At 55.3% G+C, this 66,678-nt stretch overlaps 6 protein-coding genes across 8 annotated transcripts in view; 4 read left to right on the top strand and 2 right to left on the bottom strand.

The window, feature by feature from the left end:
- ZBTB16 (zinc finger and BTB domain containing 16) overlaps window positions 1–7,922 on the top strand; it is a 52,228-nt gene extending 44,306 nt beyond the window's left edge. The window contains exons 5-7 of one of the 2 annotated variants that reach the window (XM_034069571.1): window positions 5,189–5,359; window positions 7,185–7,352; window positions 7,620–7,922. In XM_034069571.1, the coding sequence (XP_033925462.1) occupies window positions 5,189–5,359; window positions 7,185–7,352; window positions 7,620–7,849 (569 nt within the window). In that variant the 3' untranslated portion in view covers window positions 7,850–7,922. The remainder of the gene's footprint in view (window positions 1–5,188; window positions 5,360–7,184; window positions 7,353–7,619) is intronic. The other variant, XM_034069572.1, reaches the window with a different exon arrangement.
- A 5,307-nt stretch (window positions 7,923–13,229) lies between these two features.
- Window positions 13,230–18,215, bottom strand: HTR3A (5-hydroxytryptamine receptor 3A). The gene is made up of 9 exons (XM_013129748.3): window positions 18,149–18,215; window positions 16,254–16,417; window positions 16,041–16,085; window positions 15,613–15,722; window positions 14,883–15,052; window positions 14,547–14,707; window positions 14,077–14,287; window positions 13,696–13,929; window positions 13,230–13,528 (listed from the first exon to the last, which is right to left on the bottom strand). The coding sequence occupies exons 1-9, from the start codon at window positions 18,213–18,215 to the stop codon at window positions 13,230–13,232; spliced, it is 1,461 nt and encodes a 486-aa protein (XP_012985202.3).
- A 4,227-nt stretch (window positions 18,216–22,442) lies between these two features.
- USP28 (ubiquitin specific peptidase 28) lies at window positions 22,443–44,404 on the top strand. The gene is made up of 26 exons (XM_034069545.1): window positions 22,443–22,492; window positions 25,736–25,813; window positions 26,937–27,069; window positions 28,163–28,274; window positions 28,838–29,000; window positions 29,899–29,985; window positions 30,783–30,920; window positions 31,342–31,415; window positions 31,911–31,987; window positions 32,364–32,512; window positions 34,056–34,183; window positions 34,334–34,429; window positions 35,092–35,271; window positions 35,762–35,964; window positions 36,189–36,259; window positions 36,569–36,794; window positions 38,048–38,278; window positions 38,564–38,694; window positions 38,851–39,036; window positions 39,909–40,004; window positions 40,720–40,898; window positions 40,982–41,060; window positions 41,286–41,365; window positions 42,308–42,431; window positions 42,959–43,157; window positions 43,553–44,404. The coding sequence occupies exons 1-26, from the start codon at window positions 22,454–22,456 to the stop codon at window positions 43,726–43,728; spliced, it is 3,435 nt and encodes a 1,144-aa protein (XP_033925436.1). The 5' UTR covers window positions 22,443–22,453; the 3' UTR covers window positions 43,729–44,404.
- Window positions 44,405–46,429: 2,025 nt separating this feature from the next.
- Window positions 46,430–47,065, bottom strand: CLDN25 (claudin 25). The gene has a single exon (XM_034069623.1). The coding sequence runs from the start codon at window positions 47,063–47,065 to the stop codon at window positions 46,430–46,432; it is 636 nt and encodes a 211-aa protein (XP_033925514.1).
- A 1,059-nt stretch (window positions 47,066–48,124) lies between these two features.
- Window positions 48,125–50,789, top strand: LOC101871991 (G protein-activated inward rectifier potassium channel 4-like). Its single transcript, XM_034069624.1, has 4 exons — window positions 48,125–48,307; window positions 48,802–49,020; window positions 49,128–50,319; window positions 50,461–50,789. The coding sequence occupies exons 1-4, from the start codon at window positions 48,125–48,127 to the stop codon at window positions 50,787–50,789; spliced, it is 1,923 nt and encodes a 640-aa protein (XP_033925515.1).
- Window positions 50,790–55,543: 4,754 nt separating this feature from the next.
- Window positions 55,544–64,566, top strand: THY1 (Thy-1 cell surface antigen). Of its 2 annotated transcripts, XR_004550320.1 has the most exons (5): window positions 59,441–59,552; window positions 61,795–61,875; window positions 62,001–62,336; window positions 62,909–63,422; window positions 63,649–64,566. XR_004550320.1 is itself a non-coding variant. In XM_034069607.1 (4 exons), exons 2-4 carry the CDS (start codon window positions 61,839–61,841, stop codon window positions 63,019–63,021), a joined length of 486 nt encoding a protein of 161 aa, XP_033925498.1. In that variant the 5' UTR covers window positions 55,544–55,562; window positions 61,795–61,838; the 3' UTR covers window positions 63,022–64,566. The 2 variants fall into 2 exon arrangements, 1 of the variants encoding a protein (XP_033925498.1); XM_034069607.1 differs by lacking the exon at window positions 59,441–59,552 and adding an exon at window positions 55,544–55,562 and having other exon boundaries at window positions 62,909–64,566.
- The last annotated feature ends 2,112 nt before the right edge of the window (window positions 64,567–66,678 follow it).

Consider the following 66,678-nt stretch of genomic DNA (forward strand, 5'->3'; position numbering starts at 1 on the left):
CCTGTGCTTTGAGCATCCTCCACGTGCATCCCAAGCTGGTGATGGGCTGGGTGGGAAGCATCTCGTGCATCACTGAGGGAGCAGAAAAGGAAGCATTTAGGTTTGGGCTTGAGTTTGTTTAGGCATTGGTAAAATAGGGAGTAGGTGCCGGGGGTGGGGGGCATGCCAGGCCCTCCTGTTGCAGCCAGGACAGCCGCATCCAGCCTGGAGGAAAAGCAGCAGCATCCCCAGAGCAGGCAGCACTGGATGCTTTTTAAGAATTAATTTCCTGTAGTCAGCTAAAGTTGGGAAGAAATTTGCCCTTTCTTGGGGTAAATAATAATAATGAAACAAATGCCCCCTTGGGAGAAGTTGCCTTCCATAAAGATGTTAATTAGTGCAGAAGCTGAGCCACAGAGTCCAGAGGCAGCCTTTGAAACCAGGATGATTTGGTGACTGTCGCACAAAACACAAGTCTTGTGTGGTTATCATCTGGTTTCCCTCTTTCCCCCTCGCCCCTTCTACTTAACCGTGAAGGTTGTTGGGCTGTTGGGCTCCAACCAGGCAGCTGGCACATAGTGGGTGCCCCCTCATCACTACAGCAGTGGGGGGTAAAGGGCTGTCTCTGCCATCCTGACATGACACCCTTAGAAACCCATGCATCTGTGTGTGCAGGCACTGCGTATTCCACGGCAGCATCCCAGGAAAGGTTCCTTTGCACTGCCCTGTGGGTTTGCCACCAAAAAATGCTTCTCTTGGTTTCCTAATAATCCTGAAAACAGGCACTGAAACTGGGTTAATCTTCTTGCCCCAAGCAGTGTGCATCCTATGCCTTCCCAGGGCAAAACTCAGTGCTGATGCCATGGGCCAGCATCCTGGGATGCTGGTGATCACTGCTTCTACCTGTCCTTCATCACCCATCCTCCTCCTCCTCTTGGTGCCAGTGGGACATACGCAGCAGCTCCAGAGAGCCCTCCGTGCCTAGCTTTCCCCCAGGCAGGCAGGGAAGGGGGTTACCTGCAGCTCTCCAGCTGCAGTCACTGATAGTTTCTTCCTGCCCTATTGCTGCTTTCCATGCACGGCAGCAGCCTGCAGCCTCCCCTGCAGCTGCACCAGCAGCATCGTCCGGGAGGTGGAGGCTGGTAGGGAGCCCTTGACACTGACAAAAACACATCATATGTCCCTGGAATCTCATCTCAGGCAGCAAACAGCCCTTGGGTCCTGCTCTGCGTGGACAGAATGCTTTGGAGCTCTCTGCCTCAGCCCCAGCGGATATTTTGGTTCACTTCTGTGGCGCGAGCATCACGTAAGAGGTTACATTAAATATGAAGGTGGAAGGAGGAGCAAGTCTTGTCAGAGACATGAATTTGCAGGACATGGCTTGAGGGTTTGGTGGTTTTATGGTGGGTGAAAGGGGCAGTGATGGGCTCTGTTGGCACCCCTGATGCCTGCACCCTCATGCCTGCGGTACCATGGACACCTCCTGATTTGCACCTCTGCAGCCTTTGATTCCAGGTCTCTAATCCTATTGATTATTGCTGCGGTGGATGGACACATCTGCCTCATTTTCGAGTCTCATAGCATGCTCTGAGGAACGACAGGGAAAAGATGGCAGCAGCGAGAGGAGGATGCAGGGAGGAGCACTTGGCTTTGCGCATCCCAACCATGCCTGGAGACCGCCAGAACCGTGCTGGGCTCAGCAGAGGCTGCTCTGGTGGCACCGGTCCCCTTGGTCCCTTCCTTGCCACCGGAGCATTGCCAGGGGTCTGGGGACTGGCAGGGAGCTGGGAGGATGGCGCACGCGTGTGTGCACAAGCACAGGGGAAGAACTTGAAGTCAAATGTCTGAAAGTCAGATCCCTTTTTAGTATGAATTTGCTGTATCTCATTCTGAGCACTAATTCCAATTTAATTGCAAGTGGCCTGAAGCCTCTTCAATAGGAGTAACAAATGGTTTGATTTTGTAAACTTCATCAGACTGCATTTTAAATGCGACACACTAGCCCGGCTCGAATGCCAATGAAGCACTGAAGTAGCTCTCTGTTTACTAATTATCCGTTTTTACTTCAAGCCACGCTGGCTGGCTTGTCTGATTAAATCGGATTTGTGGGATAGAGAACAGCTAGCAGAGTTTTCTCTATAGTAAACGAGATTGAAACTATGGGCCGCCTGGCTGCACACTGTAAATTATATTTCCTTTTAAAGGGGACGTGTCGCCTTTCTCCTGCCGGTGCACCTCCCGCATCCTAAACTGGGCTCCTCGCTGGTGCAGGAGGGAGCCCACCATAACCCGTCACCACACAGGGGTTTGCTGTAATCTCTCCTCCCATAGAGGCAGCGGCCTCGATGCCGTGGTGCCTGCAGCATCCCTGCCATGGCTTGGACAGAGGCAGAAGCTCCTCTGACTGTCGTGTGTTGTGTCTTGCTCATATTTGCATCTCGCAGGTATGTTTGTTTGGGATGAAGCCGCTGGAGGATGGGATGCACACCTCCATCCTTGCAGCTGTAGGGTCCTTCCTCCCTCCAGCGCTCATCCATCCCCTAAAAAACACATTTCAGACCACCTGCTGTTTAAAACTGCCCAGTGAGACGGCCAACTGGCATCCAGACCCAACCTGCTCTGGCTCCTGAGCCAGCGGCAGCGCCAAGAGCCTCCCCGTTAATAGGTCATGGCTGATGGTGACCGACGCCAGGTCTACCCAACACCGGGGGAGTTAGGCGAAGGTGGCTGCCGACCGCAGCGTGCCAGGGCTGCGCTGCACCTCCCGGTTGCTAAGACCGGTTTGTGAGCTCGACCTAACCCCCCCCCCCCCCCCCCAGTGTCTGTCTTTGTGCCCGGGGGCTTTTTATATTTTAATTTGCTTTTGAACGTCCTGCAAAATTAATGGTGCGCTCGGGGCCATTGTGCACTGTACAGTAGAGGGAAGGGGCAGCAGCGCCCGCGGGAGCCGGCGCGTTTCCCGGGGAATGAATTGCTCGCCCGCCTTCACCCCTTTTAATTGTTGACAGTAAAAAGCGTTTAAATGCCGCTTAATTTGTAATCATCTTCCCGCAAAAAGGGGAGAACCCATTAAAACGTCAGGGAAATGAATAAATCCGTCTCTCACTGGTTTGGGGCGGCAGCGCTCCTCTATCGGGGGTGATTTTTCTTCCGATGGCTGAGCCTGGCTCAGGATGCACTTGGGGTGGGAGCAGAGGGATGCGCTGCACCTCAGACACCGGGTGAGTCCCCATGTTACCCCTGCAGCTCTCCCTGTGGCAAGCACACCCCATGTGAGCTTTCCCATCTTATCCCACCTCCCATCCGCTCTCCAAGTGGTCACGGGTGCACAGCCATCCACCATCCCGGGCTGGCACCAGCCTTCACACCCTGTGGAAGCTCTGCTCCTGGAGGGTGGTTGGTGCTGGGTGCTGGTGGAAGTTGACCTCCCCATTCAGGGTGTTGCTTTATTTACTAACGCATCACCTAAACCCCAACCACATCCAGTTAAGAAGTGCCTTTTGCAGGTTGTGGCGAGCAGCACCTCTGGGGGACACCCATCCTGGGGACACCATCCCCATGGAGCGGTGGGTGCATCTCCCATACGTACACGAGGCCGCTCGTCCCCATCACCGCGGCTGCTGGAGTCACAACGTTCCTCTTTCAAGCGGGGGCCAATTAGTTTCACAAATGAGGGCCCTACGGTGCCAGGGAGGATTTGTTCCGGCCCCGCGCGCCGGCCGGCGGCATTGTCCTGCCCTCCGCCCCCACGGGAGCCCATTGTCCCCGGCCCCAGCGGGGGCTGCTGCCGGCAGATTTATCGGGGCCGGCATCCCGCGGGCCGGGGCCTCCGCTCCGCAGCTGGCCGCGGTGCTGGGGCTCAGCCCCGAGGACCTTTGACCCGTCCTGCTGTCAGCGCCGGGGCCGCCGAGGGCCGCATACCTCTTGGGATTTGCCCACACCACCCGCTCGGCGCTGCCGCCTCCTTCTGTATTGTTGGGATGTGGTTTTGTCTCGGGAGGGTTTTGTCCGCAGCTGTGTGGGGGGGAATGGGACCCGCTCCCCCCGGATCAATCCCTGCAGAGGCAGAAGGCAGCTCCCGTGCGGGGCTGCCTCTTGCTGCTCTCATTCCCGTTCCACTGGTGGGTTTGCAGGTTTCAGGGTGTTTCTGGGCAGCCTCACCAGGGCTGAGCATCCCTCCACAGCTCCTGCATCTCTGGAGCCGCGGTGCCACCGCGCTATGGAGCACGATGAAGGCACACATGGACATGTCTCCTTGCGGCACATGCCAGGGGAGTGGAGCTGGCCAGGAGAATGCTGCCAGCGCATCCTTAACCAGCACCTGCCTACACCAAAGGGGGACTGTGGTGCTGGCACCGCCATGGCAGGTGCCCACTGCTGCAGGGTGCGGTGGCACCAGTGGGGTCCCCAGGGCTGGTTTTGGCAGTGTGGCAAGCAGCTCCCCCACCCTGCTGTTCCTAAGGCAGTGCTGATCCATTGGTTACCGTGAACATCTTGCTGCTGCTAATGAATTGCTAATACAATTTTCTAGATAATTTTATTTCCATAGTCCTCACATTTTAATGTCTCCAAAAAGCTCGCGTTTATTTGCTTAATCTCCCTGCGTAATACAATTTGCACCAGCACACAGGTTCTGAACAATCAGCTATGCATAAACGAAAACAAATAGTTTAATAACACAAGGGTCTGGTTTTTTATTGGTGGTGTATATGGATCTGGGTTGAGGTGGTTTTCTCTGCTTTTACTGTTGTTCTATTGCAGCCTATTTTATACCCATGGCTGCTCAGATGGAGCTTGTGTTTGTACTGGGGCTCAGGATTGCAGGCAATACATCCAACCCCTGCTCTCTGACTGGTTTTAGGGTGATTCTTAGGTTCCCTTTTCCCCTGGCCCTTACAAGCTCTGAGCTCTGCAGCTCTCACAGGTGCATGAGGATGTGTTGATAGACCAACAGCTGCCTTGCATTGGGGCATCCTAGGGCTGGGGCTTCCAGCTCCCTCCAAGGCTATAAAAGCCTCCTCCCTTACCCTGGTGCTCCCTTTCTAGGGCCAGCAGCAGCAGGGTTGGGGTGTCCACAGCCCTCAAAGACACAGCCGGAGCCCTGCAGATCTTGGGCTCCCTGCTGCTGTCAGAGCATCCCTGCTGCCGTCAGAGCATCCCGAGGTGGGGTAGTGGTGCCAGCAGTGCCTAAGCTGGATCTCTCCCTTAGGTACGGACATGGCTGTTTTCTGCCTGCTGTGTGGCAAGCGGTTCCAGACGCAGAGTGCCCTGCAGCAGCACATGGAGGTGCACGCCGGGGTGCGCAGCTACATCTGCAGCGAGTGCAACCGCACCTTCCCCAGCCACACCGCGCTCAAGAGGCACCTCCGCTCCCACACAGGTACAATGCTGGGCAGCTCTGCCCCATGCATGGTGGGTAAAAGGGGAGGAAAAGGGAACCTGTCCTCAGTGTAGAGGCACCACAGTTGGGGCTGGTTGGAGTTAAAAGTGGAAAACAAGCAGCATGTAAGAAGTTGATCGGGTATGAAGTGGCATGTGACCTTCTTAGGGGCTGCACCATCACACCCGCTCATCGGCTTATGGGGGGTAGATGCACATAATCAGCTGGTGCTGGGCCCTAATGGGATTAGGGTGACCTGCGCAACGTGGAGCTGGTGCTCTGGGGCACTGCCCAGTGCTGTGCAGCTCTGCTGTGCACTGCAGCCAGCACCACAGCTCTCAGCAGCATTCCTCACCCATCCAACATCAGCTGGGGGCTCATGCACCCTCCTTGTCTGCTCTGTTATTGATGGCAGGGTGTAGAATGGGTGCCAAGTTAGGATGCCCCCTCTCTTTTCTCCTGTTAACAGCATGCACATGCAGCCTCAAAAGGGGACATTGGAGTGGCTGCTGGGGATGTGCAGGCAGCATCACAGAAGGGTGGCTGCATCCAGGCTGTGGCAGGCAGCTGCCAGACCCACACGTGGGCTTGATCTTGGGGTTCTGGTGTGGGGAATGGGAATCATGTGCCGATGATAAGCACGTTAATGCCGAGCGCTGGAGCTATTTATAGCTGGTAATCCGGTGACCTGGGCTGCGGGTCAGGCCATGCGTGTCCCACCACAACCTCTGCTGCTTCAGCAGCTCCTGGATGTGAAAAAACACCAGGATCTGTGGTGCTTTGGGGGTGTTTAATTATGCTGCGTGGCTTCATCCCACCCAGATGCAGGATGCTTGTGCTCCTCCTGGGGCCGGAGCACTGCCCGGCTCCCATTTACATGGCTTCTCCTAAAAATGGAGCACATGGATGTGCTGCCTGCCTCAGGCTGCAACATCCTTGACTGTAGGATTGAAACCCAAGGTGATCATTAGGAGCTGGGCACAGGGAGGTACAGTACAGCAGCCAACAGGCACCGCCTGCCTCGCCTTTGGAGGGGGGTCCAAAAGGCAGCCCTAGCATCTTCCTCCTCCTCCTGCAGTGCCCAGCCAGGGGCTGCAGGACTCTGCTGCAGCACACGGGGAGAGAGTAAAATATCATTTGAAAGAGGAAGCGAAAGCGCAGGCATGTGAGTATATAACGAGAAGGACAATTTATGCCCAGGCACGAGTGCAGTTTGACACGGGGATAATGAAAAAACGTAGGTCATTGTGGATGACTTAAGCCTTCACAGCTGAAGAAAATGTATGAAATGCGGGGAACATTACACGCTTGGCAGCTCCGCACATCTGCAGCAGGACAAGTGAAATACAGTTCGCCATTCTTTACCATAAACTGTGCTTGTAGGGTATGCGGCACAGAGAAATTGTAATTACAGTGACAAGACAAATCAGTAATATTTAAATATTCATGAACAAAGTCTCGGACGATCAATCTATCTTTATTGTCCTTGCCTTCGCGGCTGTAATAAATAAGTAGCTGGAGCCCTCACCTTTCCTTCAAATCATTCTGCCTTTGGTGCCGAACCAGAGTTCATTTATCAGCCACCCAGTCTGGAGCACGGGAGACGCCCGGGGCCAGGTCTGTGCCAGGTGGAAAGGCTGGGAATTGGTGGCAGGGTGGTCACAGTGCCCCATCTTCACCTGACCCTGCTGCCCACCCCAGCATGAGGATGCAGGGACCAGGGTACCATGCTGGGGGGGCTTGCTTAACCCCGGGCTGGTGGGTGCCAGGGGTATCCCCATGCTGGGGAGCTGGCTGGGGCTTTGACCCACCCCTGTGCTTGCAGGCGACCACCCCTACGAGTGTGAGTTCTGCGGCAGCTGCTTCCGGGACGAGAGCACACTGAAGGGCCACAAGCGCATCCACACTGGAGAGAAGCCCTATGAGTGCAACGGCTGCGGCAAGAAGTTCAGCCTCAAGCACCAGCTGGAGACCCACTACCGGGTCCACACAGGTATGAGCCACAGGGGCTCTGCGGTTAGGCTGGTGGTGCTGGGCTGGTCCCCCGGTGCTGGACCGGGAGAGATGCCGGCAGCATGGACCAGGGCGGCAGCGGGCAGGGGTAACAGCTCATCGGGTGTGCCGGCGCGTAGCTGTTGTCAATAGAGGATCAATAGTCAGATCGGTTTTGCTGTTCATTACCCGGCTATCGGCTGTCGAAGCCAGGCAGTTAATTACAGCCCGGAGGCCGTGGGTCCCACTGACTCCCCATCTCCCACAGGCGAGAAGCCCTTCGAGTGCAAGCTGTGCCACCAGCGCTCCCGGGACTACTCGGCCATGATCAAACACCTTCGGACCCACAACGGCGCTTCCCCCTACCAGTGCACCATTTGCCTGGAGTACTGCCCCAGCCTCTCCGCCATGCAGAAGCACATGAAGGGCCACAAGCCGGAGGAGATCCCCACCGACTGGCGGATAGAGAAGACCTATCTGTACCTCTGCTATGTCTGAGGCAGGAGGTGGTGGGGCCGAGTGGCAGAGGACTGGGCAAGAAGAACACCACCAAACCCGCAGCGTCCACGGCCTTGTTTTGGTTTTGGTTCTCGTTCATTGCTTCTCGCCGGGAGGATCCCGCGGCTCACACCGGGGCACAGGGATGCTCCGGTCCCTTCCCGGCCCCATCTGCGCCCCCTCCCCAGCTGCTCGTGCGCCTGCTGCCCCGGCCCCCTCACTATGGGGTGGCCCTCACCCCTCGCAGCCCCCCTGGAACTTGCTCCCCAGCCAGCTCCTCCTTCACCACTGTTGCCAGCCATTGGTGCTGCCGGGAAGACCGAGTGGAACGATGCACTTCCCCGGAAGCGTGTGTATGGGCAGTGCTTTGGCAAGGTTTAATTTCTGGTGTCCTCTATAACCACATAGACCCCACCGTAGATGCCCCACAGAGGACCTGAGCTCACTTGTGGGTCTTGGACCCCATTTTGGGATGGCTCCCATGCTGCCAGGCTGCAGCATCGCAGGTGGGAGAGTGCCAGCATCCGGCAAGCCGTGAGTGCACTGGTGAGAGCATCCCAGGGATCCAGGCCGGAGAAGGGTGTTTGGGGTAGGGAGCCGGCTGCTGCCCTCCCCTGACCAAAGACCTCTCTATGCATTTCCCCTTCCTGGGGGGTGAGAACAAAGCGCCTGTGGGGGGATGCAGTTGGTGGCACCATGGGTGCTGCTGGTCCACAGCACTGCACCCAATGGGAGAATCCTTTTATCCTGCTCACTGGGGTGCTGCTGGGGGTGCCGAGCGTTGGGTTTTGCCCATCTGCAGCAGCCGCAGGCGAGGGGTGCCCGGTGGCTTTGCTCGCCACTGCTTTTGCTTTTCGTTGGGTTTTGTTGACCTTTCTTTTTGGAATGTTTCTGCATTTAGCACATTTTACTTGAAATTACCTCGTTTTTTTGTGACCTCATGAGCTTTTATTGATTTGGGGGGACGGGGGATGGCGTGGCCGGGAAGGCGCGTGCCTCCCGTTGTGCATTATCCTTACCAAAACTGGTATTTTTTGCCCAGCCCTATGGGGCTGGGGGCGTCGGTTCTGAAGCTACCTCTTGTGTTGGTTTTTGTTGTGTTGCTCCTTGGCGGTCGCGGGCTCCATGGGCTCCATCCCATGGGGCGCTGGTGGCCGTGACTTGGGTTTGGGTTTTTTTGTCATTTTGCTGCGTTTGGGTGAAAAGGGGGGAAGGAGAAGTCAGGGCGAGCAGGACGGTGCCCGGATGCGCTCCAGACGGGTGCCGATGGCCCCTCTCGGTTTGGGGTGCCCGTCCCACCTCTCCCAGTGCTGAGCAGGGATGTGGCTGCGGGAGCAGCACCCTTCCACGCACCCCAGCCCGGCTTTGCACGCGTGTGTGCCTCCGTGTGCGGGTCCTTTGCTGCTCGGCGTGGGGCGGACGCCGCTGTTGTACAATCCGGGATGTGACTGTGGAGAACGGCTTTGTTGAATTGTTGTGCCTAAGAAAAAAATGGAAAAAAAAATAAGAAAAATATAGAAAACTACAGACAGACCCAGTTCTCTGACACGGGAATTGCTGCAATCCCTGGCGCGTGCGCGGTCATTCCCTGCGGGTGCCACGGTGCCATGGAGCATGTGGCAGAGCTCATGTGGCTTGTTTTGCTTTAACCTCCCCTCCCATCCTCTGCCCCGCTCCCTTCCTCCATCCCACCCTCTGTGCCCTCGTGCCGCAGCCTCCCAGCTGCCACGGCGTTGGGCTCGGCGTCGGAGCGGTGCCGCCGCCCCCCATATATATATATAGAAGTCTATATATGTGTATCATAGCAGTGAGGACCAAGCGCCCCGCAGGGCCCTGCAGCCCCGGGCTCCCTCTCCCCTGGCTTGTTGTCGGTGTCGTGAGCGCCCGCCCGTCCCGTTGCTCTGTGTTGCCGCTCGCTCGTGGTCCGGGTCTGTCGCTGTCCTCGTTCCGTCTACCTCAGCACCTCTCTGAGCCCGGGCGCAGAAGGTGCCCCAGTTCCCCGTGGGTTTTCTCAGAGTATCTATCTATTGGCTCCTATTTTTTGTACGACTTGGGCCCCGTCCCTGCGCGTTCGCTCCCGTGCGGTTCTGCTTCGAGTCCTCTCTGTCCTCTGGCCACAGATGCCATTAGCTGAAAGTTTCCTGAGAAAATAAAGAAAACGAAAAAAAAGACAAAAAAATAAAATGAATAAAAACCGTTGTGGTGTCTCCTAGTTGCAGCTCTCCGCATCTGCCTTCGTCCTGTGTAGATTCAGATGCATTTCTTTGTAAGACTTCAGTGTTTCTGACAGAGGAATAAAAAAGACAAAAAAAAGGAAAAGGAAGAAGAAGAATAATAATATACTGCTGCAGGTTTTTTTCTCTCCATGTGTCACTAAGTGAAGTTCGTGCCTTCTATAGCAAAGAGAATATTTTTTACATCCTACTAACGGTAGATTTTTTTGTAGTGAACATTTTTTGTATTTTTATTTATAAGTCTCATAAGGAAAATAGCAATGTTCAGTTGTATACCTTGAATCTGCAGTTAGAAAACAAAAACAACCAATAAAGTTAATTCCGTTGTCTCGGCCTGATGTCTCCTGTTCCTGTGCCTGCGCGAGGAGGAAGAGGAAGGAGGCATCCCATCAGCGTGGGGCGAGCCGTGGGGGGACCACAGTGGTGAGTTTGGGGGTGCTGGGGCTGTGGCAGGGGGGTCCCATCCCTAACCCAGCCCCGATAAGCAGGGGATGCTGACCTCCCTGCGGATGGGGAGCGATCCCGCACCCATGTCCCGGGATGTGCAGCTCCCCATCCCGCAGCGCTGCCCATGCTGCTGCCTGCCGGCACAGCTCACCAGGGAGCTGAGCAAGTTTGCCTCAATGAAAGTGAACTCGTTCATTTAAACCTGACTGCAGAGTAGTCTGGCCCCCCGCTGCGTTAATTATCCTGTAGTTCTCGACTGATTGCTGTACACTAAGCTTAAGCCCTCCTTTATTTATTTACTGACTACATTAACAGCAGCGCCTGCTCTCCTTTTGTGCTGCAGCAAACTGTACAGCACAGCATGGACCGCCATGGTGGGTCCAGGTGGGTGCTGCTGCTGTCACTCACCCATGCCTAGGCCCAATGAGTTCTGCCTGCACCCCAATGAGTGCTGCCCACCACCCGCCTGGGCATGACGATGCAGTTAAACATTCATTACGGCACAGTTGGTATCACTGCAGGTGAAGCATCACTTCATTTTTCCCAGGGACGGATGAGGTGTGCCAGGCCAAGCTGTGCTGCAGCCAAGCTCATCCCATGCCCTAGGGCTTCCAAGTGGGTTTGAGCTCTATGTGCTCACCCCAGCTCCTGGAGCTGGTCCCTGCCTCCCAGAGTTCCCCCAGCAATGCTCTTAAGGTGAGGCTTTGGGCAAAGGGGAGAGATCTTTGGGCCAGGTTCAGGCAAGCAGAGGTGGTACCACAGCAGTACCCCAGGAGAGGGGACTGGAGCCCGGCTCCGGCGCTCGGCCTGGCACAAAGGCAGTGCTATAATAACAGGGAAATGATGGCAGGACCGGGCCTTTGTCTGCACGCTCGCGCAGCAGCTGGGAGCGATTATGCTGCAACAATGTTCTGTTCCATCAACATTATGTCCTCATTAAACCTTTATTAGGAGATTAGATTCAGATTTATTGATTTATTTTTTTTTAAAGAGGAAAATCCAGGCTCCACTCAGATGCCTGGAACTTTTTCCTGCATGCAGCACTTCCCAAAGCAGCAAGAGGGTAAAGGGAGAACCTGGATCTTTCCTCCAGCATGGGAGACCGGCTCTTACAGGGGTAGGACCATGGAGCTGCACAAGGGGTTTAAGTTGGATGCAGGATAGATTCCTAGTGCAGGGAAGGATGAGGACCAAGCCCCCACCGATGTGGTCCATGGGATATGACAGCACAGGTAAGCATCTCACGGTGGGTCCCCATGGGCAGGAGCAGGTGGTGAAGCTGGCTTGGGGGTCCTGTCACCCCTTGTTGCCCCAGAACACGTGGGCTGGGTGGCATCACCTGCCCGGGTCAATGGGCCCATTGGATTTGTCTGTTGGAGCGTTTGATGTTACATGAAGGAGGCTCATTCCAGAGGGTGTTAATTGCCCACTGCAGTGATCAGGTCTGTAGCACCATCGATCTCAGCAGGATCAATGGGCTGATTTAGTGTCTCGTGAACTCTTTAACTGGACACCTCATCAATAGGCAGCCACTTACAGACCATCAGCGCATTAGCGCGGGCCGGCGCCGGCAGGAGCCTGCTGTGCCCATCCTCAGCCCCCCGTCACTCAGTGGGAAGTTTTCCTGCAGGTGATGACTCCAGGACACTGCGTGGGGTCCTTGGTCTGTGGCTGGTGGGCTTCGGGGTGGATGTAGGAGAGACAGCCACTGTCAGTCCACCTCCACTCCACCACCATACAGATGAGCTGTATGCAGTGATGAACCTGGAGCCTGGGATGGGCTCTCCCATTATCTCCAGCACTTCTGAGGATGATGTCCATGCTCAGGTATGTTACCAGTGTGAGGAATGAGCAAGCACTGGGGCTGGGGACCACCCTGAAAACACCATCAGTGTTTCTTGCCACAACACTCCCATCTCTCGGAACAGTAACTGCATTGGGCAGCTCTGCTCCTTGTAGTTTTGGCCCAACTCCCTGCTCTGGGATGCAACCAGCAGTTCTTTCATCTCCTCTTAGCCACATCCCCTGGCAAGGATGGAGACTGGGAGCTGGGGAGGGGGACACTATCAATAGCAACCGGTGACCTCACAGGTCTCTTCCATCACCACGTGTCCAGAGAGCCAGTCCCACTTGCACCCCACTTGATTTGCTGTTGCCTGGCACTGCTTCTCCGCCAACTTACTGTATGCAGGGCAAGGGCACAATGGGCATCTGCTGGGCAACTGCGCCCAGGGACTAGGTAGGGGGAGCAAAGACCTGCGGGGAGCCCCACGAGCAGGGGGAAGGAAGGGGGCACATGCATGTGGCTCCCGGTGCTCCTGGCACAGAGGTGGGGGGGGGGGGTTCCCCGGGACAGCTGAGGCAAGGGGCAGGGAGCCCCCAGAGCCAGGGACGGGACCCCCGTCCGGGCGCAGCGCGGCTGGGCCGCTGTCCACGGTGCTGAAGCGGCGGCTGCGGTCGCGCTGGGCTGGGGCGAGAGATGGGGCAGGCACCTTGCAAGGCTTGTGCAGGGGTCATGGTGCTTGGGGACTCCTCTCAGCTCTGCCTCAGAGAGATGCTCAAGTGCTGCTGCTCCGGAGCTGGGGCAAGGCGGTGGGTGCCCCAGCCTGGGTCAGCAAACAGCCCCAGAGCTGTGGAGGGTGCTGGAGCAAGGCAGCGTGTGGGTCCCCACCTTCCCTGCCCCGAAAGGCAGGCACCTCTTAGGCATCCCTCCACACTGACCAGAGGGTACCCAGCGTGATGGTGTAAGCCAGGACGGCCACCAGGTAGGCTCGGAAGAGCAGGACATCCAACACGTAACCCACTTGTAGCCACTCGCGGGCGACATCCCGGAACTCCTCACGTTTCTCCAGGAACTGGCGGATGGCAGTGATCTCATGCAGGACACCGTGCATCAGCAGGGAGCCGTCTGCCTGGCTGGCACAGCCCAGGGCAGGCCTCATGGCTCCAGCAGCCTCACACTCCCGGGGATCCTCACAGCCATAGTGGTTCAGCTTGGCTGCAGGATCAACAGAGGCAAGGGAGAAAAATCTCTTTAGACAGAGAACTGGGATTCCTGTGGGTGAGCTCAGCATCCAGATCACCGTGTAAACAGGGGCTTCATAGATGGGTAAGTAGGATCTAGTCCCCTTAGGATCCCATGGGCCTTGTCTGTGCAGCCCTTACCTGTGCTGTCGTTGTTCTCCACCTGTCCGGAGATGTCTGAGCTCTGAGTCCTGGTCTGGCTGAATTTCTTCCTGTCCCGGATGCAGAGCAGGACAGGGGCTCGTTCCAGCAGCAGGTGCTTCACCCACGCGGGGACGTGGGGCTGCAGGTCTTGCTTGTGCACCAGGCGCACGATGAGGATGGTCTCCGTCAGGCTGATGACAAGCAGCGCCATGCACACCACAAAGTAGATGCCTGCAGAGACATCAGCGAGGTGAGTGGCCTGCAAGGGCTTGTACACAGAGGGTTGCCCCCAGCAATCTCTCCCACCGGGCAGCAGCTCCTGGTGCTCCAGGCCCAGGGCTGCTGTGGCACTCCGTTTGGCAGGTAGTGTCACCATACCTATTAACGGGGTGCCGACAGCAGTAGCCGGTAGTGTGTCAGATACGATGATGAGGAAAACTGAGTAGCCCAGTAGGAGGGTGATCTTGAAAGAGACCCTCTCGCCACTGTTGGGAGGTAGGTAGAAGCCCACAATATCCATAACCATGAGGAAGATGCTGGGGAGCAGCAGGCTGACAGTGTAAAAGAGGGGCCGCCTCCGGATGACTAGCTGCAGGACAGACAGACAGGAAAGGCTCAGCAAAGGGTGGAATCGAGGGCATGAGCTGGTGCAGCTCTCTGCCAAGGCAGGCAAGTGTTGTGGGTTGCACTAAGGTGAGCCATAGGAATGGCTCAGCACTGGGAACCTCCTACCTGCAGGTAGGAGACCCTCAGCACAGGGCTGCTGGGTGATCAGGCAACAGGAACAGTGGCAAGACCCTTCCCTAGCATCCCCATCCCCAAGAAGTGCAGCAACCAAAGACCCTTACGTAGAACTTCATCTCAGCATAGCTGTCGCTGCTCTTGACGCTGAACTCCTGGAAGTGGGTGAGGACATAGAGCAGCTCCCACTCGCCCTGGTTCATGAACACGCTCCGGTCGAACTTGACCAGCTCCGGCTGCCGCCACAGCGAGAGGTTGATGTCGCGAACTGATGGGCAGAGGAGAGGTGAGGACCAGGGTGTCCGGCCCCAAGCTCCGGCGCCCGCAATACCCGCATGCATCCCCGGTCCGCTGGGGCCATCTAGAGGGACGAGCCGCCCTCTGCAGCCCAGCGGAGGGGAGCGAGGTCCTGCCCCCCTGAGCCGCGGGGTCCCGGCACTCACTGTGGTGCAGCCAGCTGGTGAAGGTGAGCGAGCAGTTCTGGACGTCGAAGGGGAAGTTGTAGATGTCCAGGCTGCAGGCGGTCATCACCTGGATGGGTTTGAGGTTCTGCACCTCCCCGTGGTGGTCAACGTAGACGTAGGGGACATGGGGGGACTTTCCGACATCCACACTGCAGGGCATAAGGGACAGACAGGGGCTGGGAAGCGCTGGGCAGACACTCCTGCTGCCGAGCTGCGTTTGGGAGGGGACCTGCCCAGGAGGAGGGGTTTTGCCCCCCAGGAATGCTTTCTGGGTAACACTGGTGCAGGCACTCCTGCATGGCATCACCTCTGGGCTGCTGCCCTCTCCCAGCTCAAGGAGTGTCTGTGTCCTCGTCCTGGCACTCTCTGGAGCTGGTGAGAACACCTTAAATCCCCACGGAATGGGCAGGATGCCGGCTGGCTTCGAGGGAAGGGCTGGCAGCTCTGCAGCTGCCCTTGCATTGTGCTGCCTTCACAAAGCCTTTCTGCAGCTATCTGGATCCCACCCCGGCACGGTGGGTAATTACTAACAGTTGCAGTGAGCCAGCATTGGAAATGGCCCAAGTGCTGTTCCCCATCTGCAGCTCGCCCGGTGCGGGGAGGCTGCCAGCTCTGTGCCGCGAATACAAAGTGCCAGCCGGCACGTGCCCGCAGTGGGCAAGGGGGCCAGCCCCACACCATGTCCCTTCTGGCCTCTGGCCACACTCACAACTCGTTGATGAGGATGTCAGGCACCCAGATGCTCTCCACGGGGAGGGAGATCTGCGTCAGGTTGTCAAAGTGGGCCGGGTCCCACCTGAGGAACTCGTCCGTCCAGTGCTGCAACAAGGGAGAAGGGCTTGGGGAATGGGGACTCTGCCACCCCACCAGCACCCAAACCCTCCCAGCTCGTACCCAGCCATAGGAACCAATTTTCAATGCTATCTGTGGGAGAAAGGAAAACCTCATCCTCCGGCTACTACCACCCAGTGGTGTGAAGCATAGAGCATGGAAGCCATACCTCAAGGTTCATGCCCTACAGAGATCTTGTCACCCCTGGATGGCTTCCACCTTGCTGCACTCCAGCAGGGCTGCACACCCATGTTTGCAGGGATGCCAGGCAAAGAAGGGTGAGTTTTCATAGTCTCATGTGCTCACCTGCCTGTACCAGATGTAGGTGGTCAGCACCTGGTTCTTCTCATCCTGCACAAGAAAAGGACATGGTGTTGGCACAGGCATTATTGTCACTCCAGCAGATGAGCAGTGTCCCAGGAGGATGCTGCACACTGTGGTACCTTCCCTTGCTGTGGACACACAGAAGCTGCACACCTCCAGGCAGCCCCAGAGCTTCAGTGTGAGCAGAGGACTCACCACGCTGAGGATGGCATAGACCATGAGGTCGATGGCCACGTTAGTGGTTGTTCGCCAGTCACGCACGGGCCTCGTGCCCTTCTGGTAGTGGGTCAGCAGGTAGTGAGACAGCCGATGCAGGGCAGGCTCCATGGGGTCTGGTGTTTTGCCCTGCCTCCAGGTACCTGCTGGCAGAGGGAGGAAGGAGAGATGAAGGGATGAAGGGCTGCGCACAGAGGCAGTGTCTGCAGTCACCCTGGGCTGTGCTGTGACCGGGGGGATGCTGCTGGCTCCCATCCCAATCCCTCCCTGACCAGCTGGGCTTTTCCCATCAAAGTTCAATAGGAGCCTCTTGATGGGGAACGTGCCTGCCAGACCCAGCACCTTCTATGAGTATCTTCTGCTGTTCAGGCCATCAGGGGTGTGACCTTCCCCAGCCTTGCAGGGCAGAGCTGCCATCTTCCACCACCCTGGACAGACACCAGGACAGTGGCAGTGGGGACCACAAGGGTCCAGATAAGTTTCCTACCACTCACTCCTTCCAGGGCATCCTTTGCTCGGCAGGTGGAGGTTAGAGATGAACCAGGATGCTAAATTCATTTATTAGTGCCTTGGCGTTTGCTTCCTGTGGAAACAATCCCTCAGCCTGTGCCGGCAGCATTAATCATGGTGCAAATTGCTCATGGTGCCCGTGTCCTCACTGCGGGGCAGCCGGTGGCGCCGCGGCCAAGCCAGGGCAGTGGAGCCATGCTCGTGGCTTTGCTCTGCAGCACGCCCAGCCCCGGTGTCCAATTCCCACTTAATGAAAGGGACTAATTGGAATAGATCTGTGGGAACTTGGGAAAAGCTGCTGGAAGGGAACTGTAATCTGTATTTCAAGCTAAAAATCCCCAAAACCCACAGCAGCTTCAGCCCCTCTAACGCTGCACACGATTGGTAATGCCAGGGATCCAGCCAGGCGCACGACCCTCGCCCAGGCAGGAGTGTATGGATGGATGGAGCCGAGTGGGGGTGAGAGGAAGCAGTTAGGGTGAAGGGAGGAAAACAGGCACTGCTGTCACTGCAGCTGGGCCCAGTGGCCTTTCCTGCTGCAGCTGATGGAGCTGGCCCATGCCTGCACTCCTCCTTACACCCTCACCCTCCAGGTCTGTGTGCTCTGGCAGCAGGGAGATGGCTTTACAGAGGGAGGAATGGGCTGCTCCGTGCATCTGCCATAGACACCGCGCAGGTCTGCATCCCTCCAGCACCACTAGGGCCAGAGCATCCCTGTTCCTCTTCTGCAGCACTGGGGGGGAAGGTTAGGGAGACGGGAGCGATGCCCTGATGAGAGGAGCTGACCAAAGTTACAAACCTCTGGAGACTTCCAGCTCCTTTGATCCAGAGAACCTCAATGATTTTCCTACTTTCCCAGGAAGGTTAAACAAGAAAACCCTAGCAATAGCTTGGGAGTGCTTAGGCAGTTGGTTTAGCATCATGCAGAGACGAGATTACAAACTCTCCCAGCACAGCATCGCTTCTGCGGGCTGTCATCCCCAAAACCCAGCACTGTGTTAAGAGGGATCAAACATCATGTTAGAGAAATCCCTGGATAGGGTGGAGGGCTCCGGCAGAGGCAGGCAGGACATCACCCTGTTTCTCACCCTGTCCTCAGAGCTGGGACTTTGCATGCTCCCAGAGCACTTCGAAGCCCGATGTCACCCTGCGCTACCCCAGCATGCAGCAGCTCCAGGCTCTCGCACCAGAGCTCTCCCACTCTCAGGCTCTCCGGGGTCCATCACTTTTCAATAGCATTGAGGTGTCTAAAGGCATCCTTGGCGTGCTGTACAGCACTGCTCAGGTTTGGAAAGCAGTTGCACCGTCCCTCTTGGTGCCAGGAGCACCACGCTCTCCCCAGCTCTCCATCCCCTTTGCCTTACCTTGGCTCTGCAGCGTCGAGGTGAGAGGCAGCAGGGCCAGGAGCACGCCGAGAGCAGTGGGTGTCATGGCTCTGGTGCAGCTGCTGCCGCCAGCCTCCGCTGCAGCAGTGGCCCCGAGCAGGAGGCAGGCAGTGAGCTCTCCTGCTCGCTTGCCTCTCGCCGTGGGGTTTTGAGAACGCCCAATTAATGTCGCATCAGCCTCTCCTGATGCATCAGGTTTCAGGCTGGGAGGATGTGAGAGGAGCCCACACCGCCTGCTCCCCTGGGCTCCCCCAGCCCCTGCCCAGGCGCCTGGCTGCAGGAAAGGGGGTTTTGGGGTGCAAGGCGTCCTGCCTGATGCAGCAGGACTCAGGGGAGAGGATGCTGCAGGTGCAAGGAGACTGTCAACAGTTAGCAAGTCAGAGACGGGGTGGTCTGTCCTGGGAGGTTACAGGAACATGTCACTGGGGGAGGGTTTCCATCAGCCAAGGGAATGGGGGGCTCCAGAGGTACCAGGCTTCCCATTGCACACTATGACATCCCTCTGCCTGTCAGAGGAGCTTCTTCCCGGCCCCCCTTTGCCCCACATATTTGTGTAGCTGTGTCTGCATTTGTGTGTGTTGCAGGTGCCTGTGTCCCCCCCAAAGCTGCCAGCTCTGGAAGCGCTGGGAAAGCGGCGGGCAGAGTGCGGAGCCTGCGGCGGTGGCGTGGAGCAAATCGCATCAGATGCCAGCGTGGAGTCACTTAAACGAGATAAGAATTAGTGCGGGGCGCTGATGAACTCCCCCTCGGCTGCCAACAGCGGTGTCAGGGAGAGAGCGAGTGCAGAGCCGGGGCTAATTTGATTTCTCGGCTCCGTTAGCGCTGGGAAGTCACCTCCCGGGGAGCGCAGGCAGCTCCGAGCTCCTTCCCCTTATTGAATCTGGGTAATGAAGATCACGGGCAGCGCCGCAGCGGCGCTGGGGACCCTTCCTTGCTCTGCCCCCTGTGCCTCGGCCCCTGCGTCCACAGCAGGCAGGATGCGGCCGAGGGGGGGAGGACCGCGCAAGCGGAGCCTCTGCTGCAGCATCATTAACTCTGGATTTTCTCCTCTGGGTATTAAGTCTTCATCTTAAAGAGATTTTAATGTAGTTCTCTCTGTCCTCCTATTATCAGATATCTCATTAGTGTGATCTACTGTAGCTTCACCCTGTGCAGGGGCTCTTGCGGGACTGTTTGTGGGATGGCCAATTCCAATCGGCAGCGCCCGGATCAGATTTACTTTCTGAAATGGCGTAATGGGATTTTATTAGCCTTGTAATCTGCTGCGTGGTAACTGCTTTTCCGGGAATCGAAGCGCCAAGCGTCTGGGGCTTCCAGAGGCTCAGCCCTGCATCCTGCTCCAGTGATGGTAAAGGCTGGGGACAGCACAGGGTCCAGGCACAGGGTCCCTGCCATGCAATGGGACAAGTGATGCTCAGAATCCCCTATCAATAATGGGACAAGCAATTCCCTTTCACCCAAACCTTCCTGGGAATGAAACCAAGCTGGGGGCTGCAGGGGCCAGGGCAGGCATGTGGCTGAGCTCTGTGCAGGATGGGTGCTGCAGTGGGACCAGGAGGAAGGTCTCAGGAGAGGGGAGCAGCCTCCTCCATGCTGCCAGGACTCGCCTTTCTGAGCGCATTTGAAGCGTCAAAAGCAATAAAGCATCACGGAGGAGCCCTGGCAGCGTGGCTGCCTCTGGCCTCGGCCCCATCACACACCCGAGGCCTCCCATTAGGGAGCCTCAGGCTCCCCGAATTGCATGTCTGCTATGATTTAACACTGTGAGACATGAAATAAACACCGTGTGCAGGCAGGGCTGGCGGTGCCGCCATGGGCAGGCTCACAGCAACCCCCTGCACCAGTGCCAGGAGATGCAGGACCCACCTGTGGTCCTTGGTCCTCAGGGATGCTCAGGCTCATGGCATCCCCAGGGTGCTGCAGGGGTCCCTGGGGCCAGGGGGGGCACCCAGGGTCTTCCTTAGGTGCCCATCTTGTGCAGCTCCAACACTAAAATGCCAGGAGCGGGTACTCGGTGTAGTGCCTTTGCAGGTAAAAGGCTTCTCACCCCAATGCAGTGCTTGTCAAGGGGACTGGTGGTGACACACCACAATCAAAGGCAGCAGAGCTTTATTTCAGGTCTGCAGTGCTGGACCATGAGCGTGGGGGCCAAGCACTGCTGGTCAGTGAGGTTTGTGCTGAGGAGGAGGACAATGCTGGGGGTGCATCACCCATGAACCATGCAGTGGCCAAAAATCACCCTTGGCAGGTACTGAGCCTGTCCCCACCTCACCAGCAAAGGAGCCTGATGCCTTTAAATCCCTCAGTGAAAGGAGAGGAGCACTTTATTTCCAGTCCTCCTCCCCATTAGACACCCTTCAGGTGTTAGCAATATTCTGCCACTGTTTCATTGTCCATTAAAGCCAGGTAATAAGAAGCACATGAAGGAATTAGGAGCCAATTGCTGTTAATGAAGGAGATCCAGCTCATCCCAAGCGGGACAGCAGCCACGCATTGCAAGCACAATGTCGCCTGGGGTTAGGCAGGAATTGCCTTGCTGAGAGCATACCCAGTGGGTGTTCAGTCTTGTGTGGCTGTTCCTTTTCCTCTTAGTTGTACAGGAGACACGTGCCGGATGCTGGGAGAGGGAAGCTGGACTCCAACACCAGCACTGCCTGTGTGACACCTTCCCAAAGGTAGGATTGCAGCAGGGATTGTGCACACACCGGCTACTGCAGCCTAAAACCCTTGTGTAAGCCCCCCTCACCTCCCACCCCAGCTCTTCTGCTCTGCTGTAGGTTTTAAGAGATGTTCCCCATCAGAAACCACAGTGCTTCCAGGCTGGATGTGGGTAAAACCACATTGGCCATTACAGCTGGGTATTTATCCCTTAGTTTTCCAGGGAAAATGAGAAAGATTTCAAGTGAATCAGAAAGGTTAATTTGGGCTGGAAAGGCTGTTAGCTTCGGATGCAAACACTGCAGCCTGGGTCCCAACCCTGTTGGGATGCCTCAGCAAGTCCTGTTCCTGGTCTAGGCTCCCACAGATGAAGCCATTCTCCTTCCCCAAGAAGCATGGACAGGGGAGCTGGTCTTGTGGGGTGCTGGGGCAAGATGCCTGGTCTAGGGGATGCTCCTGGTCCAGGGAGCACCCATGGCTGAGGGAAGGCAGACAGAGATGAGATGTGAAGCAAGGCAAGGAGGACCAGAAAGGTTAACACATGTGGACAGCCCTGGAGGAGCCTGTGGCCAGAGATGGGCTGTTAGTACATGTGCTCAGCTGTGTGCAGGGTGCTGGTGATGGCTGGGCTGCTGCTCTGGGTGTCAGGCTGTGTTGAGGCTGCATGTAGGGGATCATCCCCTGCTCACCCTGCAGACAAGGGTTTTAAAGGAAGCAGAATTTTAGGGGTGTCTCTGTCCCTGGGTGCTGAGCTGGAGACAGCCCCACATGAGATGTTCATGTTGGGGAGTGGGTTTTGTGCCAAGGGGGAGATGAAAACTTCCCACTGTTTCTGTTTGAGAACAGGATTGAATCCCTGCGGAAAACCCACAGACACTGTGCCTGGTGAGCTCATGAGTTCTGGGGATGGAATGTGCCCGAGGGGCAGTGAAATCTTCATCCTGCTGTGTACACTGGAAGACCAGGTGAGAAATTCCTCCTCCACGGGTCATTTGCTGCCTCAGGTGTGTTGGGTACCCACTGATGTTCCCTGCCACCCCTGATCCCAATACACCATTATAGACTGGGCTTTTTCGGTGTTTAAAGCACCCACAGTGCAAATCACTTCCTTTTGTTAGGATAAGGCTGCCTGGAAAGGCCCTTGGACATGGAGGGACGGAGGAGCAGGTCTCCACCTGGGGGTGTACCACCCCTTGATCTAATGGAGCTTGACTGCAAACTGCGTCTGTCCTGCACCCTAATTAGTTACAGTGGCATTAATCAGGCTGCTAAACATAACACCTCAAACCTGGCGCTCCGAGTAGGAGCCTGAGCTCCTCTCTGCCCCGGATGCGCAGAGGTTTAGGGTTAATTCCTTGTTTAAGGCAAGGAAGCCCCGTGGGAAACCTGCGGTGTGTGCAGTGCCGGTGCCCACGGGGGGGCCGGGACCGGGGTGGGTTTAAAACCAAACCTGTGGTTGTTTATTTGGGTGTTTTAACCGGTTTTCGTGTGCCAATGGGCAGCGATACCCACCCCCCCCCCCCCCCAGAGCCCCCTCGGGGGCGGCTCTGATGCTCAGTGGGACTGCGCGGAGGGGCCGCCATCGGGGCGGGGCGTGCGCATGCGCGGGCGGCGCTCCGGGCCCGCATGACGGCGGAGCTGCAGGCCCCGGGCGCCGGCGGAGGGGTGAGCGGCGGAGGGGGTCGGGGGGAGCGGGGAGGGGGAAGCTCCGTCCGCGGCGGGGCCGGGGCTGCTGCCGGCTCGGGCCCCTCAGGCTGTGGCACCTCCGGGCCCCGGTTCTCGGGCCTGCAGCCCCCGCTCGGTGCCCCCGGGTGCGGGTTCCGTCCGGGGGGTGATGGGCTCGGTGCGCTCCTCGTGTGGCACCGGTTTCATTGGGAACGGTCTCCGGGAGCTCGCCCGGCTTTGCCTTTGTAGAGATGGACGCGGGTGCTGCGGCTCGGGGAGCGCTCCGGCTGCATCCCGGGAGGGGCAGGGGTGGCTCTGGGTAGGACCCGACCTTCCCCATCACTGCCACTACCGAACGGGTGCGCGGGCCCCTTTGGGATGCAGGGAAGCGGCCCCGGAGCGGCCGTTGGGCGCCGGTGCTGTCCTGGTGCGTTTGAACGCGGCTCCCGGTGCGCGGGTTCGATGTCGGGACGACAACACGGGACCACGTGTGCTGGAGGAGCCGTGAGCGGCGCTGCCGCCGTGATGAGAACCGGGCGGTAGAACCGGGGTCAGGACCGCGGGTGTTGTTCTGCTGCCGCCTGCCCCGTTTTAGGCCTCTTCAAATCCGTTTTCCTGCTGCCATAAAGAGTGGAGCAGAGGCCGAAGGCTCTGGGGCTCTGCGAGCTTCTTTCATGCCACCCCCTTTTCCTCCTCCTCTTCTTTGCTTGCCGTTATTTCTGGACCCCCCTTGAGTGCTGTGGTGCCCTCCGACCCTTCCCTGCTTCTCATCAAATCAAACCACTTCTGAGCCCAGTGAGTCACCTTCGAGGGGGGAAAAGGGCAGAAGCTCTAGGTGCCATCCCTTACTGGCAGTTCTCACCTCCAGTGCCCTCCTTCCTCTTGGTCCTGCACACCTCTCCTGTTGCTGTAATTTAATACTAATAACGTTTTGGTCCATGTTGTGTTTGTGGCAGGGAGGGCTTTGGTTTGATTTTAATGTGTGTCCTGGTTTGAGCAGTAGCAGTCATTTCTCCTCCTTGGTAGCTGGTGCAGTGCTGTGGTTTGACTTTCGGGCTGGGAACGGTTTCTGATAGCAAGGATGTTTTGAGTTACTGGTCAAATGTTTGGTTTGTCCAAGGCCTTTTCTGAGCTCATGCTCTGCCAGGGAGGAAGGGAAGCTGGGAAGAAGGAGAGACAGGACACCTGACCCAGGCTGGCCAAAGAGGTATTCCATACCATAGCACATCATGCCCAGGATGTAACTGGGAGAGACACGGAAGGGCTGGAGCTCTGGGGCGATGGAGGAGGTATTGGTCGGTGCTTGGTCGGGCAGAGTGAGGTTTATGGGTCAGTGGCTGGTGAGGTGTTGTATTCTCTTCACTTGTTATTTGCTTTATCATTATTGTTTGTAGTAGTAGTAGCAGTAGTGATTTGTGTTATACCTTAGCCATTAAACTGTTCTTATCTCAAGCCGTGGGGGCTACATTCTTTGGATTCTCCTTCCTAAGTCTCCAGGAGTTGGGGAAGTGAGTAAATGAGCTGTGTGTGGACTTGGTTTAAACCACGACACCGTGTGGCTCATATTAACAGTGGCAGCACGCTGGTGTTAATTACCAGCTCTGGAGCTTGTTTTAAAGCACTGTGGTGTGTAACCTCAAACAGCCACCAGCCAGAACAGTCAGAGCAACAACACCATGTGTGTGCCCCAAAAGCTGCTCACTGTTGTGCTCCCAGTGGTTTCTGTGTGCTGCCCTTGGGAACTGGCTGCACGGGATGAGCTCTGTGCTGTTAACACAAACCTTCCTCTTCACAGGCTGAATTAAACTGTGCTGGAAATCATTAGTACATTTGGTGGTAGCTAGGAGCAGCGGGTCTGTAATTAGCTGCTGTGGTTGCAGCAGCTTTTGGTGGAGCACAGCATCATGCCCTGTCCTGCCCTGGATCTTGTTCTGCAGCACAGTTCCTCAGCCAGGGTTTGTTGCTCCAATGGAAAAACGTGCCCTGCGGCCTTTGGTGGGGTTGGCTGCTCACTGAGGCAGCAGAATTAGCAACATGATATCAGTGCTTTGCCATTGTGGAGGTATGTATGCCCTCAGCCCTGGCTTCTTGGTTTGGGGTTCCTCACCCTACTGTCTGCTGGGCCTGAGGCTTTCCCATGCATCCTGTACAAGTTGAGCAAAAGTAGGATTCCAGGTGGGAATAACTCGTTGGGGGAGTTCCCATCAGAAAACAGTCCAGGACTTCTTGTGTGTTAGCCACTTTCTTGCATGCATCTGGTGTTTGTGTATGGAGTAGTGTCTGTCAGCACTATGGGTGGTGGCTCAAGAAGTAGGTACCTGGCTGGAGCCAAAGCTCCAGTGGCATGAAAGCATTCTACATTGTCTGCCAGTGATGAGAGGAAGTAGAGACATGAATTTATCCATCCAGTTAAGGTGAAATGTGATCTCTGGGAGCTGGGATTCACTGGCCTGTGCTGACAGCAGGGTCCTGGATAGCCTTTATAAATCAGGCAGACAAGATGCAGCCTGGCTGCTTTTCCTACTGTAACATCCTTCCCATGGGATACCAGTGTTGCAGCTGAGCAGTGGCCAGTGGGAAGGGGACCTATGGCATCAGGGCTGGCTGTTGGAGGGGGTTCCTTTGAGAGGGCTGCGGAGATTTCCTACATCTGGGAAGCAACGTTTCTGTCATAGTTCATTTAAGTGGTTGAGCTAAAGAGCAGGCTGTTGACCATGGCTTAGGGCCTGAGTGAGGCTCTTCCCAGCCCTCGAGCGGCTGTGTGGTGGAGGAAGGAGACGCGACCGCAGGCTCCCGGGCCCCTCTCCTGACACCTCATTGTCAGTGAGAAATGACATGCACAAATGGCATGTGCAGCCAGACTTAAAATAGCCCCTTGCTGATGCCCTGGCAGCAGGCGGCCTCCTTATATGTCCTGCTGCACATGCCGGGCTCCCTGGGGGGGGCTGCCCCTTCCCATCACAGGTGCCCAGCATCCCACAGCCTCTCAGGCCTGCTGCCGTCCTCGTGGGGTACAGTGGTGTGAGCCTCAGCCTGCAGGTTTAGGGGAAGATCTGGGTACAATGTTCAAGCTGATGCTGGTGTTACCATCAAGCAAGCGTGAGCAGGTTTTTGTGTCAAGCTGTCAGTAAAAGGGAAAGGAAGAAGCGATACTCGGTGAGCCTTCAGCGAGCCTCACAGGAGCAGCTTGGTGTCTGTCCTGGTCTCCTGTTCACATAAGCTTTCTTTGTTTCTTGCACATAGGACTGCCAGATGCTTTTAAACCAGCTGAAAGAGATCACAGGAATTCAAGACTCCTCTTCCCTTCATGCTGCTCTAAAGGTTGGTGCCTGTTGTTGTTCTGGGGAAAGGAGACCTGAGTCAGGCAAGTTCGGAGCACAGTGCCCAGGTCGGATGGGCAGCCTGTGACAGCGATTTGGTGTGTGCCGTGTGGAGCTGTGTGCTACCTGTGAGGGTGGTGGGCAAATCCTCGCTTGTGCCTTGTCCAGGTGTAGCAAGGAGGCGGCTGGAGACACCAGGTTTGGGGTTCATAGGGTTCTTCACCTACCTGCATCTGCAACAAAAGCCCCACACTGCAGAGTGCAGTTCATTGTTCTGGCTGCAGCAGCATGTGCTGGGCTAAAAGTGCATAAACATCTCCTGGAGCTGTGCACGGGGCTGCTACCCAGGGATGGTAAACACACTAGGGAGGTTTTCATCCATGTACACTTCTGTGGGAGTTGTGGACAGCTGCAGGAGCATTGATAGCTTTGTGGCTGGTGGTTGTCTGTCACCAGAACAGTCTTTGCTCCAAAGCAAGGGGACGTGGGAATCTCAGGTGCTTGGAGAAGCAACGTTTACCTGGAAGGATTCCTCCTTATGCTGCATTTGGAACTTGTGGTCTTAAAGTGGTTGCAACTGCATCAGTCTAGAATCATCAGGTGCATTCCATCCCTTCCCTTGAGACATAAGAGCAGGGTATGGCTTGTGCTGATAGTACACAGAGAAGTTCGTGTACCAAAATCCATGAACATCTCATTAAGCAGTTAAAGCCTGTAGTGCTGCTCTGAAGAAAGCTCTGTCTCAGTAGGAGTCTCAGTAAGGTCTTGAAATCCAGAGTTTGATTCCTGGGGGTCTCTCCTGTTGGCAGTGTCCTCTCATGCTTCATGCCTGCTGTGACTCTTGTGAGGGGATCTCGTTAGGGAAATGAAATGAGTGGAGTCAGCATTAGGGTTAGGGTTTGTCCAGTAACAAAGCCAAAGTGCTCTCTGACAGAGACATTCTGCCCTTTATTCTTTTGGGATTTTACTCCTGCTTGGCATCAGCAGGTTCCTCGCTCTGTAGCCAGGAAAAGCACAGTTGGTGGGAGTGTGCATATCTCTACCCCAGATGCATTAAATGCCAGGCAAGCATGCATGAAATAACCCTGCCACTATGGGTTTGTTTTCCCTTATCATCCTGCTAGGCTGCTAATGGAGACCTGATGGAAGCAGTCGTCTTCTTGACAGAGGAGAACGCCCAGGAGCCAGCTCAGGATGTGGCTGCTGCAGAGCCATCTGCTTGGAAAGGGAGCGCAGTGGACAGAGAGCTCCCACAGAGTGAGTCCTTCACCTCTGCTCGCCCCTGCAGGTTCACATGTTCCAGCCTGAGCTGGAAGGGGAAGTGTGGGTCCTTCTGCCTCCACCAGCACATCCCTGGAGGAGAGTGACTTACCAGGGGTTTAGCAGTGGCTGTAGATGCACATCACAGTTACAAAGCTACCCTCCTTTTAAACAGTTGGTCTTGGCTAGCACAGAAATCCCAGAAAGCTCCTAAAGCAGAGCAAGTGGAATGGAGAAGGGAATCCCTGTCAAGGCATACATTGCATTCAACAGCATCTGCTGGTAGAGGAGGCACTCTGAGTGTTTGCTGTCATATTTTGATGAAACTTAAAGTGTTTGAGCCAGCAATTTGACTACGTGAAAAACGTTTCTGTAAACATGATGGGTATTGGCAGAAGCGGCCGTCGGTTGGGTGCATTCAGATGTGAGTGTCATTGTGGACTGAGGTAGCTGAGAATCGTTTCTTTAAGCCTCTTTGCTGATGGCACATCTATTAACTGGAGCTTTCCCAAGTGATATCATCACGGGCAGGTTCACAGTGCCAAATGTCTGCTGGGAGCCTCACAGCAGCACCCAGAACAGCACGGCTGCCCCTTGTTGTGCCATGTAAGGCTTCCACCTCTTCCACAACGACTCCTTTCCCTTTCTCCTCTTTCCCTGTTTAACTAGTACATGAAACAGCTTGTAGCTGTGCATCTTGACATGAGTGGAGGGAGGCAATTCTCTGTGATCGTGCTGATTTCATTGCAGTCCTATGTCAGTTGTCAGCACTACGCCAGGGCATAGCAAATACAAGCAGCAGCTGAGGTGCCTGCTTCAGTATTTCAGGAGGTTTGCAATGGTCCCTCAAGCTCTGAATTTGGCTGTAAGGGAATCTGGCCAGCAGACAGCTGCAAGGTCTGTCCTGTTCTCATCCAGCCCACTCAGTGGCTTTTCAGGTTCCCTGGCATGATCTAAGCCACAAGGGTTTGTCTTTAAAGCCCAAGCTAGGAAATGCTGCTCATATCAATGGGAAAATTGTACTGGTAAAGTGTAACATTTTCTAGGAGTTCCTTTTAAAGAGAAAACTGAACACTGCCTCTGCTTCCAGATGTTACTATTGTACTTACCTCAAACAACAAACATGACCTCCCTGAGATCCACAGGGTCACACCACTGGAATCACCAGAAACTCAGGCTGCACAGAAGGATGCTCCGGAGAGGTCAGTGGCTCTGTGAATTGTATTTGGTATTTTAAGTGGATTCTACAGCTATTTACTGCAAAACAAACTAAAATTGCCTATCAGATGTATGCCTTCTGCTTTTAGAAGGTGCCTGGGTTATGACCATCCCTGGGTTGTTTATGTCTTTAGACATTTATGTCTGGGGCAGCCCTTCAGCATGATGGTTGAAGTAGAAAGTGCTGGTTTCAAGGTGGCCTAGTCAGTTGTACTGGTGTTACAGCACCTATTGCAGGAACACCTTGAAATCTCACATGTTGATTCACTTCCCTCCAGTCAGTACCTCGCTGTCTCCTTTTTGCTGTGGGTCACATTTGCCTTCAGTAATGACTGAGGCCACCAGTTCTGTGTGCAGCCAGTTCATAGAACAAAACGTGCCTGCGTTGTTATCTGACTCTGGAGTCATGTAAGACATTGTTGCCTTTTGTCGGCCAGCAGCACCCAGCTCTGGTGTCCCTCTGGTGGCTAGGGGAGGGTACAACAGTCATTGCCGAGAGCCTATGTGAGATGGTGTTTCCCAGCACAGTGTGCATCTTTTGTGACAGGCCACAGGAAGCACATTCTGCTGAAAGCAAAAGCGGCTCCAAAAGGAAACGCTGTGAAGCCTGGGGAGAGAACCCCAAGCAGAGTGACCGGAGGAGAGTGGGCGACTGGCCTGTTGGGGTGAAAAACATTGGAAACACGTGTTGGTTTAGTGCTGTCATACAGGTAACTGGATGTCCTGGAGTCAAAGTGTTTGTGAGTCAGGAATAAACATGCAGCAGCTCTGTGGAGTGGTCATCGTGAGCTCATCGTGGATGAGGGAGAGTGACTGTGCTCAAGTGAGACTTCTGATTTGATTTGATACGGTTGTGATTTATCCTGGCCGTGCACAGAAGGAGCCAAAGAGCAGTTAAATGGACTCTGTGTAACTATAGATAGTGATACATATGATCTGTGCGTCCGTATGCAGGGGTTTTGGTGTGGTGATGTCCAAATGCTTACTGAATGACAAGCTGGACTGGCAAAGGGCACTGATAATTTAATTTTACTGCAGTTATTGTTGGCTCCATAATACATAGTGTATCATATTCCAGTTAATGGAATATGCTGGCATAGATGCTGGAACGCATAAGCGGTAATGCAGCTTATATTATTAGTGATAACCTAAGCAAGAAGGACAGCAGTAAGTGGAACTTGGGAGATTGGTCTCTTCTAACCATTTCACATCATCAGATAGACATTAGTCATGTCTCCAGCTTTGAGTGGAATTAAGAAAGCTTCAAATGGGCCCCTTTCTCACTGGGACTTGTTCCTGGATAATTTTCCTAAGCTTGCCTATGGCAAATAGAATACTCTTTCCTAAAATGGTTTTATATATATGTGTGTGTGTGTATGTGTATATATATAGTCTCCCAGAAATAGCAGGATGGGGCTTTGTTCTCTGGTGAGTACAAATGTGCAGTTCCAGCACACAGACTGCTCACTTGGTGAACATTTATTTAGTACCACGAGGCCATTGAAGAGTTAGAAGTTACAGAAAAAGCTGTTGCATAAGAGTGACTCTGGGGCAGGGAGTTGGATACTCGCAGGCACTGACTGCTCCTTGCCTCTCCTCTCCTTTCAGTCTCTATTTCAGCTGCCAGAATTTCGGAGGCTGGTCCTTACGTACAGCCCCTCGGAGCTTATGCTTCAAAGCCATCACACTCGCGCTGTAAGTTTTCATCAAGGGACACTGTAAAGTTCCCCTCTGTTGCATTATCCTGTTGTGCTCTTTCTCTAAGCAGATTTAATTTGGGGCCACCTGAGACCCCTGTGCCTGCGTTAATGGCTTCCAAATTGTCAGATTGTGTTAAAGATAAATTTGGGAAATGCTTTTCAAAGACAGAATCACTGTAGAAAAGAAATTGGGTGCTCCTTGTAAAGCTTTCCCTCTAGAGCTTCTAACTGTGGCACAGGGAGAAATGTGTGCCGTACAACTTCTTTGACAGCTCCAGACTGTTAGTTTCTTCTCATGCCCTGTAGAAGAGCTGGTGTTTGAGCCAGGCTGAGGGTCCCTTTACCCCCTATGCCTGCTGAAAGCATCCACAGCAGAAGGTGCTTAGAAGATGTTTAGAGCAAAGGGCACATGGAGAATAACCCTGTGTCTCTTGAATCATTCCGCCTTGTGGCCACTGCTGTTTAAGAGGCTTTGCTTTATTTGCATCCCTATGTGCTCTTCATGCTCCAAAAATCCTCAGATGCAGACAGAATAAATACATAAAATCACCAGCTTTTGCCTTCTGTTGTAGTGAGCATTACTTCTGATGCTCTTGTCTCTCAAGGTTTCATTCTGGTTAATTTTGTGTCTCACATGCATCCCTCTTGCTTCCCAGAAATGCCACTGCATGTCCTGCTTTGTCCTTTTATGTCACCCCTCCCCTTGGCTGTTAGTGTACCTCCCGAGGTGTGTGCATGTGCTCTCTTTTCAGTTGCTCCAAGGGTTTGGCTTTTCTTCTTCTTGCATTGCAGGACAAAAGAAACATGACATTCATGCTAGAACTTCAGTGTCTGTTTGCACTAATGCTGGGGACCCAGCGCAAGTTTATAGACCCTTCTGTAGCACTGGAACTCTTGAAGGATGCGTTCAGATCCACTGGAGAACAGCAGGTAAAATCCCATTGAAAAGCCTTTTGCATTCTTCAGAGCAGCAGTTGCAGCCACAACAACCCTATTTCACTCCATCCCACCCTGGCTTTCAGAGGCCTCTTCCCATGTTTGTCAAGCGACAAGCAGCTGTCCCTGTGCCATTTAGGGGAAATGTACGTGCTTGCTAATTAAGCAGGCAGTATAGCAGCGCGCTGCCAGCGCCAGCTGGGCCGTTGGGGACCCATCGCTGTAATTCCCTCTGATCTAGTTTTCAGATGAGCAGTGTTCATTATGGGGCTAAATCAGCACTTGAGCTGCAGGCTTCCTGCAGCACGGTGGGCACAGCTCGGGTCATGTGCTGGAGGGTGGCAAGACCAGCAACCGGTAAAGGCACTCACTGGGTGCTGGTCCACTTGACTCTTGACTTGTGTCTCTCTTCTAGCAAGATGTCAGTGAATTTACACACAAACTACTGGACAGGGTGGAGGATGCTTTCCAGCTCACTGTGAATGCCAAGTGAGTTTTCGGTGGTCCTGGGAGTTTGATGCTGAGGAGAAACAGATTTTAAATGTGATGCCTTAATAAATGAGAGGGCTTTACACAGATATTTGGAGTAAATGAGAGTTCCTTCTTGCCTGACGATGATGCTCCTTCAGCTCAAAATATGCTCATGAACCGTTACATCTGCATTTCCTATATGTAGGACTTTGATTGTTGCCCATATGGCTTGCAGGGTAAATAAGCTTTTTAGGGATGCTCAACAGAACTGGCGTACATGGAAGATCTGGGGTTTTGGAGCTGCGTTTCCAAAGGCAGTGCTGTAACTTGCACCTTGCCAGTGCCAATGTTACGATGTGCTTTTGAGCATGAGAAGATCCCTCTGTATCTTGTGCTTGGATAGAAAACTTTGAGAACTGCAGGCACATTCCCAGGCTAAGGCTCAGATTATGACTGGGGGTTTTCTGCAGCCTTCGGCAGTAAGTGGATGTGTGCTTTTTCCTTCTGGAACAGGAACCCGGAGGACAAGTCTGAAAACCCAATGGTACAGCTTTTCTACGGGACTTTCCTGACTGAGGGTGTCCATGATGGTGAGCTGGGGCTTTGGTAGATTCCCTTTTCAGCTCCTTTGAGTGTTTTCATTGATAGCTGCAATGATGCAGGATTTTGTTGCACATTCCCTATGGAACTGCCTCGTTCTGTAAACTTGCAAATGGTCTCCATAAAATGGACCATAACATTTACAAAGTCTGTCTTCTCGAGACATTAAATGCTCACAAGTGCCCGTGTTTTGAAAGCAGTTGGTTGTAAGGAGGCTTACCTTGACAGAGGTGTGAGCAGCTGCATGTAGGTCAGTCCTTGCAAGTAGTGTCTCTAACTGGTGCTGACAACAAACTCTTTGAGTTAACCTGAGTGTTTTGTTCTCTCAGTTTCACTCCTGGGCTTTGTATCCTTTCTGTTATCCAGGCATTAATTTTTCCAAGATCGAAACCTTTGGTCAGTATCCCCTTCAGGTAAATGGTTATCGAGACTTGAATGAGTGCTTGGAAGGAGCCATGGTGGAGGGAGAAATGCAGGAGACGACCACATCTGAGCCAGACAAGTACAGGCAGGAGGTAAGTTCTCCCTTTTGTGTGGAGCTTTTGGTTGCCTGCTGCAGGAAATGCAACACGTATGGCACGGGAGTGTCTCAGTATATTCTAATAACTCTAAAAGGCAAGTGTAAATGTTCTCTATGAATTAGTACAAAATGATACCTGGAGTCTCATGTAAATGTATGAACGGTGAGACACCAAGTCCGTGCTGATTTGTAAAGATGTGTTGCCCCGTGTAGCCAATTTGAGGAGGATGTTTTAAATTGAAAAGGTGAACATCTGCTGCTCATGCAAGTGTGATAAAGTCTCTCTCTTTCTATTGAAGCCTACCTGTACCTGAGTAGGGGGAGAACCACTGCCTCCCTCTTTTTGGAGGGTAAAAGTACAGTGCTTAACTCTGGTATGCCATTTGGAATTTGTATCTTTCTCCCTATTACAGTGTGCGTTTGTTGTTGTTTTCAATTCTCGTTTCCGCTTTTCTCTGCTTATTTTTTTCCTCTTTTTTGTTTTTGGTGGCTTTTTGGTGTTTTTAATCTTGCAAATCACAAAGCAATCATAAAATACTCAGTTGCAGCAAAGTGGAAAGCAACAGTGTACCATCACATTCAGCATCCTGCATGTGCAGTTGCAGTTGAGAACTTAGCTCACAGGAAGACTGCGACTTTGCATGAAGGCATTTGCAAAGGGGTCTGGCATAAAGAGGGCAGGGAAAGGTATTCCAGTTCTGTGAGATATCAGGTCTGGGATGGGCAAGCCTTGCCCAACTCTGGACTCAGTGGACTCAAATCCTTGCTTCTGCTTTTCCTAGTTCCTGCCTGAAACTGTCCAGATGCATTTGCAGCTCCCAGAGGTTAGGGTTAGGGTTTATGGGCTGCTTCTGGGAAAGCTGGTGTCAGGGGCAGATTTATTGTGGCAGGACAGCTGACATGAATCCTGCACAGGAAAATGAGCTTAGCATGCTCATCCCGAGCCCAGGCAGCAGCACTGCTGGGGTAGTGCAGGCTGAGGCAGGAGTGCTGGGGGTATTTGTGAACCCAGCAAGAGAGGAAGTGTAAATCCAGTCAAGGGTTGCGCCTCCAGCCTGGCTCTTGGAATCAGTGTGTGGATGGCACAGGAAGTGGGGGGTTTCCTCTGACCCTCCTGAATCCAATAGTTTGTAAATAGCCTGAGAGGGGAAAGGGATCAGGTACTGCCTGAGGACTTCTTCCTGTTCATCACTGCATGTGACCCGCATTGGAAAAGAGCTCTCTTAGCTGACACACAGAGGTTGTGCAGTGTCTGCTAACTGTGTAAAGCTCAGGGTTGGACCTGTTAAGAATCCATCAAGCTGGATGCATCAGGAACTTTCTGAAAGCTGTTGCTAGGGTTTTTTTGTGCTACAAATGTAAAATGGGAGCGGAAATTTGAATCTCCTGAAATCTGTCGTTCTGACTAATCCTTCCATAAAGAAAATTGTCGCTGATTCAGTATTTAAAGTCAGACCCATTTAGGATGAGTCTGAAACCACAAAGGATCGGTCACCTCCAACCGAGTCCCTCTGGGGGCACTTGTGCTTCTGTTCCAGCGCTGGTTTACAAAACTCCCCCCGGTGCTGACCTTTGAGCTCTCCCGATTCAAGTTCAATCAGTCACTGGGACACACCGAGAAGATTCACACCAAGCTAGAATTTCCCGAGACCATTTACATGGACAGGTGAGTGCTGTGGGATGTTTAAGGCTTTATTGTCATTAAAGACATTAAAAGGTCATGAAGGTAAGCAGGGAAGGACTCTAAAACAGTTACAAAAGACAGCGAATGTTAGATGTAGACAAATCTCAGCTGGCTCTGTACTTCACTGCTTAGGTACCTCTACAGCAGTAAAGAGCTTATTCAGAAGAAGAGAGAAGAGGTTAAGAGACTGAGTGAGAAACTGGTGATTCTGCAGCAGAAACTGGAGAGGTAAGGAGATTGTACCCCCTGGAAGCCTGAAAATGCTTCCATTTAAAAGAGCTTCCTACTGGAAACAAAACTTGGAGGGGAAGGAGAAACCGAGCGAGCTTATTCCGAGAAGCATCTGCATTACTTTTTCTATTAGACTTCTTTTCTGGCTTAGGGTTTGGCATTATTGATTAGGGAAGGAAGGAGATCAATAGGAAAGATCTCAATTGTGGACAGGCAGAAGATTTCACATGCCAGGTGCTCTGTGTCAAAGTCCCTTTGTTTGGCATTAAACCTGCTCACAGTTTGCACTCTTGGAACTGACAGTGCTGTGAATGAGTGGCAGGCAGAGGTGTGCTGTGTCGCAGTGGCCCTGGTAGGGTCTGTGCTCAGCCAGAGGCTCGGGGGTGCTATGAAAACAGTTCACATTTAAGCCCATGCGTAGCATCTTGCAGGGACAGGCTGGGATGGAGCCAATGGTCTGCACAGCAGTCAGCTTGGTCCTGTGCTGGGGTTTGTGACTAAACCATGCTGATAGCACAGCAGTGTCCCTCTGGAACACCTGGATATTCCCCTCCTTCCTTGGCTGCTCAAACCATCTCCATCCTGACCCACCTCCCTGTTGCTCTTCTGTTGTCCCCTCAGGTTTAACCCCCCACAACCCTTTGTGCATTTTCCTGTAGGTACCTGAATTACGGCTCCGGCCCAGCCCGCTTCCCACTGCCTGACATGCTCCAGTATGTGCTGGAATTCGTTGCCACAAAGCCAGCTGTGGCTATTCCTTCTGCTCAGGACTCCCAGACAAGACCTCTGCAGTCCCCAACCAAGCCTTGTGTTTCAGACAGGCTTTCCCAACCAAACGGGTTAGTAAACAGAAGTAAGAACAGTGTGCAGGAGAACTCTTTGCCTTTCAGCCCAGTGCTCCCGGCTTGTGTCCTGAGAGCAGGATACTTCTGTGGCACTGGGAGCATGGGGCTGGACTATCTGAAGGCCCAGACAAGCTTCGCTCACTGCTCTGCTCCTGACTTGGTTCTGTTTGCATCAATATAAGCTGCATCTAGTCAGTTCCTTTTCCAAAAGCATCACCATATTCCTTGTCTCTGCAGCAATTCTGAGTTAAATGTTATCCTCTTTTTGGTTAGGCTACTAATTTTTTTGCTTCATCAACCAGTAAATTACTGCAATATTGGATTATTAAACCAACCAAATGGTTGGTTTACACTCTAAATGAAGCTGAGTAAATACATGAGTTCCTTGTCATAAGGGAAGGGATTTTTAGAAGTACTCATTGTGGAAACTGCTTCCAGAGTTCTGGCTTTTATTTGTCCACTGCTCTTGGATTTTGCTTCACAGCACACTGGAAAGGAGGGGCAGTAGGACAAAAGATGGAGCTTTCTCTTCACCTGAGCAAGACTCGAGTGCTCCCCTGCAGACATGTGATGCAGCCCCAGCAGTGTCTGAGCATCCAGCTCCTCATGTGGTTTCCGAGGAGGAGCTCAATCTGGTTCAGACCTGTCTGGAGCGGTGGAGAAAAGAGATCGAGCAAGACATGCAAGGTTGGCCCCAAATGTATTTGTTGAGTGCCAGCCTGACTTCCCCACTGTTGCTCCAGCCAGATACACCCTGAACTAGAAATAATGCTACACGCACTTCAGCTCTGCTGTCAAGTGTCTTTGGGAGCTGCTGCAGGGTTCAGACTTGGAGATGACAGGGGCTGGCACAGGCTGATGAGCAGTCATGAATTCTGACGTGTTTCTCTCACTTGTGATGTTCTTGGCAGATCTGAAGAGAACTATTGCCGGAATCAACGTGTCCATTGAGCAAATATACTGTGACCCCCTCCTCCAGCAGGTAGGAGATGCAGCTGCGTTGGGGAAATACTAAAGTGGTGTTACTGTTACTGGTTTTGGTAGTAGCTGTCAGCTGGAATTGTCCACTTTGTTGTATGTCAGAATCCCAGTGGTGAAGCAGAGGAAGGATTCTGTATGACAATCCTGTTGCTTTTCCCTGCACAAGTCAATTGTCAGTAGGAAAGTTTACCACATGAATCGAGCGTCTTGCACCAGGTTACAGCTATGAATTTACTTGTAAGCTTTGCACAGAGGTCAGAGAACATCCTTTCGGAGCATCCCCCTGAACACTGTCCGTGTGCACTTGCAGGTTCCCTATCGCTTGCATGCAGTCCTGGTACACGAAGGGCAAGCGAACGCTGGTCACTACTGGGCCTTCATCTACGACCAGCCTCGGAAAAGCTGGCTCAAATACAACGACATCTCCGTGACAGAATCCTCGTGGGAAGAGGTGGAGAGGGATTCCTTTGGGGGCGTGAGGAATGCCAGTGCCTACTGCCTGATGTACATCAGTGACAAGGTGTCCAGACCTGCTGGTTAGTCACACGTTGGTTGTCACCATGTGCTTATGACATTCCTCAGCTTCTCTCTGGCACAGCTGTCCTTTGACAGCCCAAAAAGCTTTGCCCCAGATAGAAGTGAAATAATTTGCTCCACACTCGATTCCTTTCTAAGTCCTTGGTAGGGTTGAAAAGTGAGGAATGACCTCTGCTGGTGAGAGGAGGTTCAGTGCGTTGTTAACATGTAGAAACATTTAAGCTCTCTCCTTTTCCTGCTTTCAGTATGCCTCTAGTGCTGGTGGTGTTCACTGACTCTCCTTGCAGTTTATATGACAGTGCTGCTTTTATGAGGGCATGTGAAATGCCTCCAGCTTTATTTCTCCTATTTTGGTAACTTTCTGACTTGTTGGCTTGGTTTTTTGTGATCCCATTGCATTGAACCTAAGGGGGCTGGGGTTTTATGCAGCCTTTCCTGGTGGCAGTGGCTTAGACTTGCAAGTGTGTGTGCAGTGCCAATGTATAAATAGTTAAGTGGAGAAATTACTGTGCACGTGGCACTATACATGGCAAACAGCTGTGGAAGAACCCAATAATTTCACGCGTGGTTCATTTGGATGTATTAAAGAGAAGAAACAATGGAGAACTGTCATCCTGTTCATCGCTAAATGTGGCTGATGAGGATCTGGAGGTCATTCTTTGTCTGGTGCCTCTGACAGTTCTGTTGCTGAAATGAATCCTTGGTTTGGTTTGGGGTTCGTTTTTTTCCCTTCCTATTTAGTGCAATTTTGTTGGTTTTTAAAGATGCTTTTACGATGGCTGCAAAAGAAATCTCCAGTGTAGAGAACTACCGCTTGCTTTTGGTACATTTTCGGGCTTGTCTCAACCTGGTGCTACTGGGGTTTTGTGCTATTTTAAAACCAATACTGAAGTAAGTCTAAAAGGTGTTGAAAAACACCAGGGCAACATTCATGCCATGGAACTTGCACAGTTCTCCACCTTTATCTGCTGTGTAGGGTCCTAGGTACGATGTCTCAATCTAGGTTGTGAATTTTCCAGCTATTTGCAGTTGAAATACCATTCTCTGTACAATTGTAGCCCTTGAGTAGGGATGCATTTCTGACCAACTGCATCAGCAAGTGCTGCTTCTGGACTCCCTATAGTAAATGCTGTCTAGTGGTAGAACAGGCTGGGTTTTGTTGCAGATAACTCTGGAGTTTTAATGGAACATCCTAAGTTACAAAGGTGGGAGAAAGGTTGGGGTTCCCCATTTATGCCTCAGCTGGTTTGAGCGCAGGGTACTCGGTCCCTAGTGGTGCTGCCCCTGTTCCTTCCAGACACCTCGGGGGTTCAGAAGGAAATTGAAGACTTGCCCCTGGAACTGAAGCAGTTCATCCAGGAGGACAACAGGCGCTTCGAGCAGGAGGTCGAGGAGTGGGAGGAGGAGCACTCCTACAAGATGCCCCAGAGGGAACCTTCGCCCACTCCTGAGTTGCAGGAGCTCTCCTCTGACACAGGCCCAGGTAACACCACGGCTGTTTTCTGTTCATTTCATGGTCATGGGCTACTCTCAGTTCACTGCCAGGCTCGTGTATTTCTTACACTACCAAATGGAAACGCTTCAAGTGCTGCCCTCTGCAGTGGGAGACCTTCCTTGGCCGTCCCCGCTGGCAAGTGCCAGACCCACAGGAAGGGGGCACGCACCTCGGGGGTGAAGGCAGCAGCTGCTCCATCCTCTGCAGAGGGATGGGGCTGTGGGGGGGAGATGCTGTGGGTCGCGCTCACCACAGCCCCGCTCTGCCCCACAGATCAGTCCTCGCCCTCCACGTGTGCCCTGGTCTCCAAGCACACCCACATCTCACAGGAGCAGACGGCTGAGGCCATAGCCAGAACCGGCAGCACCTACGACAGTAAAGGGGCTGAGGCAGCTCTCTGCGAGGTAGGACCCTACTGCACCTGCCCTGGGGCTCACCCCACTGCTCTCTTGTGCTGCTCTCCTGTCCGTGTCTGTGCCGCCTGTGCTCGGTGCCCCTCTGCTGTCCTGTGCTTTGCTTTACTGCCTCTTACTCGTTTTCTTCTTTTCTCTTGGCCACAGCCCAAGGAGGTAGAGCCAGTGAAGGCCCAGATGGGAGAAACAGCCCCTACGGGTCAGGCAGAACAGCCCCAGGACGCTAATGAAGCAGAGCCTGCTGCCCACAGTAGCTCACAGGTCTCTGAGGTGGAAATCCCCAGTGTGGGGAAGATTCCCGTTAGATCCGATGCAGATGGATATAATGAGGAGGTACAGATCCCAACACAGGGGTCAGTTGCTGCTGGTCATTAACCTCTGGCTTTGTAGCTAGCTAGCTTTGAGCTTTGCTAAGGCTGGGGGATATAGCAGTGGAAACACTGCTGCTTGCAGAGTGCCTGTTCCCACCATGAGAATGGACATGGCTGGACCAAATCTTTGACTAATTCTGTGTCTAAATGGCTCCAGAAGATCAGTGCTGTATAAGCACCCAGTCCTTAGAGCTGCACCTTGCTCCTGTGGGTCATCATTCTGGCACAGCTATGTCCAAATCGGACCCAGCTGTATTAATCTATTTACAGGCCTCCCCACCATCTCCAGTTACGGTTTTGTGCCTATCTCAGAGACATTGACGGCTGACAGCATGACTTACAGCATGACTTACAGCTGCTGAGGTTTTGAATCTGCCTGTTTAACTGCACTGTGGAAGTTCAGTCTTTTTCACAAGTGACCGTTACTCCTTGAGTACATTTAATACATGCTTGAGTACGTTGAATCCATGCTCGTGTGGAGCTGGCACCACGAGCTGCTCCCACACAGGCACTGCTCCCTCCTCTGCATGGCTGAAGATTGACCTTGCCCAGAGGCACATGGCAAGTGAGCTTTATGTTCTCACTTGTTGAGTTTACAAACTCAAGGTGTGGAATGAGCAGCCTTTAGACCTTTAAGCACTTAAAGGGCCCTCCTGCATGTGAAGTGCATGTGATTGATGGAGTAAGCAGTACACCAGGAAATGGCAGCTCTGGCTTATTCTGCCTGTATTTGTACAGTTTCCTTTAAACCTTCTCTCTTCACCATGACTTCTCTTCTCTCCCTGTCTGTTCCGGTGTTCCCTGTTCCTGTTTGTTCCCCTGCTTTCCTGGTAGGTGATGCTGAGTCCAGCCATGCAAGGTGTCATCCTGGCTATTGCAAAAGCCCGCCAGACCTTTGATCGGGATGGGTCTGAAGCAGGGCTTGTTAAGGTATCTGATTTGCTTGCTAAATCCACTCATATGGATACCCATGTTCACAGAAGGAAGGATCTATGCTGCACTGACGTGTCAGGAGTGGGGAGGGAATGGTTTGCGCAGTTTTCCTTCTAGCTAACAGCCTCATTGTCCGTCATTGTGGTTTCTGCTCTCATTGTGCTTACAGATCCATGGGTTCTAAAGAGTCTTTAGACCATGTAAGAGAGAGCCTGCTCCCCCAGTGGAAACCACCTCCTGCCTTTCTCTGTTCACTTTCTGCTATTCCTCCTGCTGCTTCTTTTAGCGTCAGCAGTTCCCTTGCTCTGGGTACCCCAAAGTAGCCTCTCTTTGGGTGCCTTTCAGAACCTGTTGTCTAGGCAGTAAACAAACCAGCACTCGTGAGGTTTTGTTGGTCCTGAGCATGCTTTCTGTGACCTCAGGTAAAATGTGGCCTTGAGAAGCATCTTCTGTTGAGCAGAGGGATCAGAAGGAGTAAGTGCTGCTGCATATTGAAGCTGGGCTTAGATTTCACGGGCAGGTAGATTGAGCTAAGTGTGCCACATGGGAGAAGCCACCCATGCTGTTAATCTATAGGAACATAAAGCACGAGATAGTCTCGCACCTCACTACAGAAACGAGTGTGTTATGGTTGATTTGTATAAGGTGAGCGCTTGCAGGAGGGCTGCCTGGGCCACGTGTACCCATGTTAGCCCTTGTGCTTTGTTGGCAGGCATTCCACGAGGAGTATTCCAGACTATACTTACTCTCCAAGGAGCTCCCGAGTCCTCGGAAAGATGCAAGGTTGCAGCATGTGCTCATTTACTTACTGCAAAACAAGGCTCCACAGCAGATCGTGGAACGGACCCTCCTGGAGCAGTTTGCAGACAGAAACCTCAGCTATGATGAAAGGTTTGTGCCCCAGTTCCAAGGTGAGGCTTTTCCTGGGGCCTCACTCTGCTGATCCTGGTCTTCTCTCTGCTTACACGGAGCAGGTCCATTAACATCATGAGGGTAGCACAAGCAAAGCTGAGACAACTCGGTCCTGACGATGTCGATATGGAGGAGTACAAGGTAAGAGACCCCAGCGCTGCCCTGATCCCTTGGACAACACACCTGGCACTGTCCAGGTGGGGAGCTGAGCGGGCTGCAGGGCACCCCCTTGCCAGAGAGGGATGCATCTGCACTGCACTGCACTGATTGATGTGTCACTTACAAGAGGTGTCTGAGCCCTTCAGGGGGCAGGATGTGATACGAGGTGTGTGTTGTGGGTGATGCTGATGCTCTGCTTCCTCACAGAAATGGCACAAAGACTACAGCCTCTTCCGCCAGGTGTCCGTTTACCTGCTGACGGGGCTGGAGCTGTACCAGAACGAGAAGTAAGTCCCTTCAGCTGTGCATTCAGATGAGATAAGCTGTGGCCTGACAGTAAAGGCCACTTGGACAGACTTCATCTTCCTGACCCATGGTGGCCTCTCTGTCTTCAGTCATGTACTTGAGGCCAGCAGGCTCTCTTGTAGCTTGCCCTTTCTGGAAGGTCAGCCTTGCTTAGCACTTTAGATATTGAAGCAGGTTCTTAGAGCTCCCCCTAATGTATGCGCTGTGAAGCATTCCCAGAGATGGGTTTGCAGGAACAAGTGCCCCCTTTGGACTCCCATATTAAAACTAAACTTGAATTGGGCATTTCACTTTGTGTAAACACATGCTTTGGAGTACTCTAGGCACTTAAGAACTTTAAAAAGACCTTGGTTTCCTCCTTACTATTTCAGAACCCATATTTTACATGAACACAGTGCAGTGTGGGGCAGGACAGTGCCAGTTTGTAATTGGGAAATGGATGTTTCCCATCCAGAAAATCAGCTGGTTTTCAGAAGTTCTTTATGGATGGAAGCAGAATCAAGTGCTGAGGGGGTTAGGAGTGATGAGACACCAAATTCAGGTGGGCAGGTTGCCAGGGGGCTGTTGAGAGCTCCCCTGACCTGACCCGATCCCTGTCAGCTCTGCTGTTTTCTCCCCAATAGGGGTAGAGGCTACAGATGTGTGCGGGAGCTGAAGATGCTGCTGCTGCACACAAAGGGCAAATGTCCCAGAGCAATCCTGGCACTCGTGCTCGGGGCACATCGTACTCAAACTTGGCTTTAAAGGGCTGCTCCTGAGGTGCTCATTTGGCACCCTGAGCAAAAAGGAACGTGAATTCCTGAGTGGAGGGCATCTGTTCATTTAGGGTTTGGCAGTGAAATGAAGCTCTTCCTATTGGGCCTGATGGTAGTACCAGCCAGGCCAAGAGGAAAGTGTTTCCTGACGTGACAGTCTTCTCCTAGGTACCAGGAGTCACTCACCTACCTGGTGTATGCCTACAAGAACAACACCAAGCTGCTGAAGAAGGGCATCAACAGAGGAGTGGACGAGTCACTGATTGCCGTGTACAGAAGGAATTGTCTCCTGGTCAGTAGGCTGGTTCCTGGAGAGGTGGGGGGAGCAGCCCGTCCTATGGTTCGCTTCCCAGCTGCTCTTGGGCATTGCCCAGGAAGTCAGACCCGTTTTAGGGGTGTCCCCGTTTAGGAGCACATGTAATTAACAAACCACGTGTTTGGGGAAGGTTTGGGTGCTGCTGCCCGTGCTCTTGGCTGTTAACTTGGCACTTGTGTTAACTCAGTGGTCGTGTTGGTTTCCATCCTTTCCCACCCCTCTCCCCCAGTCTTTATTTCTGATATTAGCAGCCTGTTCTCTCTGAGCAAATGATGATTTCCTGTTCCTCGGGGCAAAACAAGAGCACCAAAATGAGGACTGCTTTTAGTTGACACTCGTGGTTGCCAAGACCTCAGTTTGTTTTCTGCTGTGTGAACCTGGCAGTGGTTCTGTCAGTCTCTGCATGGTCCCTGAGCTGTGGCCCTTCCTGACCGCATGCTGGTGATGTGTGCTCTGTCCTTGCTTGTCACAGCTCTGTCCCCTGATTCTCTCTCCTCCCCTAGAAGCTGAATGAAGTGGCAGCATCTATGTTCATAAGCTGTGAAGAAGATCGGGTGGCAGAGGGCATTAGCATCCTGAACGAGCTGATCATCCCCTGCATGCACCTCATGAACAACTTGGACATCACCAGAGAGGACCTGGATGCCCTCGAGGTCATGAGAAACCTTTGGTGCTCCTATTTGGGTCGCGAAGACATGGACGGTAGGGAACAGTGCTGACCTTGCCTTTGCTGTGGCTTTGTGGGCAGTGCAGTGTCTAGGCCTGAATTCCTCTTCAGGAAAGGGCAAGGGAATTCAGCAGTGGCCGGGAGCATGTCCAGAGCTGCAGAATCCGGGGGGGGGGGGGCAGATCCAGGGGTCTTAGTATGGTGGTTTAGAGCTGGCGTTACTGGGAAAGCCGATGCTGTGCCCCAGGACCAGGGTGTCCCTGCTCTGTGGCCCCAGGCAGGGCTGGGGGCTGACACCGCTCACCCCTGCCCTTGGGAGCCAGAAGCTGATTCTATAGCAGCCATCGTGGCTCTGTAGCCGCAGCCCCAGAGCCAGCTGGGGTCTTACTCTTGCACTGCCACCGAGTGCCTCCTCCTCTCCCCTCGACAGCAAAGCTGCAGATGAGGCTGGGTGAGCTCCTGCCCCAGCTCCTCGACTGCCCCAGCAGGGACATCGTCCTGAAGGAGCCCCCGAAGATCCGTCCCAACTCCCCCTACGACCTCTGCAGCCGCTTCGCTGCCGTCATGGAGTCCATCCACGGAGCCTCCACCGTCACTGTGAAGTAGCCCATGGCCACACGTCCTCCACCGGCAGCACCTGCGAGGGAGCAGGCAGAGAAGGGGCAGCTCGAGGCCAGAGTGCTGCTGCTCATGCATACAAGGCAGTGAAACAGGATTGCACTTGACAGACAAAACCTCACCACATAAAGCAGGGTTCTGCTTCCGCAGCTTCCTGGGCACGGAGCCTGAGGCCTGTGACAGCCACAGAGCAAGGGTCTGCTCCGCAGGTGAGCAGCCACGAGCTGCTGTTGGCCTGTCAAGCACCTTTACATCATCCTGAGGGATGAGACAAGAAGTGCAGGTCTTGCCAAGCTCCTGCTATAGCAGGAATCAGGGCTGTGTCATCAGGAAGCAGGGATGGAGGGTGGCTCCCGCTTTCTCCTATGGGCAGCTGAGTATTCTGGTCAAGCAAAGAGGGTTTTGGGCTTTTATGTTTTGCCTGGCAGGAGCAGATACACAGGAGTCTTCCTCTGAGGAAGCAGTGAGAGGAGATTCTCTTCTGCTTGGTTAAGGGAGATCCAGAGGACATCCCCCCCCTCAAATGTCCTCCCCTCAGGGGCTCATTGTCAGATGAGCATCAACAAGTGCTGAGGGCTGGAATGGGCTCCTTCTTGTTGGTGGTGGGCTTCCCATGTTGATGTTCTGTGAAACCAGTGCCCTGTTTGTGGCTGCAGCCGTTGCTGGGACCCTGTTTGTTCAGACTATGCAGAGTTCTGAAAGTGCAATAAAAGCATTTGTTCTATGTTAGAATGAAAACGCTTCCTTTGAGCTTTGACTCCAGGCTGGTGTTACAGGGCATGGGCTCATCTTGGGTCCTGGGAGGCCACTGGGCCAGGGCTTTCCTGTGCTTTAGGCAGTCCTTCTGCCTGCTGCTGCTGGCTCTGCTCTGACCAAGCACAGATTTGTCAGCAGCACAGGAGGAGTTGGGAGACCAGAGAGAGACACGGGTGAGTTTTTATTCCAGCACAGCCGCCACGTGTCCACAGGACTCATTCCTAGCACCAAAGTCATTGCAATAAGCAGAGCTCTCAGAATGGGGATTGTCAGCACGGGCCCACCCTGCTGCCTGTTGTTCAGTAAGAGAGGGCGCCCAAGGGATAATCCTGCATCCTCCTGGTGGTTTTACATGAGGCAGAAGTGTCATTACCTGCAGGGACTGTTGGTGCCCCAACAGCCAGGCCTGTGTCAAGCCCTGGGAGGCTGCAGAGCTGCTGCTTTCTCAGCTTTGTCCCCCATAGTGGTGATGGAGAGCAGAGGGAGGAGACCTCCAGCGTGAGTCTCAGGGGCTTTGGCTGCAGCAGGTGAGAATGTGATGCCTTGCTCACCCCTCCCAGCCAGCAGCCTTCTCATTTCTAGACAGCGTTTGCAATGCTGTGTGTCATTGCAATACACAGGTGGTAGAATGTGGCTTGGGGAGGGAATCTGGTTCTTCTGATCCTCCCAAGATAATGGCTTTGTCCCATTCTCTGTGGTGCTGCAGGAAGTGAAATATTCACATACCCGAAGCCTGCTTTAAAACACAAAGCAGCAAAGGCTTCTCAGGAGCACAGGTCAGTGCCTGGCAGGCCATGATGCTTGGGTTAAGCTGGAGCCATGGGGTGCGCAGCTCTTTGCACAGCACATTCCCACCCCTTGCTCTTCCTCCCTTAATCCGTTGTTCTTCCTCAGGAAGGGCTGAGCACACACCTCTCCCCCCGTGGCTCTCAGGCCAGCCCCAAGCCCGAGCAGCGTCAGAATCACCTGGGGATGATCCCTCTCCTCTGGCTCCTTCTCCTCTCAGTGAACAAAGTGCGGGTTTCGAAAGGGACTTGATGTAGGAGAGAGGACTTTGCTTCCCGCAGGAATGCCAGTGTCGGTCGGGGGCTTCCTTTGGAGCAGTCACGCGCCCATGGTGCTGAGCTGCAGGGATTAAAGCAGCTGTGAACTCGGGTTTTAACCAGTGCTGTAGCAGGGGGCTGGCCTCTGCTGGGATGCCGGGTGCTAGTCCAGGTGGATGGTCCATGCTGCTGGTTGCTCAGGGGCGTGCAAGCAGGCTTTGGTTTTACAGCCACGTCAGGAAAAGGTGGAAGAAATGGTTAAGGAGACCCACCAAATGGCCTCTCACCTCTTTGCACAGGTAGTGGATGCAGCTGAGGAGCTTCCTACAGAGGGTCTGTGGCACACTAAGAGCTTTATGTCTTAGCCCCAAGAAGATGAGGCTATTGCAGGGGATGCAGCCACTGGTTTCCTGCTCTGCAGCAGGAGCCATCTCTGGTACCACCTCATGTCTTGTTTTCCCTCTCCCCATGTTTTCCACCTTTCTCTCCAACTCCCCCCCAGTCTTTTCTGGACAGACCAAACAGCACTGCCCTTGCAGTTACCATCCTCCATCCACACTCATGCTGTACCTCATGCAAGATGCAGCCATACACTCAGAGCACAGAAACATGCTGCTGGCAACCGTGATAATTTATTGGGGGTACATCACAGTGATACGGCCACGCACGGAGTGAGATGCTGCTCCGGAGCATAGCCATTGACCGCTGTGGACTTGGCAATGGGGGTCTAGCAAGGGAAGCTAGTGCCTCTGCTCGGGTGTCACTGCTGCTGCTCTGCCCCTGCCTTGCTGCCTGCTCCATGCCCTTGTTCCTTTGGAAAGGAACCGCGAAGCAGGCGCAAGGATGGAGGGCGAGCGGGGCCGCAGCAGTCAGCACATCAACCAGAGCCCCTAAATGACCAGGTCTGCGGGCTTGGGGTGCGGGGGGTGGCCCGGGGCCGGCGGCGTCGAGGGCGTCGTGCTGCGGGCGCTGCAGGCGAGGAGGAGCCCACCGGCGGCGAGGAAGGCTCCGGCGAACCAGCCCAGGAACGTGGCTTCCCCGAACTCCCAGCGGGGCACGATGTCGGGGACGCTGCTGTCCCAGAAGTCGAGGACGGTGTTGTAGGCGACCCAGGACACCGGAGCCAGCGTGGCCATCCCGGCCGTGCCGAACGTGGCTCCCCCGGCGAGCAGGAGCCGCCGCTTTAGCCGGGGCTTGTCCTCGCAGGGGGTCCAGCCCTCCAGCCCCGGCGCGGCCAGCAGGGCCCCCAGCAGCCCCAGCCCGTTGGAGAGGCACATGAGGAGCCGGGAGACGCGCAGCTCGGGGGGCAGCGCCAGGAAGGAGCCGTGGGCCCGGCACTCGACCACCCCCTCCTCGCGGGCGATGCAGACCTGCCACAGCCCCATGCTCCACACCTCCAGCTCGTTCAGCTCCAGGTTGAGGCTCTTCCAGAGCGGCACGAAGGTGGTGACACAGGAGGAGACCCAGCCCAGCAGCGCCAGCAGCAGCCCCCCCGCCTGCGCCTTCGCCCTCCAGCTCCCGGCCATGCTCACACCGGCCGCGGGTTCGAGCCGGCTCCGCCGCCGTCGGGGTGGGGCCAGGCTCATCCTCACGCTCCGCAGGGGAAGCGGAGCTCGTCCCGTCGGGGCTGCGGCCGCTGCCGCCCCGGGCCGGGAGGGTTAAACCGAGGCACGGAAATCAGCGGCCACCCGGAGCCTTGGCAGGGACGGAGCCTCCCGGCAGCGCCGCTCCGGCCGCGGTGGGGCCCGGAGGGGACCCCGAGGTGTGATGCGGCTGCAGAGCCGGCGTCAGGCGCCTCTCAGAGGCACCGACCTCATTCACTCGGTAAATGAATCAGAAAAGGAGCCTTCGAGAGCTGCGCTGAGGACTCAGGGGGGGAGGCTTTGCCTGCTGCTCACAGATGGGCACCGATGGCCCAGTCCTGCACCCTGACCCTCACCAGGGACATGGCTCCTGGTGCCCGATGGGGGAATGCTGCCCCGGGGAAGGTGCCCGGCTGCTGAAACATGGATGGGGAAAAGGATGGGCAGCATCACCAGGAAAATCCCAACTTCAGCTCCCACCCACCCCCTCCAAGGCCCTCCCTGGGGTCTGTCAGCGGATTCATCTTCCCCGGGAGATTAGTGACTAATCTCTCCATCATCTGCTGTCTTTCTTATCAACGGGGTACTGGGGCCCAGCCTGGAAATTACCAAGTCCTGCTGGTGCCAGGGTCCAGCCCCACTGAGCACCAGGGCGGGACTTCTCATGGGGCTCCCAAAAGGTGGGGGTGAAGAAGCATGGACCACTCAGGAGACGGCCGATGTTTTCCAGCCCTTGCTGACCATCCCATCCCCAAGATCGGAAGGGAAGCATCATCCCGAGAGCAGGGAAATCCACTGGGAAACCCCTCCTGTTCCTTCCGCCTGGCTTTGGGGCTCCTGCTCTTTCTGATTAAATCGTCTCAAGGTAATTGTGCCTGTCATTGAGACAGATTAACGGGCCACCTTCTGCTGCTGGAGCAGGATTGGCGGCTGCCACCGAGCTCCCAGTCCTTCCCTCCCACTGGCCACAGCAGAGGATTCCCATCCGCAACTGGTGGGAAGATGCCCAGTGGCTGCCAGGACAGAGCAGGAGCCACCACCCGAGATCAGCGTCTGCCGGCGCAGCAGCCGCTCCACATGGACACCAGGTGGGTGCCCTTCGCCCAGGGGTCTGCTCGGGGCTGGGGGCAGGAGGGGGATCCAGAGGCTGATGTCCTCTATTGCTGGGCCTGCTTCTTGGCAGAGGTGAGGGGATGCTGGGAGGAGGCAGCGTGTCCATGGGGCTCATCCCTGCTGCTGTCCAGGTTGTGTGCCAGGAAGGTGACCCCCCAACACCCCCCCCCAGGACCCCATCCCAGGGAGCGCAGCAGCTGGGTCTGTGTCTCCATCATGGGCTGCCCTTCCTCCTGCCCCAGGGCCGCTCTGCTTGCAGCTCATCAGAGCTGGCAATGGCAGGCAGGGCCTGGGGCACGCATGGAGCGTGACTGCGGGTGTTCACCTGCACATTGGTCACTGCCGGGGCTGCTCCCCGCAGAGGCAGGCACCTCCTTGCCAGGCTCTGCAATGCAATTACAGCCCCTAATGGGCTTAGCCATCTGGTGCTAGCCCGTGGCTGCCCCGGCACTGCTCCATGGCTGGCACATGCGCTGCCAGGCAAGGGCAGCCACAGCAGACCCTGCCCCTTGGAGAGGCACCCTCCATGTCCAAAGTAACCCTCTGCTTTGTGTGCTCCATGGCAGGACCCTGTGCCCAGCCCGGGGCTGAGCTCCAGCCCCGGCCCCACCATGGTGCTCCCCTGCACCCACAACAGCATTGGCAGCAGCCGGCCGGCGATTGAGGAGCTCCGTGGCCGCAGCAACTCCATCCCCGCAGCACAGACCCCCACTGCCAAGCACATGCTGGCCTACCTGCCCCGGCCGCCCACCGACACCAGCCGCTATGGCACCTTCCCCCAGAAGGTATGGACCGGATTGCACCGGGGCTCTGGGGCATCCTCTGGGCAGGATGCCACCGCGGTGCTGCCTCAGGTCATTGCTCACCAATGGGCTCCTTTTCTCCCTTGCAGCCTGATCCCCCGGCTGCTCCCAGGGCTCTAGCTGAGGACAGCCACCCGCAAGCCACCACCACAGCCAAGAGAAGCGTCCTGATGCCAAACTACCCATCCCCACCGCGCCACAGCAGCATCACCCCCGGTGAGCCGTACCCGCTGCGGAGCCGCGGCAGCGCGGCTGCCCCACACCATCCCGGTGACCTGCCCTGGTGCTCACCGGCTGCCGCGCAGGACAGCGGTGCCCGCTGGTGCCCACTGCACGCCCTGAGCGTGGCCAACATCCCCAGCTCGGTACGCGGCAGGACCCCTGCCCGCGGCAGCGCTGCCACCTCCGTGCCCACCGCCGAGGGGCTGCAGGGCCGGCGCCGCAGGCTGCTGGAGGAGGATGGCCCCATGCTCCAGGCTGGCAAGCGGCAGCGGCAGCGCTATGTGACGAAGGTGGGCAAGTGCCAGGTGAATCTGGGCAACATCCAGGAGAAGAAGCGGTTCCTGTCGGACATCTTCACCACCATCGTGGACCTCAAGTACCGCTGGTTCCTATTCGTCTTCATGATGTGCTACATCGTCACCTGGGTGATGTTTGGCACCATCTACTTCTTTGACGCCTGGGTGCGGGGTGACGTCGGGCACCGGGGTGACCCTGAGTGGCCAGTGTGCATCGAGAACGTCGATGGCTTCGTGTCCGCCCTGCTGTTCTCGGTGGAAAGCCAGCGCACCATCGGCTATGGCTCCCGGATGGTGACGGCCAACTGCGCCGAGGGTGTCATCCTGCTGATGGCACAGTCCATCGTGGGCTCCATGATCGATGCCCTCATGGTCGGCTGCATGTTCGTCAAGATCTCCCGGCCCAAGAAGCGTGCTCAGACCCTGATCTTCAGCAAGAACTGTGTCATCTCCCGGCGGGATGAGCGGCTCTGCCTCATGTTCCGTGTGGGAGACCTGCGGGACAGCCACATGGTGGATGCCAAGATCCGAGCCAAGCTCATCAAGTCCCGGCAGACGGCTGAGGGTGAGTTCATCCCCCTGGAGCAGTCGGAGCTGAACCTGGGCTATGACACGGGTGAGGATCGCCTGTTCCTGGTGGAGCCGCAGATCATCTGCCACGTCATCAACCACCGCAGCCCCTTCTGGGACATGTCGGCCGAGTCGCTGCGCCGGGAGCAGTTCGAGATCATCATCATCCTCGAGGGCATCGTGGAAGCCACAGGTGGGTCTATGGGGTCAGGGAGGGAACCTGGCCTTGGGGCTGGCATCACCCCGGCAATGGGTGACCCAGGGCTGGAGACCCCTCGTGGGGCAGCGGGTGGCTCGTTGTGGCACCCCAACACTGAGTGCTGCCTCACCACAGGGATGACGTGCCAAGCCCGCACCTCTTACACGGAGGATGAGATCCTCTGGGGGTACCGCTTCGAGCCCTGCATGTCCCTGGAGAAAGGAGCCTTCCGGGTGGACTACAGCCGCTTCGAGATGACCTTCGAGGTGCAGACCCCGGCGGCCAGCGCCAAGGAGCTGCACGAGCTGAAGGAGCTGGAGCAGCAGGAGCACTCCACACTCAGCCTCTACTGGGACCACCTCCTGCAGCCCTGTGCCCTGCCAGGGCCCGCAGAGGATGCTCTGCCAGGGCTGAGCATCCCCGGGAGCCGGGACCAGGTGCTAGAGAGGGGGGGCAGCGCCTGAGCTGGGTGGGTGCCCAGCACTGACAGTGCCATAGCCCACCCTTGCCCTTGGGGCACAAAGCAGGACAGCGGGAGATGGACGGGTGATGGAGCCGGGGCTGAACCAGTGATGGATCGGTGATGGACAGGTGATGGATTGGTGATGGATTGGTGATGGATCGGTGATGGATTGGTGATGGATCGGTGATGGATCGGTGATGGACGGGTGATGGATTGGTGATGGATTGGTGATGGATCGGTGATGGACAGGTGATGGATCGGTGATGGATCAGTGATAGACATCTCCGCATTAAACCCCCCACACCAGTAAATGAGCTCTGCGTGTGTACTGTGTTGGTGGGAGCTGTTCACACCCACACTGGGTGTGAGGCAGGAGGGTAGGGGGGCTGGAGCCCAAACACCCCATCCCATGCACAGGGCTCCAGAACCCCCATCATTGCCCCATGGACCCAGCCATCTCCCCACAGCACCCCCCTCCCACGGTACCCCCCATCCCCATCATGGAACTGTCACAGCTGGGGGGGGAGGCTGGGGCACAGCTGGATGGGCTGAAATCAATGGAGTTCATCAGTTAATGGGGTGGGGCTTGTGCAGTCCTCATGGGGTCCAGCACCTGCAGGGTCCTGTGCCTGGCTGAGGGCAATCCCCAGCACAGACACAGGTTGGGGCTCTGCTCTGCTGAGACAGGTCCTATACACACACCCCACACCTCCCACCCCAGGTCTGACATCCGGCTTTGGGGGCAGCAACCTCAGAGCAGCTCCAGTGCCTAAAAGGGATGAGAAACCTGGAGAGGGGCTTGGGACAAGGGATGTAGGGACAGGCCAAGGGGAATGGCTTGAACCTCCCCGAGGGGAGACTGAGCTGAGCTCTTAGGCAGAAGCTGTTCCCTGGGAGGGTGCTGAGGCGCTGGCACAGGGTGCCCAGAGAAGCTGTGGCTGCCCCATCCCTGGCAGTGCTCAAGGCCAGGTTGGACACAGGGGCTTGGAGCAGCTGCTCCAGTGGAAGGGGTCCCTGCCTGTGGCAGGGGTTGGAAATCGAGGAGGTTTAAGGTCCCTTCCAACCCAACTCAATCTGTGCTGAATCAGTGCAGTGAAGCTGCTGCACAGGCACCTCGGTCACACAGACACACACACACAGACACACACAGAGACACACACAGAGACACACACACAGACACACACACAGACACACACACAGACACACAGAGACACAGAGCCACACACACAGACACACACACACAGCCACACACACAGACAGAGACACACACACACAGAGCAACTCAATCTCAAACCCATACCCTTTAAAGCTTAAGACCATGGTGTCTTTTTACCATCTTTATGCACTGTAAACAGAGGATCAGGTATACAGACGAGCAATATACATATTAACGATGCTATGAACACTTAACTTGCATGTTAATTAGACATCGTTAATATGCAAGTGACCCTGGCTCCACCAATAGGGGGTGCGATCTCTGTTTCTCTGCAGAGGTTCGCGTCCGGCAGCCCCCAAACATGCTCCGTTACCGGCCACTCGTGTCCGTGCCCGTGTCCGTGCCCGTGTCCGTGTGTCAGTGTCTGAGCTGTGTGTCAGTGCTGACATCTGCTGTTCCCTGCCTTGAGACTGTTCTCTTTCACTTCCAAACGTCTAGTCCCTTTTCAGAGCACAGCTGTAGCAGGATGCTCTTTTGCATTGATTATATATGGATCCACATACCTGTGCATCACCTGGCAATGAAAGAGGTGCCCAGACCGATGCCCAGGCAGATTTTAGCCCTATTTGCTGGCACATGCAGTGCTGTTTGTGCTGGCTGTGTCATCTGCAGGAGCACAGCTGATAGCCTCTGCTGGGACACATCCTCCTTCAGAGTAATAGTGCTGGAACACCTGAATCAGCAGAGTGAATTTACACTGATTCAGCATTTCGTGTTGGCACAGTACCTCCAATCTGGAAGTGGGTATCCAAGGCCTGGATGTGAGCTTCTAGTTCCAGTAAATGTCATTTCTTTGACTTGCAAGAGTGCCAAGATGCTCTAGAGAAGGTAATTCACGAATTGCCTTTGGGGGTCCTATTTTGCCTTGCGTAGGGGTTCTTTTTGAGGCTTCTGAGGTTGGAAACTGAAGCTTGAAGTCCTATGGACGCAGGGCTGCAATCTGACCCAGGATGTTGATTACAGGAAATGTACATTTTCCTGCTAACCACAAGGACCTCTGTGCAGAGAGCGGCAGAAAAGAAATGCTTAAAATGCATAAGGAACCAGCCTTATTTCCTTAACTTTTAGAGCTCTTTCTGACCACGCGTTCCAGCACACACTAGCGTGCTCCCTTTGGAATTGTTCCTGGCAGAGGAAGGATAAGTGCCAAAGCATTTGTTCTGGGAAAACAGCAGCACAAATGTGGGAAGGATGAAACCAGATGTGTTTCTGTACAAAGCCCCTTCAGGGGGTGCATGTGTGGGGAACTTGGGGCAGCCAAATCAGAGCGCACAGGGCTGACCTCCAACTACCTATAATAAAGGAAATGAAAGGGCCTCTTGTGTTCAGCTGAGCTCTACAGCAGGCTGTGGGCTTTGCAGCTCTCTTCAAGCAGGGCTGCTGCACCTTTGCACATCCAGCACCATCCAGAACCCTGCTGCGCATTGCTTTGGTGAGACAAGCTGAAGTAAGAGGGGGTTTCTGTGATGGTGGGATTGTCAGCAGCTCCTCCAATGCAGGACCTGCTTACAGCTTCCCTTTGCAGTGTTTTGTCATACAGCTGTGCAGAACAGGGTATCCTTGTATGATGGAGTTCTTGGTTCTTTCAGGCTGCTTTGCTGTCCTTTAGGTTAGAGATATATTGTGGTGCGTTTGTCATGCTTAGTTTGGGATTTATTGCAGCATATTCATGTCGGAGGCAGCTTCAGACCCCAGCATTTGAAAAGCAATGTCCAGGTACAGCATCCGTGACTGCCCTTTTCCCCTTTCCCATCACTCAGTGTTCTGGTTCCTCCATGAAATGATTTTTTCCATCTCTGTATTATACTCATAGCCATTTTCACAGCCATTTGTCCTGTTCCTTATGCTCATACAATTGCATCTTTTCAACAGTTATTGCTGCCACAAGGTGGTTGTGTATTTGTTCTGGATGCTCCCAAGTGGAATCTCGGGTATCATGAGGTGGTATCCAGGTAAGTGACATTGCCATACTACAGCAGACACCTTATGGGGCAGTGCCCCAGAGGTGCTTCGGTCTCTTCCCAAGTGGAGTGCAGGGCCCATGGGCACCCTGGCTGGCCTGAAAATGGGACTCCCTTGGGGAGCCAATGTAGTTCTTCACTGGGTGTCTGGGTGATTTCTTTGTTTCTCTTTCATTGCTAACTTTGACCTATGGCTTTGGGTGTCTCTTCCTGATGGTGCTGCCTTCATCTATAGTCTGTTTCCTAGAGACAAGTGTTTCAAATCAGAAGGTCGGCCTGGATGAAAAAGGAAGGAATTTCTTCAGGACATGGATCTCTGTGGCAATACTGATGCATGGAGGTATGGAATGACCCACTTCCTGTCCCTAAAGGAGACTGTAGAAGAGATGGATGCTCAGGCTTCCTAGCTGTGCTGCAAGAGCCTGGGGAAACACGAGGTTCTCCAGCCTCCTAAGCAATCAGAAACAGACAACAATGAGTAAAAAGCTGGCTGGAAAATGCTTGAAAATCTCCCTCTGCTCCAAACCATTTGTCATGTGGGCCAGGAGGAATCAGTGAGTGACTCAGTACAGTGCAGGGCTGGCAGATGTGGCTCTGCACGGCCAGATGTGGCTGGGAGGATGCTGGTGTTTGTGGCTTGGAGAAGGGTAAGGATAAGGACCAGAGCAGGGCTGTCTGCCCCTCTGCTCCTTGCAGCACAGACTGGCTGGCTCCTATCAGCTGCAGGGAGCAGGGGAAGCCCTTCTGCCCAGCCTGGGTACACGCTCCCATTGTCCCCACTAACAATGGGGGAGACAAGCGAGTGCTGGAGCTGATGACACAAACCCAAGTGCGTTGAGCAGCTGGCTGGATGCTAAAGGGAAGCTCTGTGCCTGCTGCAGGGCCTGCCCCTGCCTGTCCAGCACTGCCAGGGTGAGAGCCAGGCCTCCCAACAGCAGAACCGAGCTCTGTTCTGTGCCTGTATTTAACCTGCCTGTATTGAACCTGCCTTTCTCCAGCCTGAGGAGCATCCTCACTGCCTGGGCATCATCCCCAGGAACCCATTCCTTCATAAATAAGGAATGCCAATAAACACTTTCCATTCCTTAAGGCCCATCAGGTAGGAGGAGAAAATTCAGGGAAGCCGTTTCCATTTTCTGTAGCTTGCATTATTCATGCCTCCTGAGACACAGAGGAGAAAGCTAAGCTGGTGATGGAGAGCAGCAGTGCTGTGCTCTATGCCTCTTTCTCCATCCAGCATTGCCTTAGGAGGGCCCTAAGAGCTTCTCCTTTCCCACATAGGTGCATTTCCCCAAGACAAAAGGGTTTTCAGTTGCTCTGGCCATCAATCAGTTCCATATCTGCGGCTTCTAATGCTGCACAACCTGACATCAGTGGGGTATTCCCATCGATTGCCATCCCGATGCAGGACAGGGGGTGATGGTGTATCACAGGGGAAGGTGTTCAGCAGGTTGAAGAGGGGGGTTCTACCATCCGAAGTGGCATCTTTTCCCAGTTCCAGCTCTCCATTCATGTCAGCTCCCTTATGAAGAGCCCATGGGATGTGGTACCCTTGCAAAGAGGCTGAATGCAGGTCCTCTGGCCACTCACCCTGCAGGTAAGAGACCCAGAGCTCCAGACTCTGACCTAGGAACCAAGTTATCTGCCTGGCTCAGTTGGCAGAGATGCTTCTCCATCCCCCCTGCGCTCAGCAGAGGTCAGGTTTGCAGGGCATGGTCCAGAAACCATCTTTCCTATCCCACCAGGATGCATTGCTGGTTGCAATGGGAGGCAGTGAGGGGTCTGAACAGGCAGCCAAGCACCATTCCCACTCAGTCTGAGGAGCAGATGGAGCAAGCTGGGATCTTTGTGCCTCAGTCAACGCCTCTTGTTGAGCTAGATCCCACCTGGATTTCCAAGTCTCTTACAGGAACAGTGTAGTGGCTCTGGGAATGAAGGGCTAGAAGCAGAGATGGTCACCATGATATCCAGATGGATATCAGACTGTGAGGAATTGCTCTGCAATGGTTGGGCAGGAGAGCTGCACTTCTGGGACCTTTCCTGGTGGCTCCCAGACCCCGATAGCAGTGTCAGGTGAAGCAGGGGTTTACTATGGAGCATCCTACACTGCAGTGCATATTCACTGCTGGCAGCCTCCCAGCAGTGTCTCCCTTCAAGGCAAGACACCACGACAGGCAGGAAGGGTGCAGCATCCCCACTGGGCACTCCTGGATGACTGCATGTCAGCATGGAGCCAGAACTTAGCTATCCAGACCCTGCAGGCAAACAGGGAGGCACAGAGGGATGTTCCTGCTGTCAGGTGTGTCAGTGCAAGGACTGGAGCTGATTCCTCCAACAGCTGATCTCTGTTAGGTCTTCAGTCTCTGGGGCTTCTCCATACCCAGGATGCAGCCATAGGCAGGCAAAGGTACCATGGAGGAGCCCTGTGCCCTGCAGTGCTGGGGTGTTGTGCCAGCTGGGCTAACGTGGCTGCTCCAAGCACAGCAGTGGCTAGGACTGTGCTGCAGCAGCAGCATCCTTGCCCCTGTTCTCCATGGCTGTGTGCTGCATGCAGGAAGGAGGGGAGCACAGTCTCCTCCACCCCTGCTCTGTGCAGCGGTGCCACAAAGCCCAAGGGCTTCGTATCTGGGCCGTGCTACATATAGCATCCATGGGGCCTCGCTAGGCTCCCAAAGGCCTTTCTGTCTCTCCAATCAAGGGCAAAGCTCTTCTGCAGCCTCAAAGATGGGGTGGGAAGGGCCTGGGTTTGGCTTTGTGCAGTGACAAGCATGAAGTGTTTGCCACCCTCCTGTCAGCTGCAGCTCTGGGGCCAGGCAGAGCAGGTTCATGCAGCGGCAGGCACTGCACTGTGGAGCTGGTGAGCGTATCCATCAGTCGAGCCTAGAGCTGCGATCTCTGCCAGATCAATAGCACTGATTCTCAGATGCCCTCCCTTACTCCTCCATCCCGTAACTCTCCAGCTCTAATGGCCATGGAGAGGATGCCAGGGGTTTCTTCCCAGGAGCGCTGCCCCAGATCCTGTTGGCTGGGACCTCATGTCTCTCCTCCCTTGCAATTAGCAGCGGGGGAGCAAAGGATTGCTGATAGGGACCGGCTGCTGCGTGGGCATCCTGCTTTGGGTTTTGAGCAGGACTCAGTGTGATGCTGTGTGATTCATGAGCAGGAGGGAGAGATGCTCCCTTTCCTCCTGTCTTTGGGGGTAGGCTGAGGGCAGGGGGAGATGCTCCTCTCGGGAAGGATGCACACCTCTCTCCTGGAAGGGCATCCCCTGCAGCAGTGTGTCCTTGGGACAAGGCCAGGTTTTAATTGCTGCAGCAGCACCAGACACTCGAGTCACGGTCCCCAGTCAGTGCCTCAGCTTCCAGCCTGCAGCTACTGGGGATGGTCCTAGGGTGACTCAGAGCAGTGATGCCCCTGGTACACCCCATCAGAGCACAAGGACCCCCCCATGCCCTGGCTTTCTCTCCAGAGAGGAGATAGAGGCAGTTCAATTGATCTGAGCTCTTAGGAGAGCTGTGCCCTCCCTCTGCCTGTTTGTGTGCCCTGCCACATCACCAGAGCCTGCTGGTACCTGCACTGTGTCTGGCTCCCTCCTTGCCCCTGTTTATGCCTGTCTGTCTGTCTCTGCCTGTCCCCTGTCACTGCAAACGCTGCCTGCACCCTCTCCATCTCTCTGTCATGATTGGGTTTTCCCTTCCCCATCCATCCTTTGCCTTGGAGCACGGCCTGGAGGCCTCTGCATTAGGTGTGACTTGGGGACTGATTCTCCCTCGTGTATGGCTAGCAGCCATCTGCAATCTGCAGTGAAGGGGCTACCCAGTGAGAGAACCTCTGCAAGGAGCCTCCTGTAAGTACCCAGGCAGGACCTTTGCTGCCAGCACTGCCCAGAAACTGCACAATCATGCCTGCCTCCACAGCAGCACCAGGCAGGGAGCTGAGATCTCTTGCAGTGCAGTGGGGCTTGGGCAATGCGTGCCTCCAAAAGGCAGTGCCTCAAGCCTGAATTCCCTGGTTGCCTGTGCTTGCATAGCTGGGAGTGAGGGTGGGGATGTGCAGCTAGATATAAAAGGGACATGTGTGTGTTCATGGTTACATCACAACTGTTGTTTTGGATGGGTTTGGATGCAGCCCTCATGCTTGCATGCTTTTTGCACCCTAACAACGTGGCAACGTGCCTCTTGTTCTTGTCTGTGTTGCATCAATCTGCTTCCAGTTGTTAGTGATGGCTTTCTGTGTCACTTTGCTATGCCTTTAATGCCATCCTCAGCCAGCACTGTCAGTTTTGTATATCCTGGGTTACCATCTTAGTTGTGTTCTATGCACATGTGGTAGTGATCACATTCAGTACCCAGATAGGGTCAGGCCTTTGTCCTCCTCATGGCAGCACACTGGGAGCCCTGCCTGGGCATCACGGGCCTGTGGCCAGCTTGGGTGTCCAGCCCCATTTGGGGCAGCATAGCCAGAGCCAAGATTCTGTAGAATTAGCAAAACCCCCTGCACAGCCAGCTCAGCACTTGGGTGTCACTGGGGATCAGGTTCTGCTGGAGCAGAATATGACTTCTCCTATCAGCTTTCACAGTGCCAGCCCTTTTCTGCAGAGGTGAGGACAGGGCAGCCCATCCTGCCCACCTCTGCTCCTTGCTGGGATGCTTTGGAGCACAGACTCTCAGGAAGAGCAGCTCCATGATGCTGCCATCCTCTTCTGTCGCCTCCACTTGGCTCTAGAGCAGAGAAGAGCTCTATTGCCAGGCTGTTTACTGGGTCCAAAGATGTTTTGCACAGAAGCAGCTCTGCTTAGCCCCTTCCCAACCATGTAATGGTGGGAGCCTGTGAGGAGCAAGCCCTTCTTTGCATCCTCACTGCCACCAGCCCTGGGCCTAAAGCTTAAGGCTTGTGGCCAGTGGCATCACAGAGCTCCAGCTGTGTCCCGTGGTGCTTTCCCCACCACAGCCCGCATGGTTCATGTGTCTCTGGTGACTTGGTGTCCGCTGCTCACTGTGCACCTGAGCTATACCCATTTGGGGAGGGGGAATACATCCCCCTCCTCAGCACAGCTCAAACCACGCTCTTCCATCTGCTTCCAAAGCACCCTCCTTTCCCAGCAGAGCAACACCCGTACTGCCGGGAAGGGCGAGGGCCGGCGGCTCTTCTGCAGAACGTGGTGTTCCCATGGCGATGGGGATGTGCCAACCCTTCCCTCTTTGCGCAACGAGCAACGGGGAAGGGATGGGTTGGGAAGGGGCCGCGCAGGACCCTCCTGTGCCCCAATGAGGGGCGACCCGGGGGCTTCCTCCCTCCGCGCTCACCCCCGATGGGGCCGGTTCGGCCGCATCCCGGGGCGGGGGCTGGGCCGGGGCCGGTCCGCAGAGCCGAGTCCCCCCCCCCCCTCCGCACCGCGCCGCAGGGCCGGGGGCCGAGCCTCGGTGACGCCGCCCGGCACTGATTTGCTGGGGCCGCCCGCCCGGCCCGGCCCAAACTGCGGGGAGCGCCGCACCGCCCACAGCCCCGTCGGGGAGCACCGGGCAGCACCGGACAGCGCCGGCAGCCCCGAGGGCGGCAGCGCGGCCAGCACCGGACAGCGCCGCAGGTACGGGACGGTACGGTACAGTACGGTACGGTACGATAGGGTACGGTACGGTACGGTAGGGTACGGTACGGTAGGGTACGGTAGGGTACGGTACAGTAGGGTACGGTACAGTAGGGTACGGTACGGTAGGGTACGGTACGGTAGGGTACTGTACAGTAGGGTACGGTACGGTAAGGCGTTGCCTGCTGCGATGCCCCGGAAAGGGGAGGGAGGGCGCCGGGAGGGTCGCGGCCCCAAACCCGGAGCCCCCAAAGGAGGGATGCGCTGCCCGCCGGTGGGACTGGGTACCGGGATGCTGCTGCAGGGCGGCGCTGCCCCTTCTTCCCTTCCCTTCCGTCCCTCCCTCCCCTGCAAAGCTCGGGACTGCGGCATTCCTCCACGGGCACGGCGGCGCGCACACCCGATGCCTGCGGGGTGGGCAGCTCGCACTGAGCACTGCTGCCCCTCCAGGGCCCTGCAGAGGTGTTGCCTGCTTCTCTCTTCCTTGAGCATCCACACGGTGTAAAGGGAGCCCCCCTTGTTCCCAGGTCCGCAGCCAGGTTCATGTGGTTTATCCCAGCCCATCAGCCTGGCTCTCTTCTGGCCCGATGGCTTTGCCATCCCAGCTTGTTTGTCGTGGTGGTGGGTATGGAGGTACCACCATCATGGCGTGGCCCCACGTAGGTGGTAGAGACCACGTTAGAAAGCTGTGCTCTGCAAGAGCTGGGGTCGCTCTAATGCTACCATTGTTGTGAGATCTGCCCCTGTGCAAAGACCCTGGGACTGTGCAGGAGCAAGAGTTACCTGGCACCGCTGTCTGGAGGAGAGGCACAAAGGATCCAAGGGGTCATGAATCTGGAGCATGGAATATCTGAGTGTTTTTGCACATAGATGGGAGGATGCCCCATTCTCTGGCAGCTTATTTGCACTGATTTTCTGGAAGAAAGCCTGGCTGTGACCTAGATAGTGTCCCAGGACGTTCAAAGAGGAGTGGGTCAGAGCTGAGAAATAACAAAGGAAAGGACAGGGTTAGGGTTCCTAGCACCCAGAGGAGACTCGAGTCCCCATTTGCACCCTCTTGGTTGTCGAGACCAAGCAGAAGGGTATTTTTCTTCTTGGCCAGGTTTGGGGTTGCAGATACAGAGATCTTTCACAGCTCCACAGTGAGCAAATGGGTTTGGTATTTCCACCTAGAACGTTATATGAAAGACTGAAAATATGCTAAGAAGAAGAATCCAGCTGGCTGCAGTGCAGAGCTCTTCCCTGGATGCTTAGTCAGGCTCAGCGGGAGCCAACTGGTGGCCTGCTGTCCCCTCTGCCAGCCTGGAGCCCCAAAGGATGGTGCTTCACCTCCTCCTCTTGGACCAGCTCTGCATCCCCAGCCTGGAGAACCAGCTGCAGGATGCGGTGTCCTTCAGCCCCAGTGTCTGCCTTGCCTCTCCCCCACCCTCTGCCTCCATTCCGCATGTCTGCGGCTGGATTCCCCATGCGGCTGCTTGGCTGGGCTGCAAACCTTTAATTGATTCCTTTCAGCCACATTGGACTCTCAGCAGCCCTGTGGTTTTGACAGCACATCCATGGGCCCCTCACCCTGAAGAGACATGGGCTGGGCACATAGGGTGGACTCTGCCACCCCAAAGCCCATCCACCCTATAGCTGGGCAGGCTCAGCTCAGCCCTTCCTTGGAGACCCAGTGCCATCCTTTGGCAGCCTTGGCTCCGTGTCCAGCTGCCGTGTCCCTCCTTCCTGCTGCTGTTGGCCCCTTTCCCTCGCTGCATCGCAGTGACTCATCCGTGCTGAGCTCACCCGCTGGAGCCGCAGGAGGGCTGGTGGCCTGGCGCCCGCCGGCACCGATGGAGGGTCCCTCACCTGCAGCCCTATGGACATCATGGGCAGGCACTGATTCCTCCTGCCTGGTCCCCAGCCCGGGCACAGGGCAGCAGAAAGGGAAGGCAGCACACATAGGCCATGCTGAAGGTCTGTGCCATGCTTATTTAATGTCTGATATGGGGATACAGACAGGGAAAGGAGTGTGGCTGGTGTTGCCTGAGGATATGGGAAGGTGATGTTGACCAGATACATAATCCCACATTTCCTAGCTGGCTGCAGGGCCAGCCAGTCCTTGCACAGTCAATCAGCCACTGTGATGAGGAACAGGCTATAGAGCACCATAGAGGAGAGCCAGCCTGCCTGCCTGTGCCGTGTGTGCCTGTATCTGTGTGCTGGGTTCAATGGCCAACCTCCTCTCCTTCTCTCTGCCCAGGCTCCCCTTCCAGTGACAGCCAGTGCTGGGCACCTCAGTGAGAGATGAACCCCACGGTCGGCATCGCTGTCATCCTGACAGGTAGACACACATCCCCTCCCTTCTCTGCAACAAGCTCAGCCCAGAGCAGCCAGGCGAGAGCCAGAGGCTATGTGGGCATCCCCAGTGCTTGTACTCCTCATCCAACCCCTGCTTGCCTCCCCCAGTCCTCCAGGCTGCCCACTGCCAGATGATCAAGGACCTGAGTGCCTGCCTGCTGGGCCAGAGCCTCCGGGTGGACTGTCGCTATGAGAACAAAACCAGTAACCCCCTGACCTACGAGTTCAGCATCACCAAGGACAACAGGAAGCATGTCATCCACAGCACCATCAGCGTCTCGGAGAACATCTACCGGAGCCGAGCCAACGTCACCATGCACAAGAACCTGGTGTGCCTCTACCTGCAGAGCTTCACCACCAGCGATGAGGGTGTCTACATGTGTGAGCTGAAGGCCACCAATGACTACACCGGGAACCAGATAAAGAACATCACCGTCATCAAAGGTGAGATGGGCAGCCTGGCTTCAATCCCTCTTTTCCCCCTGCTCCTTGGCTTGGCAGGGCCAGCAGAGAGAACCAGAACCCCCCCATGGTGTCCCCAAACCTTCCATGAGCTGTTTCCCATCCCTTAGAAGCCCTTTATACTGCAGGCAGAGCCATCAGCCCCACTTGCTCTGCCTTGACTGCTTAACCTTGTCTCACTTGGGCCCCATGTGTCTCAGGTGTCCTCCCATAGGTGATGCTTCATAGTCCCAGCAGAAGGGACAAGTGTGCTGGGGAAGGACAGAAGAGGGATGTGGCTTTTCCACACTTAGGTTGTGCAGGAGCAGTCCTCCATCTACAGAGCCCTTTATCTGTGCTGGTGCCCATCCCTTTGTCACCCCAGTCAGGCTAAAGCAGGGTTATGCTTCCCCAGGTCTCTGTGTGCCCCCAGAAGCCTTGAAGGGCACAAGGTGGGAGGGGAAACAGGCAAGGGGCCAGGATGAGATTTGGTGCACTGCTTATAACCCCTGATGCCTGTTCCTGAGGGATTTCACCCTGGCTCTTTTCTCCCTCCCCATCCCCTGCCCTCGCAGACAAACTGGAGAAGTGCGCCGGCTTCAGCCTCTTGATCCAGAACACTTCGTGGCTCCTGCTCCTCCTCCTTTCCCTGCCTCTCCTGCAAGCCGTGGACTTCGTGTCCCTGTGAAAGGAAAAGCACACACACACTCACACACACTCACACACACACACATACACATGCACACACATGCACGCACACACCGAGCACCCCAGCAAACCCGCCTCCCCCGCCAGAACACAGCCCTTGGGAAGAGGAGCTGAACCATTGGGAACCAGTGAAACCTCTCTCTGTGTTATCTCTATATAGCCGTATATACTGCTACCCACCGTCCGGTGCCAAGGCCCGCCGTCACACGCACACATGCCCTGCTCCGAAGCGTGGTGGCTCTGCTAGGCAGCATTGCTTCTCCCATCGCTCCTCCCCGCTCGGGTTAGGCTGGTTGGGAGCACTGGAGCCTCAGCCCCACACAGCCGCTTCTCCCATCCCTTTGGCTTTTGGGGTTTGCCTGTTCTCAACCGGATTGGCAGGTAAGAGAAGGAGGTGATGTGTGCAGAGGGGTCCCATGTTGGGTGCTGTGCCCCTGTTGGAGATGGGGCTGTGTGTCCCCAGCCTGGCCAGGCTGGGAGAAGAGAGGGGAGCAGGTTTAGGAGACACCAATGACCCTACCCCCTTAGGGCTCTTTTGGGGCCCTGGGGAAGGGGATCACTGCAAACGTGCTTTGGCAACAAGTATATCCTAATCTGTCTTTTACAGCCGAGCTGGGAGTGAGGCCTCCTCCAGGCATCATCGGGTACCTCTGGGCTGCCCAAGCCACAGACACCACTTGCTCTGCCCCGAGACCAGCCCTTAGCTGTGACGAGGGAACTGCTGCCAGCACCAGTGGAGGCAAGCAGAGCCTCTCTGAGCTAGCCACAGCATTGCCCCTACTCCTCTCCCTGTGGTCCCCAGAGCTGGATCCAGCCAGGCTGGTGGGGAGGGCACATCCCAATGCCTGGCCACGGCTAGGCTTAGCAGTCTTCCTCCAGCCCCACCATGCCGCTGGGAGGACCCCCTGTACCCCTTCCCTTCTCCTTCTTCCCTTTCATCATTCCCTGTGTCCATTTAAGACCAGAGGAGGGTGTAAGGGCAGCCCAGCTGGCTGTGGGGAGAGCGACTGAAGGGCTGGTCCTGCTGTACCCTCACCCAGGAGAGTGCACAGGAGCAGGGAAAGATGCAGGCAGGAGCATCCTGGTCCATGGGGTGAACCCCAGCCCCACTGAGCTACCCGTGCAGCCTGAGCTGTGCCACCACGGCTGAGAGCAACCCACAGCAGCTGCTCCCCATGCCTTGCGAGCTGCCTCCTGCCTACCCCTGCCCGTTCCCTGCCCGTCCCTGCCTGCTTGCTTGCTGTCTAGTGCTGCTGAGGCCGTGTATAGCTGAGGTCTGGCTGTGCCCAGCTCCCTGGGCTTGCTGGTGAGCGCTGGGGCAGAGCCCAGCCAGCAGAGCGCGGATGCATCTCGAGTCTCATTTTTGGGTGACCATTTGTAGTTGTTTTCCACAGCTTGTTGTAAACCAAACTCTGTCAAGGGGGGGGAAAGAACCCTATGAAAAGCAACAACAACAACAAGAAACACCTTATCCTGCAGGAGTGTTCCTCTGTCTGCACAATAAAACCCTAGGTTGTGTGTTGGAGCCGCGGCCACCCGTGTGTGCAGTGATGGGGTGAAGGGCAGGGATCCAGCCTGTGCTTTCAGCCTCCTATCTGGGGGGACACCTTTCCCAGGCAACCTGCATCCTGCCTCCCCCAGGCCTCCAGCAGGAGGGATAGAAGCAGGCAGGGACAAGTCTTGCCTTCCCTGGGGTGATCCCCTCCTATGAACCCCTGCACCCAGTCCCTTTGCCCCATCCCATTGTTCCACCCCTGTCCCTATGCCCGTTCTGGAACCCCAACCCTCCTGGCCCCATTGTGAGCTCAGGGCCAGGGCATTCCATCCTGCCGGCAGGGAGGCAGAGCAGGGTAGGTGTAACTGGGTACCCCGGGATACATCCCGGCCCAACCATCCTCTGGGGAGGGAATTGTCGGAGCTGGGAGTGTGTATGGGAGCAGGGCTGGGTGTGGATACATATGCTAGAGCTCCTGGTGCTGCCTCTGTCACCCCAGGGTCCTTCCTGCACACGCTGCCTGTGGGGATGCCAAGGGCCCCACATCTCCAGCAGCCACACACTGCTCCCTGCCCAGGGTCACGATGCCACCCTGGCACCGGGGGCTGTCCTCACCTTCATGTGTGGGAGCGGGGCCCAACACCGACCCCACTGGTGACCCTATAGCAGCCTCCCAGAGTGACACCCAGACACATCCCTCCCTGTTCAAGGGCTGGAGCCAGGCAGGAGGGCCCCAAATGCCACCATAATTACATCCCTGCTAATTACCCTCCCCAGGTGCTCATTGAGTCATGCTCGGGTGCCGGCACCGTGAGGCCACAGCGCCCTGGGTGGGTCAGGTGTTGGGGAGCGGTGCTGGGTGGGTGTCCCCATGGAGCTATGAGGAATGGGTCCTCCTGTGCATCACTGCCTCACCCCCCACCCCGTGCCTGCCTCTGGTGCAGGCTTAGGGGGCTCTTCTCCTTATGTTTTGCCCCTTGATGCTCTGCTCCAGTCCTCAATGGGAGCCATGGGCACCCCCTCTCTCTGCCTTCTTGACCCCCACACCAAGCTCCCTCTCTTAAAGCTCCATTCCCCCTTTCGTACCCAGACCTCCCCTTCCCCACACCTTCAGTGTGCTCCTTCGTTCCCACAACAATTCCCCCTTACCTCTGTTGCCTTCCCCGCTCAGCATCCCCTTGCCGTGGGCCACCAACCCTCTTGGGTTCACGTCCCCTTTAAGCCTCCCCGAAGCTGGAATGCGAGAGGAGCATTTCAGCGCCCTGTGAGGTCAGATAAAGGCTCTATATTTATCTACCCGGTAACCTGAGCTGTGAAGTTCTGCCCTGGTGTTTTTATGCGGCCCCACAGCCCTGCGGGGCTCGGCCCCCTCTGTCCTCTCGGTGCAGGCTGGACGAGCCGAGCCATAGGGTGCCCGGTCCCCCGCTAAGGGCTCGGGGTGCTGCCGGCCTGCTCTGCATCGCTCACTCTCATCCCACCCCAAGGGAGATGCCCCGAGGAGGCAGGATCGGGCCCCCTGGCTCGGCCCCATGACCAGCATCCTGCCTCCCACCGCGCCGGCCTCGTACCCCTGAGCAGCCAGCAGCCGCCCGCACCGCTGCCCCACACGCAGGTGAGTGGAGGGGGTGCCATGGGGGCATCGGGGGTGCTGGCATCAAGGACTCAGCCCTTCGGCTGGGTAAAGCCATGGGGGAGAGGTGTGTGGTCTTTGTATCTCCATAGAGCACCGAACCTGGCAGCTCTCGGCCGAAACCATCTCCCCATGTGCCCCAGCATGGGCACAGCCTCCCCGGGGTCCGTCCTTCCCCCCCCAGACCAATGACACACACCCTGGGTGTTTCTGTTGCCTGGGGGTGTCCCCGAGCAGTGAGCAGCAGGCTATGGGTCAGCCGCACGCAGTGGGGCCAGGGGGATGACTCCTGCTCGGTGCTGAGCTGTGAGCTGCAGGGTTCTCAGGCTGGCCCAAGCTGCACGCATGACCTTGGGCAGGTCCCGTTGGGTTTCTATCACCCCCCAGGAGACTTGGGCTCGATGCGGGGAGCAAACACCGCAGCACATCCCCCTCCAGGGCTGCTTGGGGCCACCCTTCCTAGAGGGAAGTGCAGATTCCCAGAGGGATCTGGGAGCTCTGGTGTCACCTCC

This window comes from Melopsittacus undulatus, chromosome 15 (genome assembly GCF_012275295.1).
Source record: "Melopsittacus undulatus isolate bMelUnd1 chromosome 15, bMelUnd1.mat.Z, whole genome shotgun sequence".
In the NCBI taxonomy this organism is placed as follows: Eukaryota; Metazoa; Chordata; class Aves; order Psittaciformes; family Psittaculidae; genus Melopsittacus; species Melopsittacus undulatus.

What these genes read in the sequence shown, in the direction of transcription:
- USP28 (XM_034069545.1), top strand. Translation starts at nt 22,454, where the DNA reads ATGACGGCGGAGCTGCAGGCCCCGGGCGCCGGCGGAGGG. An exon ending in CAGAAGGATGCTCCGGAGAG is followed by an intron (nt 28,275 to 28,837) that starts GTCAGTGGCTCT and finishes CTTTTGTGACAG; the next exon opens with GCCACAGGAAGCACATTCTG. An exon ending in CAGCTCACTGTGAATGCCAA is followed by an intron (nt 31,416 to 31,910) that starts GTGAGTTTTCGG and finishes CTTCTGGAACAG; the next exon opens with GAACCCGGAGGACAAGTCTG.
- HTR3A (XM_013129748.3), bottom strand. Translation starts at nt 18,215, where the DNA reads ATGACACCCACTGCTCTCGGCGTGCTCCTGGCCCTGCTGCCTCTCACC. An exon ending in ATGCTGAGATGAAGTTCTAC is followed by an intron (nt 14,288 to 14,546) that starts GTAAGGGTCTTT and finishes TCTGTCCTGCAG; the next exon opens with CTAGTCATCCGGAGGCGGCC. An exon ending in GGAGAACAACGACAGCACAG is followed by an intron (nt 13,529 to 13,695) that starts GTAAGGGCTGCA and finishes TTGATCCTGCAG; the next exon opens with CCAAGCTGAACCACTATGGC.
- THY1 (XM_034069607.1), top strand. Translation starts at nt 61,839, where the DNA reads ATGAACCCCACGGTCGGCATCGCTGTCATCCTGACAG. An exon ending in CATCGCTGTCATCCTGACAG is followed by an intron (nt 61,876 to 62,000) that starts GTAGACACACAT and finishes TGCCTCCCCCAG; the next exon opens with TCCTCCAGGCTGCCCACTGC. An exon ending in GAACATCACCGTCATCAAAG is followed by an intron (nt 62,337 to 62,908) that starts GTGAGATGGGCA and finishes CTGCCCTCGCAG; the next exon opens with ACAAACTGGAGAAGTGCGCC.
- CLDN25 (XM_034069623.1), bottom strand. Translation starts at nt 47,065, where the DNA reads ATGGCCGGGAGCTGGAGGGCGAAGGCGCAGGCGGGGGGGCTGCTGCTG.
- LOC101871991 (XM_034069624.1), top strand. Translation starts at nt 48,125, where the DNA reads ATGCCCAGTGGCTGCCAGGACAGAGCAGGAGCCACCACCCGAGATCAG. An exon ending in GGGCCTGCTTCTTGGCAGAG is followed by an intron (nt 48,308 to 48,801) that starts GTGAGGGGATGC and finishes GCTCCATGGCAG; the next exon opens with GACCCTGTGCCCAGCCCGGG. An exon ending in ATGGCACCTTCCCCCAGAAG is followed by an intron (nt 49,021 to 49,127) that starts GTATGGACCGGA and finishes TCTCCCTTGCAG; the next exon opens with CCTGATCCCCCGGCTGCTCC.